Here is a 71,525-nt window from a genome sequence, read left to right as displayed (position 1 = left end):
ATTTTTAGATTAACAGATATGTTGAGAACCAGGCCAAGGAAAGGAAGCGAGTGAAGACATATCTTCCAGGCAGCCTCTGCTAGGCATCCGAGAGGCACAAATAGAATGAATAATTGTTCTACTTCACCATCACAATCCATTAGGTATCTCCAAACTCAGTCTTGGTGGGGGGTTGTAACCCAGTTGGAGTTTTCAGGATTTCCACAATGAATATGCATGAGACCAGTTTGCATGCCCGGCCTCCATTATGTGCAATTAGTTCTCAAGCATATTCATTGTGGAAAACCTGAAAGTCTGACTGGGTTGTAGCATTTCCAATACTGAGTTTGGGGACCACTGTGGGGTGGACAGCAAAACCTAACAGGAAATAGAAAAGGCAGGATAGTCTGTTTCTAGTCATTACATTGGGTCTAGAGACTCCAAAGAGTAGGTTTTGTGATAGATTTTAAAGGAGTAAAAAAAAAACAATGTTATGTGACATGAGCTGTGAAGATCTCGCATGGTACCTGCTTCAAATCTCCAAATCTCCATTTGGCATCACAGTGCTAGTTTCTCTTGGAAGGTGTTCCATGAGGTTTTGGAATTGGTGTTCCCATTGTACAACCATTAAAGCAGAGTCTTGCCTGAGTAGGAAAAGAGGGACCCCCTGTCAAATGGACAGGATATATTAATTTATTAAAGCAAAGCTGTTATGTATTGTAAACCACACTCATTATGGATTTTGTCAGATTCTATTTTGTTACTTTTTAAAGGGATTTGATTTGGGATTTAATTACTCATCTTCCCAAACATATGCTCAAGGTGAGTGAGGGCACCTAATGAGCATCCTGCTCCAGATGCCAAGCACAGAGCTACCCCTCTCCTCCCTCTTCTGTGCTGCAGAATTCTTGGAGCTATGTTGGTCCTGAAGATATTCAAATAGTACATAAGCTTCTGAGATCATATAGGTCTCTTTGTTAGATGTGGCTTTACCAATTAAGTGTTATTTTCCTAATTTAGGCATCAATGAAGAATAACCCTGCCCTCTAAATAAAGTATATTTAAAATTACAAATGGTATTGCAGCCCACCTTTCCTACGTTTTCCTATTTATTTATTTATTTATTAGCTTTTATATATCAATATTCATGGGTACATCATGCCGGTTTACAATATAACTGAAGGAGGAAATTACAAAAAACCAGGGTGGGAGGAGAGGGAGCAGATAGGAAAAGAGAAGGGGCGAGAGAAGAGAGGGAAAAACAGGAAGAGGAGAAAAGGAACAGTACCTGATGGAAAACAACAGAAGAACATAATAAGTAGCATTGCAGATTATACACTCAGTAAGGGATTATGTATAACCTTATACACTATGGATAACCTTATATAAATTATACACTCCAAAAAGTATTATATACAATAATAACAAAAGGTATTATATACAGTAATATACATTATCTTTAACTAGTACATACAGGAGATACTATATATGACATTACAAATTATGCATTCAGAAAGGCAACTATATATAGACTAGCAGGGTTGCTATAGGGAAAAGTACGGTTTAAAGGATAGCAGAGGGGGGAAAATAAAAGGGGTATAAAAGGGTTACTATAGGGAAAAAGGAAGGGTATAAGGACAGGGGAAGGGGGAAAAGGGTATAAATGGGGGTAAATAAGGAGGTGAAGAGAAATGGGAGACAAAACAGAGTGTAATTAAAGGAATTTGTCAGTATTTGCTACTTGTTGTAATGTAAACCGGAATGATAAGTAACTCTGTTACTTGAACTTCGGTATAAAAAAGTTATAAATAAAATTAAAAAAAAATAAAGGAGAAGGCTATGAGTACATTAATGTCAAGAGCTCTTTCTCTGAAGGAGTAGAGGGAGCAGGGGGACTACGTAGGATCCGGATCAGGGTAGGCCATTTTAAAGAGCCATGTTTTAACCCCTGTTTTGAATTTCCGAATGCATGGTTGTAGTCGGAGCTCAAGTGGCAGAGTGTTCCAGAGGGTGGAGCCTGCAATGGATAGGGCTCTTTCTCTGGTGGAAGTGTGGTGAGCACATTTAAGGGAAGGGGTGTAGAGGGTTCCTGAAAGTGCGGTTCTAATAGGACAATTGGAGGAGCAGACTCGAAGAGCATCCTCAAGCCAGAAGTGATTGTGGTTGTGCAGGGAGTTGTGAATAATGGTGAGGGGTTTGTATCTGATGCGGGAGGAGATGGGAAGCCAATGGAGTTCCTTAAGAACAGGGGTGATGTGGTCGGCTTTGTGGGTATTTGTAAGGATTCTACCATGGAGATGAGGATTTCCTACCATGGAGATTTATTTATTTATTTATTTATTTAATTTCTTTTCCTATACCGATGCTCAAGACTAGGTCTTATCGTACCGGTTTACAATGTAACTGAGGGGAAACCAATTAACATCAAGGTAGAAAGTAAAGTTACATTAAACAGGGAGCATAAAACCTGGGCAATGGAAGACAGTACAGAGTTTAAACTAAGAAACAATTAGAGAGAGATAAATATATAAATCAACAAAAACTGTAAGATACAAAAACATAGGTTTATCCTAGGCAGTTATTAGCCTGGTATGAGATGAGTCCAACAAGAAAAAGAAGCATTTTCTGAAGAAGGAACCTTAGTGGTTTCCACAATTTATTACAATACCTTTGGTTTACTTCCAAATAGGAGTTTGAAAGCATGACAGAATAGATTATTTTTCTTCCAATTTGTCTTGACCAATTAGATATTTCAGCTGTGTGAGAATGAAGAGCTTGTTAACAACAGTTTTCATCTGATGACTTAGGGAAGTAGGATGCAGAAAAGTTATGGGGTCAGGGAATTACCTTTGGCTCTTTCCTTACATAAAACTGACCTCAATGGGGGGTTTTTTATTACCTGTTCCAGACACCCGGAAAACATAAGCACACTGTTGTTTCTGCCAAAGATAAATTCAGTTTTAATCAGCAGCAACTGGAGAAGAGCAAGGAGGGGGCATATTTTATATCGGTTTATTAAAAAAAAAGAATTCCTTGAATGCACACTTTAGCCCTCGATTTGTAAAAAATTTCTAATATGAGAAGGAAGTTTCACCAATCTGTTGAGTAAACATGGATTATATTGTTAATTTCAGAAAGGGAAGGAAGTCTTCTTTCTATAATATTATAAATTGAAGATAAACTTTCTGATTTTCAACTTTCAAAATATGAATTTCAGCAAGAGTAAAAGATATTAAATATAATTGGTTACTATCCAACCTGGTCTTCAGATTTGCTAAGTCTTTCCTAGTTACCAAGACTCAGGCTAGGCTTCCTCTCAGTGTTAAAACTGAAGACTCCCCCAGAAGAAGGGAAAATTGGACTGTAATTGCTGCAGACTATAGAAGAAGGAGCAGAACTATTTGAGGGTTTCTAACTCAAAAACAGTTGGGGTGGATTATGGTGACTATCTGCTAAGTCCCTCCTCTCCTCCCACCCACAACTACCTCAACAAAAATGCCCTATATTGATATGAATAAAGGAAAGGCATTCAGTGTAGCAAACACCCTGCACCTTTAACATATCTTATATGTGCATTTTTCCATCTCAGACTACGAGATCCTTATCCTGCGCTTGCTTAGGCTGTGAAATGGAAATCCCAGCAGTGCTTTTATTACAGGACTAGCTGCCAGGATTTGCTCCTGTAAAATTTATTGGTGTCTAATCAACACTTGTTCTCTGCTTTCTAGGACCCGTGTTAGGATGAGCACTATGACCAACTTCTCTCACTCTTCATTGGCAGGTAAGTATCGGTCCTTTTCCATATTTTCTCTCTGATTCTTTGTGCAAAATGTGTCTCTGTTGACAGTTTATGCATATAGACACATAATTCGGAAACATAAAATAGGCTCCTTCTATCCTTACCTGGTAGCAAATAATAATGAGAGGCAGAGCTTTACCCAGCATGGATTTGGACAGACCTAGCCATGGATTATGAGTTCAAAGATGGTTTAAAGGGAAGAAGAAAAATCTTTAAAAAAAAAAAAAAAATTGGCTCTCCAGCTACCTAAGGGTCGGGTCTTTGCTGTGTCTGGAGATCACTAGAGGTATTTAATGTCTAGGTTTTTATGATATATATCTATTCCAGGAGCTGCTTTTACAAAACCTTTCCCTGTCATTATGGAAAGCACAAACTGATCTAAAAGATGCTGAAACATTTATTTGAAAAAACTTGTAAGCAGGGGAGTATAAAAGGTAAAAGGAAACATGAAAGCAGGAAAGAAACTGACTGAAAAGGGATAATAAAACACTTCACTCAAAATGTGATGGTTATGTTTAGTGTCTGAGAAAATAAAATATCCTGACATGATAATATCAAACAGAATTGTTAAAAAAAATGTCATTTCCTAGATGCCTGCATAATATTTTTTTTAAATGCAAGACAAAGAAATTTGAGGTAAGCTTACAAATTAAAATAAACACAATGAATTTACCTGTGTTGGTTTTCAAGGTCCACCTTGAAGCCCTAATGCTTGTCTCCAATTTTAGGATGAATTCACTGAAGAAAAGATGTTATTTTAATTATCATTTTAAATTAATCTAAATTTTAAAAAAGTATATGATCAAAGACTGATTCATTCCTAAAGAATGGATAATTGTACATCATTTTGAGACTTCGGGATGGGGCGATTAATAAATGGAATAAATTAATTACAGCATTACTAGTGTTTTATAAAATAATGTAAAAAAAACTACACAGATCACTAAAGATCCAAAACTCAACTGCCACAGAGATTATAGAACCCCACTAGTACAGGCTGAATCTTCTTATATACAAATTATTGCATTTTATATTTGAATGAAGCCGAAGATATTTAATCTAAAAAATGTCTAGTTGCATATTAATAAATCCATAATCCCACGTTCTTTTCTGGTGCGGGATTTCATAGTTCACCGCCCCTTCCATGGGTCCGTTCCCAGTTTGCTTACGAAAACTGTTCAGGACCCTGGACGGGGCTCAGCTACGAGGTGACTTCCTCCAGACAGCACCAAGGACAGCAACAGCGGAGCCCAGCGGTGAAGGATTGGGAAGTTTAAAGAGTCTGCCCTAGACTAGGAAAGACCCAACAGCCAGTGAGTAAGTCAGACCTCTACCACCTCTGAAAACAGCCTAATGGAGAGAGTCTTCTCTCTTCCCATCTGAAATAGGGGAGATTACAGTCAAGTAGTAAACTAGAATGGAACGATATGAGATTAGTGTCAAAGGCATTGCATTACAGCCAAAATGAGGATCTATAAACCCAAAAATGTGCTTCCAAATTCATCTGTTAACTGTCCAGCTATTAGATATATACCGCCTGTGAATATAAATGTGTGCATCTATATATCATGCTTCTGTATTTGGGTAGACTGGATGAGTCAGTTGGGCTTTTTCCTGCCGTCCTCTACTATGTTACTCCTACGGCATAAGAAGCCAACAAAAATATTTAAGACATCTGATTCTCTGACATGCCTCCTATGAAATTACGGAAATGATTGTCTCTACAAAAACCTGTTAGAATGTTCAGAGTTACTGGCCAGGCGGCATGATGAGAAGCTAATTTGCATGTCTGGTTCAACATATACCAGTGACAATAGAACAACTTTCCCAATGGCCCATGTGGCCTTCTGGAACTGAATTCCAACTATAAATTAATCTGAAACCAAATTTTAAAAGCTTTACTGAAGATTAAGAGTTATTTTAGTTTCCAAATTAATGTATATAGACTAACCAAATGAGGGGGGAGGGGGTTAGGTGGTAAAAAAAAATAGTTGTTAAATCAAATGTCACAGGTTCTGACTGAGAATAGTCACCTGTAACCATGGCCTCTATATAACACCCTTCCTAGAAAAACAACTCATGATATCATAGACCTATGCCTACCCAAAAGTTGCCATATCTTAAGCTGGTTGTGGGTTAAAACTTGCTATAAATGAATGCTTAATGGGTGGATTCCTCCCTATTCAGGCATAGAACATTTTCCAACAAAAATATATTTACCAGCACAAGAAAAAAAAATTATTCTTAGTCTAAAAAATGCTGCCAAGAGAGCAGGCACATGTTGGTAAACCCAATAAAACCTTTACAGTGGGTTTTATGCTTGCCCTGTGCTCTGGTATGAATTTAGTACCTTATTTTCTTCATTACCATATGTATGAGCCTTATTATCACTTTCTGGATAAGCAGAGCCACTCTGCACATATCAGCAAGATCTGGAATGGGGTGAAGGAATAACACAGAGTATGTTCACAGTTTGATATCAGCACAATCCAAGGGCAAGAAACCAAAGGCACTTGCCCAATCAACTCACCAGTTCATTTGAATATCCTTTGAAACTCTTACTGGCCTTATAGGAAATGGCAGGGGGAGGCAATATCAAGGCATACATAACAATAAACTTATTAAACTAGAGTAGAAAATGAAATCTGCAATAACTTAGGAAACTACAAAACATTAAGAACAGAAGTCATGGAAGGCCAACGTGTGAAAAAGTAAAACAAATTTTCCCATCTGTGCAATCTATCTTCTCCTTAATTGAATGACAGCTGTCCTTTGCATTAATGTATAGCGCTGACACTTCAGATGATAAATGACACCTTCTCTTTACACAGGGAATAGTCATTGCTCAACCCCTCCATACCTGGCAGTATCTGACAAGGTAGGACTGGAAGACTAGGGACAGTGAGAAACATATCCTCCTATGGGCCACACAAGGGCTCCATCTGTGCCACATCCATCCTGCAGGAACTCCATGCAGAATATCAGAGCCCTCATGCACTCATACAGGAGGATCTGCCTTCATAGATGCCACTCATGGCAGGACCACTAACCACATCCTTTCCCCAAATTAAGAATAAGGCCTCACCTCCTATCTGTCCCATTACTGCATGCAGTGGGACAGAAAGACAACCATGGCATGCACAAACTATTTAGAGACAAAAGTGTGGCCGATGGCTCTCTCTCATTCTGCCATTTTCATAAAGGCAGTAAATGTGATAATGCGCCCAGCTAGCTACAACCTCTATGGAATCTTTAAATACTTACTGCACTTGAACTTACAGTAACCGCCTTGAGCTGCCATTGAAAAAGACGTGAGCTAAATACACAAAAGATTAATAAAATAAATAACTCTGCTGCACTGCACTGTTGGACTCGCATCAAACTGTAAGACGTGGACAGGGACCACGTGCTGCTACCGTACTCACCGCCTGACTAACATCAAGCCTGGTGAAACCAACTAGCAGCTTGGCCGCAAGGTCCCCTCCTTCCTTCAGCTGGTCCTCGCTGACTAATACTGGAGTGCCGCAGAGAAGGAGGTACTGTCTGTCGCTTCAGAACATAAGGCAGATAAGGTGTGCCATGTTGGGTCAGGACAAAGTCCATTGAGCCCAGCATCCTGCATCTGATGCAGGGCCTCGGATGTAGACTTAGTATAGGCAACTGCCCCCCATGGCACCAAATCGTCATAGGTGTTGGGTCAACACGATCACTGCCTTGCCTCCACCTGCACCTGGCTCTGGTGGCGCCAGCTCCGTGGCAGTGGCGGCAGCAGCAGGTTCTCCTGCAGCCCCCGTGTGCTGACAGGCCCCTACCCCTCCTCCCACATTATTTTTTTATTTGATGGGCTTATTTTATTTTATTACATGGGCTTCCTGTAACCTTGGAAACCCATGTAAGGGCATGGGGCATCTCGGCCTGTCAATGCTGAGTTTTTTTAAAGTTCCAGTTGTTGCTGCTGCCGCTGCTGCCATGGAACCCATGCTGTGACATAGTGGGGAACTAGGGGTCAGGTGGGGGGTGACCTGAGAGGAGAAGATTTGGGAAGGGAGATCATTCCTTTCCCTCACCACTGACTCTATGGGCTCATATCACTAGAACCTGACAGTGGCCAGTTCGGGTCACAGGTACCCGACATATCCCAAAAACGTAGGTCTTGTTCTGGTTGCTCACTCCCAGCTATAAGCAGTTGCTTTCCTAAATCTACCAGGCAAATAATTGTTTATGAGCTTTCCCTCCAGAAACTTGCTGACCCTGCTTTTTTACCTACCTGTGCTGCTAGCTGCCTTGATCACTCCTCTAGCAACAGGCTCCACAGCTTGATAGTGAGCTGAGTGGAAAAGTACCTTTTCTGATTAGTTTTAAATCTGCAGATTGTGAGTTTCACGGGGAAAGAGCAAACAACCCTGCCCTATTTATCTGTTCTACCCCACTCAGGGTTCTGGAAGCCTCTGGCGTAGCCCCTTTCAGTCTTCTCCCTAAGGGAGCCATTCTCGCCCTTTATCGTTTTTCTGGCACTTTTCTTTGTGCTTTAAGAGCAGCTTTAGTCATAGGAAAGGGCAGGCAGTGACTTCTACAGAGCAGGAGTTCTAGTCTGGTGCAGTAAAACAGCCTGACTTGTTGGATATGGTTTTCCCACAACAGGGCCATGAGAGGTAAAGAAAATAAAGGGAGCCAATCAGGGCCGTCCTAAACCTGTCCTGGGGATGCCAGGATCCGCTTTTCAGGAAATCCACCATGAATATGCATGAGACAGATTTGCAGGCACTGCCTCCCAGCTCACTACTCCACTTTAGCAGGTGTTTTATAATTTAAAAAATAAATAAAATCGTAGACATTTTCATTCTTTAGGTGGCTTAATGTTTTCTGATGGGATGAGGTCCGGCACCATAAAAGGTTTATGCTTCAACCTATTGCTGCAAATGAACAGAGAGTTTCCTCTTCCTAGCAGGGCTCCTCTCCGCTGAGAAGTACAAAATTAAGGACGTCTGCTCTTCCCAGCTCCTAGGAGCAAGGAGCTCCGTCTCGGCCCCGGGAAATGAGCGGAAGGGACAGTCCCCCACGGCTCAGCTTGCCCTCTGCCTGGCCCCTGTCACCCGAAGCCTTGCCAAACGGCCACCTTGGAGTCTGGCGGCGGAAATGAGCGGCCGTTTAGATAAAATCTCCCAAGGGGTCAGCTCGGTTTCGTTTCCGTTCCGGTGGGTTTGCTCGGAGGTCGCGGGTGCGGTGTCAGCCAATTCTCCAGGGCTGCCCTCATTATTGCAGCCCCACGGCCTAAAGGTAAGTGGCGAGTCCTCGCTGAGCTTTCCTGTTGGGGACTTGTGGTTTGCGGGGAAAGCTGTGTTGGGTCCCAGTGGGAAAGGTTGAGGGACAGAGCACGGCTTGAGTTGTGCCCTCCCTGGCCCCCAGCCCTATGCAGGCTACTTAGACCAGCTCCTGTATTTAGTCTTCCAGGAGATTGGGGGAACCACGTGCACCCCTCCCGGGAAATAGTCTCTTAGTTGCGGCTCCCCCAGAAGAAGGAGGGCGGGGGCTGTGTTTCACGGTCTCTAATCGCCCCACAGTTTGTAGCCAGGCGAAGAGCAAAGCAGTCCGGGTTTCCTGTACCAGACTCGCGGGGTACAATCTGCGCGCCGAGAGGTGGAAGCGCCCAGGATTACTCCTTCCCCGGCCAGTGAACGCCGATTTTTCGCCTGCACTGAGGCCCCCGGGTCGCTGCGTCAGTTCTCCTTCCATTGCCCGGAAGAGGCGCCCGGTGCCGCTTGGACCCAGACAGGATCCCCGCCAGCTAGAAACCAGGCGGGGGGTGGGGGGGGAATTAAAAACTAAGCCTTGGCATTCCGAGCCAGAAAGAAGGGCAGGATCGTTCACGGTGGCAGTAGATGAACAGTCGGGAAGGGGCGGACAAACCACCCCCATCTTCTCCAGTGGCCCTGGCAATGGGGTTGGGGGGTGGGCTGATTCCCTGTCAGCCGGATACGAGTGTGCAATGGAGGTGTAGAGCCTGGGACCTCCAGGAAAAAGAGGGAGACGAAAAGGCCGTGAGGGACTGAAACATAAATAGTGCAGGGATTGAAGGGCTGAAGCACCGAGAGCAGCTTGCACTTGGAGCATTTCAAAAAGATCCTTTTAACTTGAAAACAAGTCTGCAGCTAACGCAGTTAAATGCATGTGTGTGTTTATCTTTGTGTGTGTGTGTGAATCTGTATGTATGTAGTATGTGTGTGTGAATATCTGTCTGTATATGTGTGTGTGTGTGTGTGTGTGAATATCTCTGAGTGTGTGTGATTATCCCTGTGTATGTGAGAGTGAATATTTGTATGTTTGTGTGAACATATATGTTGTGTGTGCATGTGTGAGTCAATCTCTTTGGATTTAAAGTGACAGGAATTCAAGTTATTTCATGGGACTCATTGCGGTGGGGCTGGTAGCGCAATCACTGGGATAAGAGGAAGCTGGTTTTTTTTTGCTGTCAGGAGCTCTGCAAAAAATCGTCCTCCGTTTTTCAAACTTCTCACCCCAGAAGAGGACAAGGAAGGAAGTTGATCCGGTGGGAGGCTCTCGGGTTTAGAAGGTGGGGCTCCTTTAAGAGCTCAGGTTGGCTTCGGGGCACTGGCTGGCTGGCAGAGGCCAGTTTGAATTGACCACCGGAAATGGAGAGGCTAACGCCTGCCCGGTCACTCTAGCCATTGTCCTAGGGCCATCCACAGAGGGGAGGAGGGGGGCACACAAAGCTGAGCTATTCTGGCTGTCTCTTAGGAAATGCAAATTGCATCCTAGGGGCTGGCAGAGAATCATCCCATCCCCGGATCAGGATGGAGGAAGCCGGCACAACCCCGGCGCCCAAGACTTAGGATAAGAATCCCTTTCCTTCTGGTTTGGATGTTGTGTTCTAAAGTGAGACTTCTCTCACCTACGTTTGGAAACTTTTCTCCTTTTTTCCCCCCAAAAATTTTAAATTAAAAAAAAAAAAGAAAGAAACCTAGTCCCCTAAGAGTGGAAGGAGTGATTTTTTTTCAGGTAATAAACTGGATTTTCTTTCCTCCCCCAGAATATTTCAGGGTTTAATTTTTTTTTTCCCCCAGCTGGATCCTGCAGTCTGGATTACTTTTGAATGAGCCCGGTTCAGTACAACCCGAAGTTTACAGGGTGAACTGAATTAATTCCAAGGAGCCTTGAAATCAGCATTAGAGGGAAATAATTCTGTTTCCAGAAGAACGATTTTTTATTGAAAAAGGTTTAGAAAAATCGCTTTTCAGAAATCACTGAAAAACAGAATTAATTTGAGATTTCCTAAATTGTAAGCGGAACTGCTAAGTACAAATTATAACTATATTGGAAAATGTAATTTACATTTAAATTCCAGTGGCAGACCCATTTTGTAAATCATGCTTTCGTTCCACTGGATTCTGCACAAATACAAAACCAAATCATTCCTATCTCATCAAATACAAATTTGTGGATTAGGTATGCATTTATTTATTATTAGACAAAGGGCTGCTTTTATCATTTTTCACCATTTTAAGAGTCCTAGTTTTTCCGTATCCATAACATAGTGCGGTTCGGCCTACCCCAGGATTGGTTTGGCTCCCCGAATTCTTCAGTAACAATTATTTCGGGAGGGAAAGAGCCGTGGTTCAGTTTCACGTACATTTCGCATGCTTGACCAGTGAAATATTTATTTTATTTATTTATTTTTAATTTTTATATACCGGAATTCCTGTATGCAATACAAATCAATCCGGTTTACATGCTCCAATCTTCTACGAGTTCCGGATAATGCACCTTGGATTGTCCGCGGGTGAGGTGGTCTCTGCTTTGCTTGGGGAAAAAAAAAAGCCTTCCCCCCCACCCCCCCCCCCCCCCAGGAGCCCAGCTGTAAACCTTTCATCTGCTGCCGCTCACTTCTCTTCCCCGGGCTTGGGGTGGGGGCTGGACATACAGAGCTCTCCCTTCAAACAGGTCAGTTTAAAGCCTGCTGGTCATCTCGCAGCCAAATTGGCCTGAGAGGGAAGGAGCTATGGGGGATGGGATCAGCTAACAGGGTCCTGAGGGTGGTGGGGGGGGGGGGAGGGGCCGTCATCCATTTCTGCCTTGACAGGTGGTCTCGGCCCCTGATTGGTCCGCTCCGCTTTTGCACAAACACGCGCGTGAACCCCCAAATCCCTGGAATGTGCAATTAGTCGTCAAGAGGGCCAGGGATTGAGCGTCACGTGGATTCCACCTCCAAGGCCTGGGAGGGGGGGGGGGGGAGAGAAGCCCAAGGAAAGTGCAGAAATGGGACCCAGAAGGCTCTCCCCAGCCCCAGCCCCGCGCAGCGAGGACTTTTGAACTCTCTATGGGGGGGGGGGGGGCACCCACGCACTCAGAGGGCACAAGACAAACCCGGCCCGGCAGAAGGTGACTGGAGCCCAGTGCGAGGGCAGAGGAGGAGGAGGAGGGGGTGGGCAGTGGGAGGGCTTCTCCAAGCAGACCCCAAGGTGCTGGGACGGAGAGCTCAGGAGTCTTAGGAGGAGGAGGAGGGAGGAGGCTGCCATTGTCTTGGAGAATTTGGATTCCTTTCAGAGCCTGCGGCCCTCCCACTTCTATTGTTGGAGAAGATACAGCAAAGCTTTTCTTTCTCGCTTGCTTTTTTTTTTTTTGTTGTTTTGTAATCTTTTTCTTTTTTTTTTTTTTTGTGGGCCTGAGCCGCTGGAGGCTCTCGGGAGGCTGGCTGGGAAGAAGAGGGCATTGCTATCTGAACTCGGGACTTCCAGAGGGGTCACAGGATGGGATCTGTCTCCAATCAGCAGTTTGCAGGTTAAGTAATATTTCTTAAAGATAAGGAGAGCCGTGGGGGCTCAGCGGAGGTCCAGGCTTGTCCAGCTGCTCTTTCCGCGGTTTCGGTCAGAAATGAAGCGTGGGAAGGTGGGGGGGGGGGGGTGACTTCTTTCTGCTGCTGTTTTAGTGGGGGATTGATTTAAAAATAATAAGAAGAATAATAATACTACATATTCCTGCGTTGCACTAAGCAGTCGGGTTCTCATTTCTTTTCCTGTGCTGGAAAAGCAAGTTTTGGGCCGGGTTGCCCCGGAGTACTTTATGGGAGGCTGGGAGGGCGATTGCTAAGCAAACTGTGGGGAAGCAGCGAGATCAAACGTGGCGTGGACCACGGGGAAATGGGCTCCGATTGCGCAGCCTGCCCGGCCCCCTCCCTCCCCTCTTGGCCATGCTGCCTTGCCCCCGGGGTACAGGCGCCTCTCCGGGGTCCTTTTAATCCGGGAAATAGCTTTTATTTTTGTAAGGTTAGGGCTTATGCTGCATCCCATGAGAGGGTCCCAGGCTCCAGGGTTTCAGATGAGGTTAGAAAAGCGCCTTTTAGGGGGCTGGGGGGGGAGGGAGGGAAAGGAGTGAGAGGCAACCCTAAGATGTAACGTGGGGGCGCTGGAAGTTCACCCCAACACTGCAAGAACCCGCAGAGTCGCTGCCTTCCTGTAGCACCACACAATGGCTTTTTTTTGTTTTCATGTTGGAATAAAATGTGGATGGGGGAAAGGGGGGGGGGGATATTACCACTTATTTGTAATCAGGCCCTCTCGCTGGCCAGCAGTGAGGTCTGATCGGAACCGGAGTGGATGGAAGCTCGGAGCCCTCAGCCTCTGCTGGGGGTTCCCCACGTTGCGCTCGTCGGTTTGTGCCGGCGCTGAGCTGGGGGAGGGGGAGGGGATCTCTGGCTTGGCCTCTGCAACTAGAAATGAGAATGAATCTCCACTCTGCTACTTAACATTACAGTGATCCAAATAATTAACTCATTTGCCTGCGCTGGTGTGCAATATGCTCCATGCAAAATATTTATGGCATAAATATTAGATAAGAAATGTAACTTAACAGGTGAAAACATAAAGTACCAGTCCACTTGAGATCTTTGCATTTTCATCGCCGATTTACTTAATTCTGGCGGAAAGTGCTTATGGAAGGTGTTGTGACACTTTTCCTAAACCCCTGAGTCCTGGAAGAGTAAGGTTTAATGGTCTCTCCTCTCTCACTAAGAACATAAAAACATAAGACGTGCATACTGGGTCAGACCAAAGGTCCATCAAACTCAGTATCCAACAGTAGGCAAGCCAGGTCACAAGTACCTAGCAGGATATCAAGGGGTAGACAGATTTTATGCTGCTTATCCCAGGGATAAGAAGTGGATTTCTCCAAGTCCACCTTAATAATTGTTTATGGACGTTTCCTTCAGAAACTTGTCCAAACCTTTTTTAAAGGCAGCTACACTAATAGCTTTCACCACATCCTCTGGCAAGGAATTCCAGAGCTTAATTATACATTGAGTACAAAAATATTTCCTCTTATTAGTTTTAAATGTTTCACCTAGTAACTTCATTGTGTGTCCCCTGGTCTTTTGTACTATTTGAAAGAGTAAACAACTGATTAACCTTTACTTGTTTCACTCCATTCATGATTTTTTGGACCTCCATCGTATCTCCCCTCAGCCGTCTCTTCTCCAAGCTGAAGAGTCCTAACCTCTTTAGCCTTTCCTCATAGGGGACTCATTCCATCCCCTTTATCATTTTGGTTGCCCTTCTCTGAACCTATTCTTATTCTGTTAGATGTTGTGACCACTGCACACAATATACTCAAGAAGAGGTCACACCATGGAGTGATACAGAGGCATTATGATATTCTCTGTTTTATTCTCCATTCCTAGCATTTTATTTGCACACTGAGCAGAAAATTTCAAGGTATTTTCAGTGATCCTTTTCCTGAATGGAAATTCAGGAAAAGGATTTTTTTAGCTGTAATTTGGGTTACTCTTCTCTAAGTGCATCACTTTGTAGTTGTCCACATTAAATTTCATTTTCCATTTGCATGCCCAGTCTCCCAGTTTTGCAAGGTTCTGTTGCAATTTCTCGCAGTCCTCTTGTGATTTATAACTGAATAATTTTGTGTCATTGGCAGATTTGATCACTTCACTTGTTCCCATTTCCAGGTCGTTTATAAATGTATTAAAGAGCAGCAGTCCCAGAACAGATCCCTGGGGCACGCCACTATTCACCTTTCTAAATTGGGAGAATTTACGATTTAGCCTGCTCTGTTTTCTGTCTTTTTACCAGTTGGCAATCCACACTACCCCCTTCCTTTCTTCTATTTCTGTAAATCCCACCCCTCTTCTTCCTCTCTTTCTCCCTACTCCTTCTGCCCATTTCCTGTTTCATTTAGCTATTCTGTTTCTGTAGCCAGCCCCTTCAACTTACTTTTGTACATGTGCAAAGTGTCTGCCCTCCACCCCTTTTATAAGGCCCTGTGTGTTGGGAAAAAAAAGTCGTATCGACATCTTTTGCCATAAAGAAGCTCGCTTCCTCCAGAACCAATGTGGCTACTGAAATTCTGCCCTACAGTTTACAAGCCAACACATCTTGCCCATGGCTCCACTTTCTAGCTGTTTCTTCTCTTTTGTGCAAGTATATTTTTGTTCCTTATATTTTTACATCCCTTGAATATGAAAGGTGACCATCCTATTCCCAAAACCTTTTCCCTTGAGGTCCCTCTTCAGCTGTTCCTTCAGTTTATAGCTTAGATAGATACATCCAGTGGACACTTGGCAGTTCCTGATTATGGTTAGCAAAGAAGTACCCCCTAATTTACTTTTTTAATAAAGCTGCGCCGGTATTTCAGAATTGCATATGATAGGTAATTTTCTTTCCTGCTGCACAGTATTTAACTATTGGGGGGTTTTTTAGATTTTTTTCCCATGGCTTTCACCACGAACCTCTAGCAAGATATTCACAATTTGTGCCTGGTACTGGGTTCAGTTGCCTATCATACACTGCATAATCCCCTCTAGCCCTTATCCATATTGTTGCAAACAGGAAATGAACAAGGTGCTCAGGGAATCTAACCCTTTCCACCCCACCCCCAATATTAAATAAAATATTTGATTTAGATTGAAATCCCTCCAGGGAACGAGAAATACTTCCTGTATCTGAATGTAACTTGCCTTGAGCTACCAATGAGCTAGATACCGAGCTTATGGCTTTGCTGTAAATGCGTAGTGGTGATAAGAGCTGTGTAAGAGGATCTTTCCAAAATGCACATTGTTCTTTAGCAATGAGAAGAAAGAGCAAGTAAGAAAAAAACTGAAGATCAATTTGTATTTGAACGATTTTTCTAAAAACGATTTTTTCTCTTTTTGTCGGGTATGGGCTAGATCCATAAGGTTGATGGAAAATCATTATTTCACTTCCTAACTTTTATATAGCTCTACCTATTCAGAAAATCTGGATGCTGCAGGTTGACTGGTTCAGGAGATAATGGGGTAGATTTTACAAGATGCGCCGATTTTATAACATGCGCACGTATGTTCTAAAATCGGGTGGCTGCGCACCCGTGTGCGCTGGATTTTACAATCCACGTGTGCATGTGGGGGCAGCGCACGCAAGGGGGTGAATGTTTGCAAATTACATGCAACGATGCAATCGGGCCTTCCCCTACTCCCCTACCTAAACTCCTCCCTCTCCCCCTCTCCTCCTCACCCCCTAAACCCTTCCTATCTAACCTTTTGTTTTTTGTTTTTGAACTTACTTGAGGGCCAGAGCTGAAGTAAGTTGCGCACCTGGCTGTTCAGGACAGCATACAATGGCGCTGTCCCGGCCCTCCCCTTCGGAGAGGCCCGGCACTTGTGCATGTACTGGGGTTTACGCACGCAGGCCTTTTAAAATCCGGGCTAATGTGTACACAGACAATCAAAGAGAATACATAAGAGATTTTTATTAGGAAAATCTGAATCATTGTACATATTCTGCTGAATAAATGATTGATGTTTGGTTCCCTACTGCTGCCTTAAGCTCTGTTGGTTTCTATGCAGGTGGCTGTGGAAAGACAGGAGAAGAGCCTGAAGACTCTCCAAAGCCTGAAGAGGAACCACAGCTCTTCCAGGGCACCGGGATTTGTAAATGGTTTAACGTCCGGATGGGTTTTGGCTTTTTGTCCATGACCAATAGGGATGGAGTGGACCTGGACTCCCCTGTAGATGTCTTTGTCCATCAGGTAAGAGTGCGGCAGTTCTGAGACTATAGCTGTCTAGTGCAGGGGTGGCCAACTCCAGTCCTCAGGAGCACAAACAAGACTGGTCTTTCAGAATATCCACAATGAATATGCATGAGGAAGATTTGAATGCATTGCCTCCCTTGTATGCAACTATATCTCATGCATATTCATTGTGGATATCCTGAAAAGCAGGCCTGTTTGTGGCTCTTGAGGACCAGAATTGGCCACCCTTGGTCTAGGGGTTACCTATCTTTAACAAGGATCCAGGGTGCCGGGGTGGGGGGGAAGGGCGCTGTAGGGAGAAGGAGCAGGTGTTGCAGAGAGGGGACACATGTTTGGAGAGATGGAAGGGAGCACAATTTCTTTTTAAACTCAAGATTGTAGGTCTCTGGGTAGACCCGTTGCATGCCTGTTGACTTCTGCCTCATCTATCCACCTTTTATTTATACCCTGTTTTATTAATTTTCAAATGCAAAAGAGTGAATAGCACACAGATGTTAATATATATTACATAATTCTATCCACCTTTTAAATAACGCGTTGTAGTAAAGATACGCACCTCTGAGTTGGTGGCCTAGCTGATTCTAACCCACAAATTATTAGGGATGTGCATTCGTTTCCTCTGATTCAGTGGAAAATCCATACCTCGTTGACTTTATAGTAGACGCAGGAAGCTCTCACTATTAAAAATACATGCATAATATCCATTTTCCCTATCCAGACCCGGCGCGACCGGGTATGCATACTGTGCATTTGCCTGAGGCAGCACTTCCGGGGGGGGGGGGGGGGGGGGGCGACGGCCGACAGTAGCAGGAGAGGCCATGGGGCCACTGGCGGAGCCTAACCCTCCGGCAGCCAAAGAAGGAGAGAGACTGCAGGCCACTGGTGCTCAACCTGCCAGCGGCGAAAGGAGAGGCCCGTCTTTGCATGTGTGCACGCGCAACCCATGCACAGCTTCCGCTCCCCCCCCCCCCCCCCCCAAACAGGAAGATCGGTGGACCGTGGTGGAGCTCATCCCACCACAGCCCGAAAATAGCAGGAGGCCCGTGGGGTCATGGTGGAGCTCATCCCACCATAGCCCGATGACAGCAGGAGACCATACATGTATGTGTGTGAGCTTGTATGTGTATGTGAGTAAGTGAGAGCCTGTGTGTGTGTCATATGTGAGAGCCTATGTGTTTGTGTGAGAGCTTGTGTGTTTGTGTATGTTTGTGTGCCTGTGAGAGCCTATGTGTCACATATAGGCTCTCACAAGCAAGCGCACACACACACATATAATGTATCTGTGAGGGAGAGGGAGCTTGTTTATGTTAGAGAGAGGGGGTATCAGAGAGAATGAATGTGGTATTGTGTGTGTGTGAGAGAGAAGATAACATTTGTGTAGCTCTACCTCTCCCACTCCATGATGATCTCAGGGTGACTGGAAATCAGAAGATCTCAGGTATGGAATGCAGGAGATTTTTTAATCCTTACTAGTTTTAATTATTGGGTGTAATTTGATGATTCTGCTCTTTTGAAATATTTACTGCTCTTTTGAAATATTTAATTTTTGGGGGGGATTAATTATTGGATTTTTTATTCATCAGATTTAAAAAAAAATTATTTTTTTTTGAAATCTTAGAATTTTTTTAATTATTGGATGTTTTTAAATATTGGTGTTTGGGATATTTTGGATATTCTATTCATTAACTGATATGAAATATTGATTCTTTTTTATGAATATGATTTTACTATTATGTTTTATATTTCTCAATTTTATTATTTAATGATTTATAAAGAATGGTGATGTTTCTCTTTTTCCATTGTTGCTCTGAATATATAGGCTAGGTTCCAGTTCAGTTCTTCTCAGCACAGTTTCTGTTTATACTTTCTGATTTCTTTATTCTGAATTTGGTGAGGGTCAGTCTATGGTCTGCATATGTGACCGAGGTGAGGTATTTTGCTGGCATGTAATTTCTGTAAAGGGATCTATAGCAGCCTGGTTTCCTAATAAGAGCTTTATTGGTGTTCTAGGGACTTGTCTAATGTGTGCAGTGTTGCCTTTTCACAGATAAGGTTGTTAGGATTGTTTTGGTATGGGAGGTTTACTATATTGTAATGGTAATTCCATTTATTCATGGCTTTCTGAGGGCCAAGCCCACACCCAGCATGTTTTACAAAAAGCCTGACTCCATAGGAGTTGCAAGTATCTTTTTGGCAGAGTTTTCTGGTTGGCACCACAGCACTGCATGTAAATATCATATGCATGTTGTAAGTGATATTTTTGCCTCTGAAGACTGTACTTTTGAATGCTCTTTTTCAGGTAAAATCTGTTATAAATGCATAATTTAATTGTGTGTGTCTGTAAAGGGTGTGGGAGTGGGGGTGTGTGTGTGGGGGGGGGATGACATGTGCAAGGCTGTAAGGTTTGCCTTGGGTACCTAATACCCTTCCCTGTCCATGGGCTCTGGTGGGGGGGGGGGGGGCAGTTTTTAAAAATATAGATTGCCGGACGGAGCTGGGCTTTATTTGATGGGCCCAGGATAGGCACTGAATGAATTGGGGGGAGGGCAGCAACAAAGCTAGCATTGGCCTGTCTCCTGCATGCATTATTAAGTTGGTGAGGTGCACGTACACCTTCTGATTTATAGGGGAGACTTCTCGACAGTAGGCTGCAATGCAAAATTGTTCATGATTTATCAAGAAAAACCTCTGCATAGTTTCAATGGGAAAGATGCCAGAGCAGATGTTTGAAGAATACGCCTGCAAATTTGTGCTCTTTTATTTATGGTGGATCAATATTTTAACGACCATTTAAACCCACTAACCTTTCCTCAGTTTTTGTCCTGATTTTTGTTTCCGAAAAGATGAGTGTTTACATTTTTTTACAGTTCCACCTAATTATCCCATCTAAATCTCAGTAAATTAGGACTCTGCTGTACAGACTTTGGAACCCTCAGCAGGCATCGCCCGGCTCCATAATCATACAGAAATACAGTACATTCAAATGAGGAATGAACTCTGAAAGGGAGAAGGCTAAAATCAGAGGGATCTTGGCTACATCCTGTAGTCGAGTACAATCAGGTGAAGGGAGAGGGAGAGAGAGAAACAGAGGATAGCATGTGATAACATTGCAATAGCAAGGGAACAGAAACGATATCAGCATACTAACTGTTCAAATTCTAATATCAAATATGAGACCCCAAAGTAAAGAAGGCAAAACCACTCTCCTTCCTACAGAACTCCAGTGCGTGGTCACCTGCAGAGAACCAGCCATGAAACAGCCTAGCCTTCAAGTAGGTAAACTGCAGTGCAAACACCACTGCAAGGCACAATATTAGCTCTCACCACAACAGTAATACAGACTCAGACAGGAAAACCGATGGCTCATTCCTTCGCATGATCAACTCAGAAAAAATCTATAGCATGAAATAGAAATTGCATCTATATGCATATGCAGCCATGCATACAGGCTAGAAAGATCACAAGAAAATTATTCACAGGGAGGAAGAAAAGGACATGGGTACTAACAAAACTCTAAACAGCCATTCAGCGTATCCAATAAAGATGGAGCAGACCAACTATCTCAAACTATTACCATTATGCAGTTTTATGTGCACATAAATGTCAGAAACATGCTATGTACCGGTGTGGCTAAGAGTGGGCACAAAGGGATCCAATCTATATTGCAGTACTGCCTTGTATGGAAGAACTCAAGGCAGCCCTGATTTACCCACATAATTTAGTTGGATAACACTGAATATTGGTGTATCTGGCTAAGTTATCCAGATATGTTCTCCTGGAATGCCTCCAAATTATCTGGTCAAGTTTTATCCAGCCAAATACTTACGTACTCAATTACTGTAAATCAGCAGCAGTTGCCGCTGTGGAAAATTCAAATCCTGCAGTTTGTCTAACTAACTCCACTTTCAATATGGACTTCATAATGTTCATCCTAATTAACTTAATCATAAATAAGGGATAGATTTTCAAAAAATATATGCACGTGCGTCCATGTGCGCGCGCTACCCGGGTCGGCGCGTGCCTGGAGGGGTATAATTTACCAAATTCGCGCAGCAGCACATCGGGGCTTTCCCCAGTTGCCTCCCAGTCCGCTCCAATTAAGGAGCGGACTGGGAGGGAACTTCCCAACCCCTTACCCTAAACTCCCTTCCCCTTCCCTTATCCTATCCTTCCCCTATCCCTATCCTAGCCCCCCCCCCCCCCCCCCCCCCATTATTTTAACTCACCTTTTGCTCCTGCAAAGGAGCAGGAGCAAGTTGTGCGCGCCGGCACTCTGCCGGCGCGCAATCCCCCAGCACAGCAGCAAATGGCCGCTGTACCGGGCGCCTCTAGCCCCCGGATCGTCCCCTTTTAAGGCCCCGGCACTTACACACGACCCGGGGTTTACGTGCGTGGCTGGGCCTTACGCACGCCGGGCCAATTTTCAAATGTGCCCGGCCACGCACGTAAACCCCGGGATTTACGCGCACCGGGGTTTTAAAATCCGGCCTTAAATGTCCATGTGCATGTGTGTGGTCCTGAATGAGCATGCTTTTTAATATCTCTTTCCCCATTCCCGTGCAAAGCTGCGGACTGCTGTACTGTGTAGAACTGTCAGTGCATACAACCCTAGGATAGATTTAGTGGAGAATGGTGCCTCATAGTTGGGAAACACAGAGCTATGTTTATGAAGGGAATGGTCAGTATTGTTCAGAAGGGAGTTGGGGGAAAGTCAGTGTTTGCAAAAGGGTTTAAGAATAATTTTTTCTTGTCATATATATGTGTGCGTACCTTCAATAGCACTTGCATAGAATTCTGTTTTACTTCCTTCTTCTTATGACAGTGTTTGTATAACAAAGTGTGAAAGATGTGTGTGTGTTTTATTTAATTATCCTTCCCCCCCCCCCCCCCCCCCACTGATTCCTCTGGAGTAGAGGTCTAGAAATGGTTTGGAGTATGTTTAAAAGAGAAACTGAAGTATGGACAAGCATTTTTAGCTTCTTAGTGACAAGCTCAGAGGACTTCCTCCACACAGTTCCAGATGTTGGAGACATCAATAAAGTGATTTTGCATATCCAAACAAGCGGGCCGATACAGGAAAATGTGCCCCCGTGGAGCGCACTGTTAGCCCGGGTTTGGCTACGCGTTTTCGACGCGCTAGCATTAGCCCTTATACAGTAAGGGGTAATAGCGCCCAAAGGCTGGCGTTAATTTCTGCCGGCGCCAGGGACGTGTGCAGAAAAGCAGAAAAAACTGCCTTTCTGTACAACCTCCAACTTAATATCATAGCGATATTAAGTCGGAGGCCCCAAAATTAAAAAAACATTTAAAATCGGCCCGCGGGTCGGAAGACGAACGCTCAATTATGCCGGCGTCCGTTTTCTGAACCCGTGGCTGTCAGCGGGTTTGAGAACCGACGCCGGCAAAATTGAGCATCGGCTGTCAAACCCGCTGACAGCCGCCGCTCCTGTCAAAAAAGAGGCGCTAGGGACGCGCTAGTGTCCCTAGCGCCTCTTTTTACCGCGGGCCTTCATTTGCATACTAAATCACACGCATAGGAGAGTGGCCTGTGCGCGCGTCGGGAGACGGAGCGCCGGCTCTCCCGCGGGTTTTACTATATCGGCCTGAAGGATAGTGAGCTTCATGAATATCAAATTGAGGTTGATAATGTATTGTGTGATTTGGAGGGGGAACTGACCAAAAACCCTGAGCAAAGTTGTTTTTAGTCATCTTTACCAAAGTACAGATGGTCTTAGAATTGTGGGGACTTTTAAACATAGGATACAGTTACTTTTATTTGGCCAGCTCAGTGTTGCCGAGTCTGGAACTTGGATGGATTAAAACTCCTTCTATCCTTAACTGCTATCCATAGAATGAAGTGGTGCATTTCAGTAACCAAACCATCTAAAGTATTTTATAAATTAAAGGCTATGAAAAAATACATAAAAATCTTAATTTTCAGTTCTGAAAGCAGCAGCAGCAACTACATTATTAATTAAATAATTCAGACAGTAGTGAGAAGTAGAGAGAAATACATGGCTGCAGCTTCCAAAAGCGTGGCCTTTTTAGTCATAGAAATCTACATTCAGAAAGGCGCTGCTTACTTTTTCTTTCTTTATTTATTTTAAAGTTCTTGTATGCCGCCTTTTAGTTTCCATGAACTACCAAGATGGTTTACAAAAACCAAATTAACATTACAAAAAAAATACATAAAATAAAGAAAATACGGTGAAAAATGTTCCTGTCAGGTCACTTACACAGCTCCACTTCCTTGGGGCTTTATTACACACCATGCCATCAGGAAAAAGTCACCTTTGTTAGCAAAGGCCTTAGAGTCTGCTGTGCTGCTTGTCATCAGTCAGCTGCCTGCTGCATAAAAAGGGCAATGGCCTCAGGGGAGAGGAGTTTTTTTTTTATGATTAAGGGGTGTGTTTAAATGTAAACATTTATTTCAGCCTTAAACTCTCTCAAAAGTAGAATAAACCGAAGGGAAATTTAGGACTAAGATTAAAAGAAGATGGCACGTGAGGCCCAAATAGCACTAGAGCTTTAAATCAGTGAAAGTGAGGCTGAACTGCATTTGATGATCCCTCTTTATTTGCGTACATGGGGGGGAGGGGTTCTGCAGGACCGGTGTGGATGCACTGCTGCTGAAGCAATCTGCGGATGTGTGAATGCGAGGGGAGAGGAGATCAGCACAGCAGCCAGGGAACGTGGAGCCCCATCCTCTGTTTTGTCCCAGAAGCAAGGGTCAGAGTTTGGTGTACGCACAATTGTGAGGAAGTGTGGAAAACGTGAGGCTGAATAAACATGGATACCGATTTCCCTGTTGATCAGAGAAGGAGCTCAGTTTGTGGGTGAAAAAAAGAGGGAACAGAGAGGCGTGCAAGAATTGCCAACTTCTCTGTGTTGGACTGGAAGGGAGAGTTGTCCCTTTTCAGATCTGGGTTGCAGCATAAACAGGCCGATGCAGCACCATGCGCTGCGGTCAGCGCATGGCTCAACACGCAATTGAACACATGCTTTGGACGCACTTCCGTAATCCACAGTGCAGTACGGGGATTAGCACATCCAAAACGCACGTCCTATAGAGTGCGTAGTTAATAGCGCTCATCTCATGTAAAGTATATGTAGATGAGGCTATTAGCTAATCCCTGTGATGCAAAAAATTTCCCATGCTGCCAATGTGCTCTTGCAGTGCAGCAAATTTTACACCAGTACGGGGCTGGCGTAAAGATCTGCCGCGCCCGGGAGAGGTGGATCATCGTGTGTTTGGAGAGTGGGTGGCCTGAAAGAAGGCTTCTATTTAAGCCAGGCCAGCCCTGAGCAACTGATCCAAGTCTGCCTATGCCCCATTGCATCTATGGACTTGTAGTTCCAGTTTCTGTAGGAAAGGCAGGAAATACAAGTGCAGAGATACAATGGGAAAAAAAATCCGATCAGCCTGTGAGGTGGCAGCTGTAAGCATTATGAAGCACCATACTGAATACAAAGACTGAATGTATTTCCCTTCCCCCTTACTGCAGGTCCCCCTGATCAAAGTTAATGATCTACCACTGACAGTGCTGTGAGCGTCTGAATACCTGGCGTCAGGTACAAGATTGGGGAGCATCAGCTTTTGTGAAAGAACTGCATTCCACTTGGTCCAAGTCAGGAATATGTGGTTCACATTATTGCTGATCTCAAAGCAGTGGTTCCCAAAATGTGGGTCAGGAGCCTAAACAGAGTCACAAAATCAGTGGACGGGAGAAACAGGTTGCACCCTCTCACCCTGCACAGCAGTCGGCAGCCCTGCCTCCTCCTCCTGCATAGTAACATAACAACAAGTAACGGCAGATAAAGACCCAAAAAGCCCATCCCGTCTGCCCGGTGAGGACTTTAGGGTTGGAATTGACGCTCTGTGCAGGGAGCCCCCATGCAGTAATGTTACACAAAATTTAATAAAGGCTGGTGTTTTCTGGCACAACTAAAAGTTGAATACATTGATCTGAGCAGAAAAATAGTGAGTGAGACTATTTTACATTTATACCCAAAAAGTTATCCCAGTTCTTCATTTCCATCCTTTGGATACTAAGGATCCTCTCTGTGTTTCTCCCATTTCTTGTCTTCACCACCTCCATGCATCCGCCTCCCTTTCCATGAAGAAATATTTCCTTGGAGTTTCAAATCATGAAACAGCTTCCTTTCCATTGAAAAGTTTTTGATTCTTGTGCATACCTTTCAGCTATTGAAAGTCTCTCCGCTCATCTCCTCCAGCGTATACATAGTTTGCTCCTTCAGTCTCATCTCATGTCTTCCGATGCACATCCTGCACCATTTTGGTCACCAGGGGTCATTTGAATTTTCAAGTGTTAGGGTCAATGTCGGATAAAAGCTTAGGAAGTGCTGCTTTAAATTAAGGTTTTATCATCCTCACAGAAGCCCCTCTATTTTTATCTCTGTCCAAAACTTGCACACAACTTGAAGGATTTTTGATCAATGGTGGATAAACCATTGGGTGAGCTGCAGGCATATAACAACAGTCAGTGAAACTGCTGCGTCTCAGCTTCTGGATCTGAAGGGATGGAAATGCCAAGTTCTCACTAGAGTTCTCTCAAGTTCTCTGTTAGACAGAGAGAGATAGAGAGGTGGCGGAAACCTTAAGAATGAGGGTTATAAACCCAGCTTGACCAAGTCATTTGAGGATGGAGTATGCGGGATGGCTGCCTTATCTCTGCTGTTTTATAGCTCCCAGACAGTCCAGTTTCCTGATTGCAGTCACTAACATTCCTGGCACCAAAAGAATTAGCCCGTGTCACCTTCCTGTTGTAATCGCATCTCCATGGAATGCAGTCCCATAATTTCATTCAGCACCAAAATATCTACCCATAAATCTTGGTGCAGGGAGCACCAGCAGGGAATAACCATGGAAGACAGAAGAGTGATGTTTTGTTAAAAGTGACCCACTAATCGCAGGTACAATGTGAACCATGAAGCTTGCATCTGAATGAAACTTCCAGTCCTCCAGGACTGCAAACCAGTCTGGTTTTCAGGATTGAATGCAACTCACAAAGCAGGCCACACTCCAGACCTAGTATTTGCTAATACAAGTAATTGCCTAATCAATACCTCGCACACCATATTGCCCTGGTCCGATCACCAATTAATAAAAGCGGAAATAGCCCTCACCAACCAAATCCGCAATAATATGGATAATAAGCATACATTTACCTTCAGAAAAAAAGATAGAGATAGAAGTACTTGTGGAAGCAATAGAAACTAAGAAACTCAAACTAAATCTAACCAATACCATAACAACATTTGATTCCTGGGACAACATAGTCGGTGACATAGCTGAAAACTATTAACAAAGAAAATAATAACTCCAAACATAACAAGCCCTGGTACAAAGATGAACTAAGAAGCACGAAACAGAACCTTAGGAAACTAGAAAAACAATGGCGGAAATGCCATTCGACCGAATCCCTAGGAAAATACAAATCTTGCCTCACAAAATACTGTACACTAACCAATAAAGTAAAAAAGATTACTATGCTAAACAGATTCAAGGGGCTATTATTTAATTCTAAACTGCTCTTTGAGGTTGTTAAACTTCTAAATAAAGATCTTATATCTCGAGAAAGTACAACTTCACAAAGGTCGCTTGCAATGAATATTCCACTGCGCTCTTAGACAAAATCGATAAGTTGAATAAACAATTCACTCTATGTTTCCCAATAAAAGCACCTGAAGACTCAAATGGTCCACATTCGACAGAGTATCAAAGCTGGAAATAAATCAAATCATTAATAAAATTAAACCTGCTACTCACCCACATGACCCAATACTGGCCAGCTCCTTAAAATAAGTACACCAAGTTATTACCCCAACAATCACATCCTTGATTAACCATTCCCTATCAGAAGGAATCATACCTCAAGGATTAAAACAAGCATTGATAAAACCCATCCTAAAAAATAAGTCTGGTAGAACAGACAATTGGGACAATTATCAACCAATATCTAACTTGCCAATCCTAGCAAAAGTTCTTGAGAAGGCAGCGCTATCCCAACTTGAACATCACCTAGAAGATCATAATATCCTATACCCAAATCAATTTTGATTTAGGAAACATCTCTCAATGGAGACATTACTTCTCTCATTAACGGACTTGGTATTAAGAGGGCTCGACGCAAAAGAATCTTATAGCCTAATGCTAATTGACTTAACTGCAGCCTTTGACATTGTGGATCATAATCGATTATGCCATTAGTTGAGAAACATTGGGATTGACGGTACAGTTCTCAAAAGGTTCTCCTCATTTGTATATAATAGAACATTTCAAGTCAAACTGGGCAACCAAATATCTATACATGGAACGACGGTATATAAAATGTCTAAAAAAATAAGATCTCCCAAATGAATATTTGTCCGGTATAGGATCTTATTCACAAAGGACTTCTACCCATTCTGTGCCTATCGATAAAACCTTTACTGAATAAACTGCATTCATTTGGTCTAAGAATCAGATTATAATCTGAGTGTGGACCTTCAAGAACTTTAATGAATGAATCAGACAATCCAACAGTTGAGTTGGCTGAAATTCCCTGCCCAGAATATATTTTAATTATTTCTGTAATTTGGAGTGCCATGGGGTGGCAGTGGAGAGGAATTGGGGCTCTGCACTTCTGGCTATCCCTCTGACCCCTGCAGGGCCTTGAAGAAGGAGCTCTGATCACAAAGACTGGTTAATAGGCCTAGCAGGGGGCTTAGATTTTTTTGCTTCGTTCAGAGAAGATATCTGCTCATTGAGTTTGACGTTCTTTGACTTATCCGGGTCCAGATAATTGTCTGGTGATCCAGCAAAAAGCAAAACAAAAAAAACCTGAATAATGTCAGTGTATTATATCAAAAAAGACCAAAATATAATCCTTCCTGACTACATGAAGTGCAGTGGAATAAACTGATGAAGAATTACAATAAATCAACATAATCCATATAATCACTAACCTTGGGATTAACCTTAAATTTAAGAGTGAGCAAAGTTACTCTAGCAATCTCTGACAGTGGCATATACCTTGGCTCTGAAGTATGGGATTTATCCTGCCCAGTAATGGAGAAGTCAACCCTTTTTGGGTCTGCTATTTTAATGCTATTGATTTATTAAAGGGTATTCCAGCTTGGGGGAAATGCTGCTTTAAATTTAGCCATCCTGGCCTTCGTGGTGATGTCTTCAATGTGAAGCAAAAATGTGCAGGTGGTTTTCTCTTGTATGCTTTAAAAATAAAATGATTAAATGGACACTTAGCGTCACAGTTACATTTGGCCCTTGGTTTACAACGTCAGTGATGTCAAAATCTCCCTCAGGTGAATGGCTCGTCATCAGCCACATATGGACCTGCACCTGGAGGGGGTCCTCCTTATACCTGCAGTTCACAGCCCTGATCTATTAATTCGCAGGATGCACACTCCTGTGCTAAAATCCAGTAGTGCTGCTGTTTAATTATATCATTGTTCCACTCATACAGGACACAAAAAAACTAAGATCAGCTGTTCAGCTTGTAAACACAGGTGGTCCTGAGTATTCAGCTCTTATTTTGAAATTGCATTGGACAGAAATTAACAGGTTAAAGTTTTGCTCAGCCTCTCTCACCATTCTGAATCTAAATAAGCTGGGGCACTGAGGGGCTGATTGTCATCAGAACCCCATGCAGGGATCTCATTGATTCTTTATCTTTTATTTAAATGTATTAATTGCCTTAAAAAACACCTAGGCGATGTACAGCCTAAAACATACATAAAATAATAATTATACATTACATACATGTATCAGCAAATATACTTGAACATGGACAAACAGTGGCCAGATCAGGAGATGATTGCAACAGTGCCATAGCTTAATAAAAAGCCTGCTTAAACAGCCATGCTTTTAATAGGGATTTGAACGTTTTTAAACTGTCTGCTAAGCATAGTTCCACTAGAAAGGCGTGCCACAGAATAGGTACCACAACAGAAAAAGCACTGTCCCTGGTTGTACACAGCCTGGCATGGGATGGTGAAGGCCTCTTTGAGAAGAGCTAAGTTGTCGGGTGGGGAAATATAGATGTAATAAAGCATTGCCCCATGAAGAAACAGAGCCAGAAATCAATGTAAAACTAATGACTGCGATTTTGTACGTAATACGTTCACTGATGGGTAACCAATGTAAATCCACCAGGACGGGAATGATATGATCCCATCTTTTGGTTCCAGAAATGAGATGCCCGGCTGCATTGAGCAGTAGTTGTAAAGGTTTTAGAGTTACTGCAGGTAGACCTAGAAGAACAGAGTTACAATAATCTACTGTGGGGAGAATCAAAGCTTGAACTATCACTCGAAAATCAGCTTTTTCTAAAAGATGTTTAAGACCACACAAGATTCTTAGTTTGAAGAAACCAGACTTTTTGATATTTTTAACATGAGGACGGAAAGATAGCAGAGGATCAATTAGCCCACCAAGATTGCGTATTGAAGTGATTAATGAAAATGAGGTATTTTCAATAGAAATTGAAGATAGCGAAATTTTGGAATGGATACGTTGAATCCAAACACGCTGTGTTTTAGAGATGTTCAAAGATAATTTATTGAAAAACAGCCAACATTTGATGGAAGATAGGCATAGATTAACCAGTTCAACAGTATCATTCCAAGAAGGGTGGACTCAAAACGAAAAATTCATGTCAAACACGAATGTATCAGGAACAAGTAAAGAGTCAACTTAAAATATAAAACATTTACACTTGTAGTATTTCAGTGCAAGTGACATGTTGCAATATTTGTTCTTTATCTAATCTTTGGATTGGCCACTGTTGGAAACAGGATACTGGGCTTGATGGACCTTTGGTCTGACCCGATATGGCATATCTTATGTTTTTATGTTCTAAAATATTATTTTTAAAAGCATTATTTGTGCCATAATTCTATCTGTCCCTCTGCAATGCTCCATTAGGAAGAGAGTCACCAGTGAGATTGGTCTAGATTGATTATGATTAGGGCTTTTGAATTTTTTGTGTTTATAATTTATAAATTTAAATGTTGAATTTTTTTTAGCTATTTTAGAGTTTTATGTAGATACAGAAAATTGGTGGTTTTCCATTGCTGGCAGAAGGCGGAGGATATTAGAAACCCGTTTGCCAATAAAATCGAATGCAGCCAAGGAACTGTCAGCACATGAAAAGAGCAAAGTCAGAGCAGAGGATCTAAGATGGGGTAGGTTGAGAGTGTTCTTGGGGACAGGGGTTTCCAGTGTTTAATTCCAGTAGCCAACTTAACTCATTATAAGAAAATAAGAAATTGCCATACTGGGTCAGACCAAGGGTCCATCAAGCCCAGCATCCTGTTTCCAACAGTGGCCAATCCAGGCCATAAGAACCTGGCAAGTACCCAAACACTAAGTCTATTCTATGCTACTGTTGCTAGTAATGGCAGTGGCTATTTTCTGAGTCAACTTAATTAATAGCAAGTAATGGACTTCTCCTCCAAGAACTTATCCAATCCTTTTTTAAACACAGCTACACTAACTGCACTAACCACATCCTCTGGCAACAAATTCCAGAGCTTAATTGTACATTGAGTGAAAAAGAATTTTCTCCAGTTAGTTTTAAGTGTCCTACTTGCTAATTTCATGGCGTGTCCCCTAGTCCTTCTATTATCCGAAAAAGTAAATAACCGATTCACATTTACCCGATCTATACCTCTCATGAATTTAAGTCCTCTATCGTATTCCTCCCTCAGCATACCCATCCGGTCCAGGTGATTTTCTACTCTTTAGCTTGTCAATCTGGCCTACTACATCTTCCAGATTTACAGTGATTTGGTTCAGTTCATCTGAATCATCACCCTTAAAAACCATCTCTGGAAATGGTATCTCCCCAACATAAGAAAATGCCATACTGGGTCAGACCAAGGGTCCATCAAGCCCAGCATCCTGTTTCCAACAGTGGCCAATCCAGGCCATAAGAACCTGGCAAGTACCCAAAAACTAAGTCTATTCCATGTTACCATTGCTAATGGCAGTGGCTATTCTCTAAGTGAACTTAATAACATCCTCATTGTAAACACAGAAGCAAAGAATTAATTTAGTCTTTCTGCAATGCCTTATCTTCCCTAAGAGCCCCTTTAATCCCTCAGTCATCTAGTGGTCCAACCGACTCGACTCCCTCATAGGTTTCTTGCTTTGGATATATTTTAAAAAGTTTTTATTATGAGTGTTTGCCTCTGCGGCCAACTTCATTTCAAATTCTCTCTTAGGGCCTTATTTTCTAAACCAATCGCACGCGATAAAGGACGTTTCGCACGTGAAATGTCCCTTATCGCGTGAGATACCAAAATGGGGGTGGAATCGGCCCCGGAAGAGGAGGAGTCGGGGCGTCACCAGGGCCGACTCCGTGAAGATGCTGCGGACGACGAAAAGGTATGGCCCTTTTCGCGTCCGAGTTCGCGCCTAATAGCTACACCCCCGTTTTCAGCCCCCCGCCCCTCATTCCCTAAAGTATCACAGGCCTGCGATACTTTAGAAAATGAGGCCCTTAGCCTGCCTTATCAGTGTTTTTACTTAACAATGCTTATGCTTTTTCTTATTTTCTTCCAATTTTTGAAGGATGTTTTCTTGCTAAAATAGCCTCTTTCACCTCACTTTTTAACCATGCTGGTAATCGTTTTGCTTTCCTCCCACCTTTCTTAATGCATGGATTACATCTGGACTGCACTTCTAAGATTGTATTTTTAAACAATGTCATTGCCTGTTGTACAGTTTTTTTTTTAATTTATCAACTGTTGTACACTTTTAACCTTTGCAGCTGTACCTTTCAGTTTTTTTCTATCTATTTTCCTCATTTTATCAAAGTTTCCCTTTTGAAAATGTAGTTTTAGGGCTGTAGATGTACTTATTGTCCCCTTCCAGTCATTAGTTCAAATTTGATCATGTTATGATCACTGTTGCCAAGTGGCCCCACCACTGTTACCTCTCTCACCAAATCCTGCGTTTCACTAAGCATTGAATCTAAAATAGCTCCCTCTCTTGTTGGTTCCTGAACCAATTGCTCCATGAAGCATTCATTTATTCCATCCAGGAACTTTATGTCTCTAGCATGTCCTGATGTAACATTTACCCAGTCAATATCGGGGTAATTGAAATCTCCCATTATTACTGCATTGCCAAATTGGTTAGCTTCCCTGATCTCTCTTAGCATTTCATCATCTATCTAAACATTTTGGCCAGGTGGACGATAGTATACTCCTATCACTATACTCTTACCCAACACACATGGGATTTCTACCCATATAGATTCTACTGAGCATTTAGTCTCTTGTATGATCTTTATCCTGTTGGACTCTATACCCTCCTGGACATAAAGTGCCACACCCCCACCAAGTTGATCCTCCCTATCATTGCGGTATAATTTGTACCCTGATATAGCACTGTCCCATTGGTTATCCTCCTTTCACCAAGTCTCTGAGATGTCAATTATGTCAATCTCATCACTTGCTGCTAAACACTCTAACTCTCCCATCTTACTTCTTAGACTTCTGGCATTGGCATACAGACATTTCAAAGTGCGTTTTTTGTTTGTATTTACAACCTGCTTGTCAGTTGATATAGCTAATTTGGAATTCTTTAGCTCAGGTGATTCTTTACTTATAGGCACATGGACTACTTTTGCCTTTATTGGAACCTCTCTGTTGGGATGCCCTAACTCTCCTGTTTCATTGGTATCCTTCAAGGATACATTCCTCCGAACCATGCACTGCTGAGTGACTGTCAGCTTCCCCCTTGTTCTAGTTTAAAACAAGGGGGAAAGCTGACCATTCCTGAATTGTAGGTGAATTACCAGCAGTGCATTTTCTTAATATTACCTGTCATCCAATGAGGAAGAATTTTTTAATTAAAGTGGAGATGGTACTGTCCACCATTCCCTGTGGCATAAAATACAGAACTTATATTGTTCTGGGATCATCAGGTAAAGGGAATTTCAACATTTGCTTAATATTCCCCCAAACTGCTGAATAACTCGATGAGTGGCCAGTATATGTGACAATTCCCCTCTGTTATTCAGTTATACGCACTGTAGAGCACGTCCATATTAGTTCAATAATTTCGTCCCAATCTTCCATTTCTTTCCCTAACTCTTTATCCCACATTTTCCAAACCTGTAATGATTGAAGCAAAGGAGGATTTTATCAGTTTACCATGCGTCCTTTTGAACTGTTGCATGATACACAGAGAGAACAGTTTTATGTTCAAGGAATGCTTAGTTACAGTCAGGCATAGGAAATATAAAAATTAAGATGTGGGAGGAGACCTTGGAATAAGACTAGAAGATGCAAGCAGGCCAGTAAATGGGCAAGCTGATATTTTGACCAATCTAAATGGGCCCCAGCTGTTACACGTGGAAGAGTGTAGCAAGATATGAGATCAAGTTAAAAAAATCCACATAATGCCCAGGTAGATGATGCTACTCTTCAGTACCAGGACTCTTTCTTTCACATATATGATTGACAATCTTCTAAACACTATTTTTAAAACAGGGAATTAACTAATTAGGTACTTTTTTGACCCACCAAAGACTGAGATATTTTCCAGGAAGGCTATTCCCAAATAAAAAAGGAATTCCTATGGATATGAAGCATAGGCGTACTGAACAGAAATGTAGCTATTATAATTTAAATAGTAATTCAGAGTTAAAGTATCATTTTAATGGGCTCAGCTGCTGATCTTCCAGGATACTATAGGGGCAGCCTCTGGGATGGGGATAGCCAGAAACATTGTGCAACAGTGACACCTATTGGTTGGAGAAGAGCATGTTTGTACTGGGCTCCTGAAGAACCTGGAGACCACACCTCTCAGCCACTGGACTGTCGCTCCCACTGATGAGTTAAGAAAGAAAGGCTGAAATTAGAAGCTGGAGGTGGCTGCAGACAGGCCCGTGGTGTCTCGGTCAGGGCAGATTCCAACTGAACCTATAATTTTCTAGGCAAGTTAAATACAAATATTTGTTATTGTGTTACCAAGTTTAGACAAAGCAAATCAGGGTTCATTCTGGATTCTTACAAAAAAAAATGAAGTAACTAAAGGGCTCATTTGATGGAAGAGGAGGTTCCACCCAGAACTCAAGGAGCCTGCTTTCTTGGACGCATGCATGTCCACGTCTGTGGTCTGCATATATGCGTGGATCCCAAAAAAACCACCAACTCTGTCAGAGTCCTCATGTGCCCTCTGAGAACGTCCTGAAAATCTGGTGTGGAGAGGACACCGAATGGAAATGTTATTATGGACACGGGGTAGAGACTGAAAGAGAGGCAGCTAACCAGTTAAATCTGACTGCTGAAAACTTGTGCGCTTAGAGTTAAGGCAGCCATTGGCTCGGTTGCACTGAGGCGGACAGATTTAGCCGGCTAGCACTGAATGAATATCGCTAAATCTGAAAACCCTTCTCCAGGCGCGCCTCAACGTGGCTAGAACTGCGTGCCCAGCGATTTTGTGTGGGGAGATTTTAGCCGGACAGGGAAGGGCATGGTGGCATTTTTAAGTGGTTAAATGTCAGCGTTAACCTCCTGGATCTTGTGAACATTGACCAGACAGTAATTGAGTCTGTTATTCAGTTACTCTGAGTAACTCCATGTAATCGTTACTCATACCGGGTTGCTTTACATCACGGATGATTCATATGTATATATATATAGGAAAACTAGAACTGAATAAATTCTGGCAGTAAAGTGATTAGAAAATTGCTGAGCATTCATTCATTTCAGAGGTCTAAAGAGTTTTAATGAGTTTTCTATAACCACATTTGCTAAGCTACATATTTATGAAGGTCTCTTTAATTCTCGCATATATTTGAATTCTTTCAAATGTATATATGGCAGAATTAGAGAACTTCATTTTCAGTTTTTATATTATTTTCCCTGGCAGAATATCAATGGAAACCAGGATTTCTTCCCCCCCCCCCCCCCCCCCGTTTGTGGTGGCTGTAATACATTCTGACAAATTCTTGGGGAAGCTCCTTAGGCATAAGATGTGTTTATCCTCATTTATATGATCGCATATATAAACTGGCAGGGATAAAGTTTTCATGTCTGTCTGTCTTTCCCAGGAATGTGAAACAAGTCAGGACGTCATTCATGTGGCTTCTGATCCTGTACCCAGCACGCTTACTATTTTTCTTAACTTTTTTTCCTATATTCTTTTTTTTTTTTTTTGCAATCACGTAAATCGGGGCCGGATTTAAGATGTTGGCCCCCTCCTGCTCCCTATGCCACCCATGCCATCCCCTGGAAGCAGTGCCAGCTCATGCTCCTAAAGCAAGAAGGAGCCGGCTGATCACTGGGCTGGGTATCTGGTGTCTGGAGCTATGTCCAGGTACAGCAGGCATGCCTGGGGCAGATACCCAGGGCCTGGGGCAGATACCCAGACAATAGGGTACTAAGGACGCCACTGGAAAAACTCTGTCACTCTTGAGAGGCGGCATCACCTCACACTTAATAAAGTACACACGTTCAGCAGATCTGCTGCGTGTGTGTGGTGTGTGTGTGTGTGTGCGTGCGTGTGTGTGTGTGTGTGCGTGCGCGTGTGTGTGCATGTCTGTGTGTGTGCGTGTGTGTGTGTATGTGTGTGCACGTGTGTGTACATATCTGTGTGCGTGCGTGTGTGTATGTGTGTGTGTGCGTGCATGTGTGTGTGTGTGCATGCGTGTGTGTGTGTGCGCGTGTGTGTGTGCACGCGCGGGCGCGTGTGTGTGCGTGCATGTACGTGTGTGTGCACACTTCCCTTTCTCAGCTCTTCGGATGCTGAGCCCCCTCTGCTCTTCAGATGTTATCTGCTTTCATCTCGGGCTGGTGTTAGATTGTACGGGGCCTGGCTTCGGCCATGCTTATGGCTTTAGGATGAGGGCAGGATTTGTGTTTAAGAAGGGTGTCCAGGGTCAAATCGGTGACAGGTCATAACCTTAAGCATCTAGAGAAGCGCAAAAGAAAAAAAAAATAAATGGCCACATCTGTCTTTCTGCTGCAGGAGGGGAGAGGAAGAAGAGGTCTCCGGCAGGGGTTGAGTGTGGAGATGGTATCCTCGTTCACAATGGCCAAACCAGACAATCTGGTTTAACAGCCACCGAGGAGTGGCTGCCACCCCCCTGCTTCTCATTTACATATGCGAGTGAGAAGAACCCACAGGAAGTAATTGTGAGAGAAAGGCCAGAACCGGCCCCTTCACATCTCTTCAATGGCTTTATTACAGGAACCTGGTTTGAATGGGTCTGCACTGCAGGGGGGGAAGGGAAGCCTTTCCTGCTCTGACCCCCTTTATCTCTTTGCAGGAGGATTAACATCGGGTGCTAGGACGTGAGGCTTCTCCAACATTGCTTTCCGTCCACAAGGCCGGGCGTTTTTCAGGTCTCTTATTCCGTCAAAACCATGAAACCTCCGCCCACTAGCTATGAGGGGTAGAATCCCACTTTATAAAACTGCTCTTTACAGTTCTTCATTTCTGCTCCAGAGACAGGTTCAATGTGATTTTAGTGATTTATTATTTTATTCGGACAGATACCAGTTCTTCAAACCCCCTCCCCCCGCCCAACAGCATCATCACTGCTGGATATTTTGGGTTTTCCTTAATATATTCTATTTGCAGGGAGTATTAAGAACATCTCCATAAGAAGGAACTTTGTGGGCTCTTAAGTCTTCATAACCAACTCTTTTCTACTTGTCATGGTGCAATTGTTTGAGGAGTCACAAATTGTGCCACCCTGCCTCATTTGCCAAATGCCAGACTCCTTGTAGTAGGGGTGGAGTTGGGCGAATGAAAAGTGAACAAAAGTCAAATGATAACTGAAGCGATAAAACCTGGCATCGCTTTCATTGGAGCTTAATCTTTATTAAAACACTGTCTCTTCAGAGATGCTAAACTAGTCTTCGGCTCTCGAATGCCAATTTGATTCCCCCGCTCCTCTGGCATTCTGCAGCTAGCAATGTGCTGAAGTAGCACTCACACATCCCAGAAGGGTAAACCGGCACCAGAAATACCTGGGGGTACATTTTAAAACATAGCGTGCGCGCATACGTTTGTTTGCGAGCCAGGCTACGCGCGTATCTTATAAAATCCGGGGTCGGCGCGCGCAAGGGGGTGCACATTTGTGCAATTTGCGCGCACCAAGCCCTGCGCGCGCTGCCCGTTCCCTCCGAGGCTTCTCCGAAATCGGAGTGGCCTCAGAGGGAACTTTCCTTCCGCCTCCCCCCCCACCTTCCCCTCCCTTCCCCTACCTAACCCCCCCCCCCCCCCCGGCCCTATCTAAACCCCCCCTACCTTTGTCGCACAAGTAAATTTGTGTAAATTTGCGTGCACCAGCCGGCTGCCACGCGCTATGTTCCGGTCCGGGGGCTGGTCCGGAGGCCGCGGCCACATCCCCGGGCCGAAACCACGCCTGCGGCACCGCCCCGGATGACGCACCGACCGCATCATGCCCCCCCGATGACGCGCCAACCGGGCTTGTGGTGCAGGTGCGGTAGCCTTCAAAATGGGCAGTACAACATGATGGATGCAAATTTAAAGCCATGCAGCCTACCACAAAAGCAGTGGAAAGCAGCCAAAGATTGTAGTCTTGCAAAATGCACACCAGTTCAAACAGCTGATTGGTCATCAGATCATACTGATTGAAAGGAAGGGCTGTCATTTATATAAAAGTGCAAGTGAAGGGGTATCATGTATATTCTAATAGGCTTATTTAAGTGTAGTTAAATATGTGTTTTTCGGATGACCATGTGTTTCCTATCTCCATACTGTTCCTATGTTTAGTAGCTCAGTAGTGTAGTGTAGTGTAGTGTTTTGTAGACCTATTGGTGCATGCTACCTTAGGATGGCTTTAGTGGCGAATAGATGAAATGTGTTGTTTGTAAAGGCGATGGTCCTTCTTAATATACAATGATGTTCATATGAGCAAAATGAGGAGAGGGGTTTGAAATGATACAGGGCTACTTTTCACATGTACGTGAGCTTTCTTCTACTCCCATCTAACATCTGTTTACCTTCCTTCTACTTATGACAGGTTTTTTTTTTCTACCAGGAATTAAATATTTCTATGTTTCTCTCATTTATCCTCATTGATTCCCATGGGGTTGGACTGTAGTTTGGAGCCCATATAAATGAAGCAGTGAGATGGCTGAGGCATAGAACAGCATTTTAGGCCTCTTGCCTCTGCCCAAATCCAAATGGCAGTGATGTCATGAGAGCAACTGTGCATAGTTGGAAAGAGCTAATGAGGCTCATGTATAATGTAACAAAGCTGATGATGTATTCCAAAAAGGGCCAGGGTCTAAAACGGCATGTAAAGGGAACGTATATGACTTTTCCCAGATATGTAGGTCCTTCAAGCACAGAGCCAGATTTGAGATTCTCATGCCCATAGGTAGGATCAGAGAGCAGGGAGGTGGGACGCCCCTTTGACATAGTGCCAGCACCCGGCTCTAAAGCAAGCAGGAGCAGGCTCCTCTTTATCCTGCTATTTGGTGCTTTCAAACTTTGGTGTGCCGAGCTGTGCGCACAGCGATATCCACAAATGTGTGCACAGTGTTTGTGCCTTAGACTTTACTCCCACTGCAGCAAAGGAGTTTTGCTCACAAAAAAATGTGCACAGGAGCCAGCATGAAGCTGTGCACAGAACTCAGCATGCCTCCATTTAAATCCCATGTTAATGAGCGCTAAACATTCATAATAAAAACTGATGAAACATAAAAACATAATACAACTCCTTGATGCAGAGAGGCTTAGAGGTTTAAAGCCTGGAGAAAATAAGTTTTATGAGGCATTTACAAATCATTCAGAACATGGCGGCTAGGATGGTAACGGGCCATTCAAGTCGTGACTCTGCAGCCTCTTTATTGAAAAGCGGCATTGGCTTCCAATAAGATCCAGATGTAAATCCAAGGTGTTGGTCTTAGCTTTCAAAATATTGAAGGGAAAAAAGTCCAACACATTTATGTGAGTGATTGACTTGGCGAACCGCAAATAGACTACAAAGATCACAACAGCAATGACAGACATTTCACCAGGCCAAGCTTTGTAATAGGGCATTCTCTATGGTCATCCCCAAGATGTGTAATGAGCTGCCTTTAACTTAGGGGAGAAGAGGATCTGTTAAAATTTCACAGGAAACTAAAGACTTGGCTAATGACTCAAGGTGGCAACTAAAGGAGGGTCTTTGGAGATAGTCAGGCTGAGCTACTTTGTATTTTATTTTTATCTTATGTGTATTACAGATGTTGGATGTTTTGATGATTGTTTTTATTTGATTGTTATTGTTGAGAGCGTGAATCCTTGGACCAAGGTGGAGTTGGTGCAACTGTTGGCAGGTGGAGGCAGAGGCCTTACTGGAGCTTTGCTTATACCAGCCTATATTTCCCTTGGGTTGAGCCTTTGGGTGCTAGGGCCAGCAGGACTTAGGTGGGGGCCTCTGCTGATGGTCAGATGAGTTTGCTGGGTGAATCCGGAAACAGGCGAGGTTGACGGCAGACGGCGTTCAAGAAGGTGCAGAAGTCATGCCAAGGTCAATACCGGGTGTCCGTCCATGGGAAAGATGGGATGGAGAGGCAGGGCAGGAAGTCAAGGAGCAAAACAGGAGGCAAAGCACACAGAAGAACTGAAGACTGACCATGGGGACTGGCAAACAGGACGAGGAGCACCAGAACTGAAGAATGAAGATACTGAAGATATTGGAACAGAAATGCTGAGACAACGTACTAGTCAGGCAGTAGAGAGACCTGTTACTGAGGCAAGGACTGAAGGGAGTCAAAGGTCATTTATAGGCCAGAGGCTATGATGTCATCAGTGAGAGCCACTGGGGATTTCTCACTGTGGGCCCTTTAAGTCTAGGGGCATCAGGCACGCGCCTGGGAGTGTGTTGATGAAGTCATGCCGCGTGTCGCATCAGGCCTGATGAAGCACGGTGGCTTCCTGCATGGCTGTTCCCTAGAAGCATCCTGCCATGCGTCACATCGGGGGCCTTGGGCCTGGAGGAGCACAGAGGCCGGCCGCACAGCTGTCCCATGATGGCATCGGGCCCGGACGTAAGCATGAGAGTTCGTGGACCGCCAAATGCAATTTTTTAAACCAGTAAGGTGGTTTATAAATAACTTTTAAATAAATAAATCATATTGTATGAACATTAAGCATGTCTTCTGCACACATTTTCGGGTTAGCGTGCTTTTTTTTAACTCCCAATGTATTAGCATACTACTAGCCTACTGTATCGGGAGTTAAATATTTTTTTGCACATGCATTGAGAAACTGCGGTGAATTTCAGCGCATAGTGTTAACGCACAGCTGTTTAGATCGGCCTGTAATCTCCCCCTTTGCCTCTAGTACTGCTCTTGCTGTCCCATCATCTTGACCTCTGTCAATGTATTTGGGCTCTCTTTCTGTTTTACTGCTTTTGTTCTCTGTGGAAGTCCTTGTTTTTATTACGCTTTTTGTATTTATTGATGTAAAGCACTTTGGATTAGGCGGTATATAATGTTTTAAAAATAAATATTATTAGATGACTGTCCTTCTCCACCAGTAGTTAGTTGTAGTCTAACTTCTCTTGGTTTACTACTGATGTGGTAACTTGCGGGCCGATGCAGTAAAGTGCGCTCAGGCTGACCGCACTGTTAGCCCCTGTTTGGCCGCACGTTTTCCACGCACTATTTTTATCTCTTATACAATAAGGGGTTATAGTGCATGGAAAATGTGCGGCCAACCCCCCCGAAACTAATAGCACTGTTAGCAACATTTATGCTGGGTGATGAGCCTTCTTGAAAATTCAGCCAGTGCTGAGGTGTTTTGCTTTTGGACTTGCCCGTAGAAGCAGTCCTGGCTTTTTTATTTATGGCTGCATATCAGTGGCCCAGACTGTAAAAGTCAGAGCCTGTGTTGGTGGTCATCTGAATCCAATTCCTCTTCCACCCCCACCCCCAGATTTCTTCTAAGCTGCTGTGTCGACATTTCAGTTCTGCCTTTTCTCAACATTGGAACTGGCTTTCGGTATTCTGAAATGCACTCAGTAATCCCATTTTGTCAATCTGATGGAGCTGGAATCTCTTTTAGTGATTCACTTTTGGAGATGTTACTTTGAGATGCGTGCATCTTCTGATTCGTATCTTGGAGGTGCACGTTGTGCTCACCGACTCTTCCATTCATGGTGCTTACCACTAAGGAGCCAGTTTACTAAGGGGGTCAGTTTCAAAAGCATTTACACACTGCCAACCGGGTTTTATGCACGTAAATGGACTTTTGAAAGTTGCCACGGTATATGCTACTTTTATACACGGAAATCCTTTTGTAAAATACCACCTAAGGTTTTTTCCCTGTTCTATATCTTTGAGAAAAAAATCCTTGCTGAATCAATCACACCTTAAATTTGCATGTAAGCCCTCTCTGCTTAGCTGCAGGTTTTAAACGAACCTCTTCTCCTGATTGGGCAGGGGGATAACTTGATGGGTCTGTACAAAGTTGACTCTCTGCTAGGTCATCCAATTGCGGCAATCTGAATGATTGCCAATTTGAACTCTGCCATCCGCTGCCAGGTACTCTGGTTCCGACCGGGTTAACTTTTATCACCACTGGGTCTGGACAGGAAGAATAAGGTGTTCCTGCCCTCCACTAGTCTTAGCATTACATCTTGGTCCTGTGCTCGGATTAGGGCAAGGCCTTCATATTACATTGCTTTCTGCATAACTTATTCAATATTGCTACTTCTAATTCATTTTCCATTACTAGAAAGTAAATTTATTTTAATGTGCCTTGGCAGAGTGCCATATACTAAAAGAAAAACAAATTTCAGTTTTTAATCAGGGACTGGAAAATTCCCAAAAGCCCGGTCAATTAGATAAATAGACTTTGATTGCTGGCGCCTGCCACCAGGCTGCACAAGGAAGGAGTCATTGCTGTGGCTCAAGGCAACTCCAGCCACTGGGAGACCCAGCTCGGTACTGAGGCAGTCTCTGCAGCCTGCCCACGTTAGGGAAGGAGGGAAGAGGCTGGGGAGGAAAACGAACGCAACAAAAATGATCAGGCCCCCTCCTCCCAAAAAAGCAAACTTCCCTTCCAAAAACAAGAAAATGTGCCAAAAAGCATAAAAACAGAAAGAAAAGTAAAAAGTAACATTTCACCCTGGCTCCTAAAAGTTTTGGCTGGCATCCAAATTGTCTAAATATTTTTTTTCACCACAAATGTTCTTCTGATTGTTGGGGTAGAGGGAGAAGCAATGGAGAGCTACATTCACTGTGAAACCCCCGATGGTCTTCAGGAAAAAAAAAAACGAGAGAGAAGGAAATCACTTTACCTGGGAGCCCCTAGTTTTTCCCCTCTATTTGATGGGGTATATTAAATATTATTTTTAGTCAGACGGAGAAGTACCCTTAAACCAGAAGTCGGAGAGCTGGTGAGCAGCAGCCCTAGTCTAGTTAAACCTTGTGCAGGTCACACCCTTACGCTCTGCTGTAGGAACCAGGCAATGCATGGCACCAGAAGAGAATAAGACTGGCGATCTAGTGCCAGGGTCTCTGGCTGCAGCAAGAGAGCTTTGCACACTTTTTAGCCTGCTCTTCTTTTTTCAGCAGTCTCGCGAGAAAGCTAATGCTCATACTACTTGTCAGAATGATGCAGGATACGATACAAAGATGGTCGGACATCTGCCAGACCCTGCATAGCTGGGTTCCTGAAAGGGAAATTGATTTTGACCTAAAAAAAAATAAAATGTAGATTAAAAGCCCTTTGTGTTAAGCAATTTTTCCCATAAACAAAAAATGGAAGAAAACCTTCAGTACAGAGTTATTTGCCTGATACTTTGTGGAGATCAAGAAGATTGTCTTCAGGTCTGAGAAAATGACTGAATCTGTTGGAATCATAACCGGCCATTTATGCTCTGAGGCAGAACCGGTGAACTACAGCGGGGACCTTCCTAGTGCAATGCCATGCACACCACTCTGGCTTGCCCTTTCCCTCTCAGAGAGATTCTCTGCACTTCTCGCAGGCCTTCTTGAATTCTGTCACTGTTTTTGCCTCCACCACAAAGAAATCTTTTCTGGGTCTGCCCCTTTCAGTCTCACATGGTGATCTCTTTCCAGGGCCCCAAGGAGGCAGCCATGGCTTGCAGCAAAATTTAAAAACAACAGGGGAGATTTGTGGGTTTTGCTTTTTGCGATATTATATGCATACATGAAGGCGTGGAAAAACTGAGATCCATAGTCCGTCAGTTTCTGGATAGCAAAGCAAGCCAGATAGACTTATCCGGCTAACATTGGAGGTGTATTCAATAGTGCAGCCACACTACTGAACATAGCTGGCTATCTTAAAGGTAACCAGATAACTTTATCCTGCTAACTTTAGGACAGTTGTTTGGCCCGAATACACTTAGCTAGCTAAATTATCTAGCTAACTCTGAATATTGGAGTTAGCCAGACAGCATAGACAGCTAACTTAACATTTTCCAGTCATGCCCCAGACCATCCCTAACTTATTCAGCTAAATTCTAGCCAGTTACAATTTAGCAAGATAAGTGCTCAAATTTTCATTTAACTTCTGAATTATCTGGCTAAATTCTTTTGAATATGGACCTATTTGTTTTAAAGCTATTAATTAATCTCTTCTATTTGTGCGTTATTAATTCTAAGTATTTGCTTGATTATTGCATTTTTATTGTTGTAAACTGCATAGAAAATTTGAAAAAAGGAAATGAAGTATATTGAATAAGTACATAATAATAATATCTAGGCTGGATTTGGTTTGACTGTACCTGGCTGGGTCACTGTGATATCCTCTATCACTGTGAAGGAATCTAATTCTATGACACAGATACAATCTCATTGCTCAGAGATGATCTGTTGTATTGTTGTTCCAGAGCAATGCTTGGAGTTTCTAAAGGTGAAAAAAGAGCACTAACATTGCAGGTGGTGTGCTACAGGACCTGCTAGTCACAGATTTACTGAGTTAGCCCAATAAAAAAAAATCTCATCTACCACTTGTTGTCAAGAGAGAGAGAGGTATAGCCAGTACTTTGCAATGGGCAGCATGATTGGAAGGAGGCTGATACACTGAAGCTTGTGTTATGGATAAGTGGGTTTTCGTGGATCCTTGGGTGCTGTGGAGATGACCACGCCCATGGGGAGGAGCCCCGTGAAGAGCCACAGCACTGGGCTAGACTCATAATGCACAAAACACAGTTTAGTTCTTTTATTAAACAGCTTGAAGAGAGCCACCAGAGGTGGCAGTAGTGAGGCAGTCTGGTAGTTGCAGTCTCAGGGACCTCGGCAGAGGGAGCCCTTCTCTCCTTGATGACGTCAGGAGGTTCTGCAGCAGGTTTCCCAGCTAGGAGATACTGTGGATGAGAGACTGAGAGTTAGAGTACTCACTAGGGGCGGATTTTAAAAGCCCTGCTCGCGTAAATCCGCCCGGATTTTACGCGAGCAGGGCCTTGCGCGCCGGCGCACCTATTTTCGATAGGCCGCCGGCGCGCACCGATCCCCGGGACTCGCGTAAGTCCCGGGGTTTTCAGTCGGGGGGGTGTCGGGGGGCGGGGCCGATTGGCGCGGCGTTTTGGGGGCGGGATGCGGCATTTCGGGGGTGGGCCCGGGGGCATGGTTTCGGGCCGGGGCGGTTCGGGGGCGTGGCCGCGCCCTCTGGAACCGCCCCCGGGTCGCGTCTCGGCGCGCTAGCGGCCCGCTGGCACGCGGGGATTTACGTCTCCCTCTGGGAGGCGTAAATCCCCGGACAAAGGTAGGGGGGGGTTTAGATAGGGCCGGGGGGGTGGGTTAGATAGAGGAAGGGAGGGAACGGAGGCAGGCTGTGCGGCTCGGCGCACGCCGGCTGCACAAAATCGGCAGCCTTGCGCGCGCCGATCCTGGATTGTAGCAGATACGCGCGGCTATGCGTGCATCTACTAAAATCCAGCGTACTTTTGTTTGCGACTGGTGCACCAACAAAAGTACGCGAAGGCGCATTTTTTGTAAATCTACCCCTAGGTGTTCGCTGTTGATATGCGATTCCACCAGGTATGTTGAAGAAGGTACAGGCACCGAGGCAGGGAGAGCAGGCCCTCAAGGAGCGAGTACCTGTTCCCTGTAAGGCACCTGAAATAAAGCAGAGGGCCCCCGAGGAGTGGGTACCCAGGTTAGCAGTTTCCCCGAAGGGCAGAGAGAGAGCTTCCTGCGGCAGCACGGAAGCGGCAGAGTAGCGTAGACAAGAACGAATTTGAGTCCTTGCTAACTCGAAGAGCTAGCAAACTAGTGAAGGTAATATACCCGGATGGTGTGACGTCAGCATGAGGGAGCGCCCTCCAGGTTCGTGCCAAAGGTGGTACAAAGATGTGGAGTGCGCGCGCTCACCTTAGTAGGTACCTGGGAGGAGCAATGGCGGGAGGCTGCACCATAGCCGTTCCGGGGATGCCGGAGAGGTCGGCGTGTAGACGCTGCTGTAGCCATCTTTCCTAGGTAAGCGGGAGGAGCCATGAATAAGGTGAGGCAAACGGGGCAAAGCCATCCAGCACCGACGGACGCAACAGCTTGGGTACATCTCCATCTAATCTTGTTTGTTTATATTTCCTCTATATTTTGCATTGTCTGTGGTAACATCACTGATCACTGATTGCATGAAATCAAATTTACTTTTTAGGAAGTCTTTACAGGAAGTGCTGGAGAACACCCTAACGACAGCACCAATTCATGTCCTTTTTCAGCTTGTACACATAACACTCTGCTGCCAGGAAACTTGCATGGCATTGGAAAAATATGTTGCTATGTCAGCTATAACGGATGCGGCAAGATGGCATGCATTCCGCATCTTGAGTCCACATCAGTGCGTGTTTTCCTGAAAAGGTGGAACTCATGCACGGAACTTGACCATTCTGGAAAGCTGTGCTCGCAAGTTGAAAAATCACATGAACGTAAACTGGCAAGAACAGATACACAAACACACACACACACACATACTACATAGAAATAGCAGTAATCAACTGGACTGAGACTCTTAAGAATGGGGTCCTGATCGCTATATACAGAAATGTAATATGATGTGTGGCAGGATTATTACTGATGTTTGTTAAATTTTCAACTATATAAAATAAAGCTACAGCTCCCTAGAGACCAGCTGGGACGGTGCAGCAGGTTGGTGCTGGTGGGGTACCATCTGGAAAGGCTACAGAGACCAAACAGGCCAGATGTTCAGACAATTAGTAGTGGTGCGGATTTCTTTTATTACAAAGCTTTGTGGTTAGACTTGGTGCTGGAGGGGAATAATAGAGAATCTTGTGTGCTCATGATCTAATCTAGATGGTAGAATACAGAGGCAGAAGGCAGCAATATATCTTTTGGATAAGGAATGATATCTCACTTGTGGGCACAATCTATGGCTGGCAGCCGAGATATATCCTTAGCAGTGTGGACAGGTGAAAGTGGACATACTAGATGGGCTGATTGTTCTCGTTCTGGTATCGTCTGTTTTGTCATTAAATTATTCCATTTCTCAGCCTCTTTATCTGACACACTCTCCTTTTTTTATGCACACACAAACACAAAAATAATGACAGCATCACTGTCAGCAATTCACATGCACATTCAAGCTCTGTCTTACATACACACACAGACAAATATAAACATCCTGTTTTCACAAACACATGCACATGAAATCAACCCTTTTGCTCTCAAACACAGATTCTCACTTTCACATACACAAACCTGGCTTCTCCATGCCTCATACATACAAACACATTTTTGGAAATTTGCATGCAATGTAAAAAATGCCTTTGGAAATGTTGTGAACTCCATGGAGTTCACCTTTCCACTCTTGTCATGAGAAGACCTGCAAGGCTGCAATGTTAGAAAGCAGGAAGTGTGGTGCTGTTAACCTAATCCCAGAGATTTGTGAAAAGATCCTTGAACCACATCACTGTCTGCATGGATTAGGGACCTTAAGCAGTCCTTCCTGCTTCTTCCCTGGCCTGTCTAGAAGTCCGGATCCATATCTGTCCTGAGCCCTGGCTCTCTTCCTACTCCTACTCCTATACCTTTGCTTTGGCTCCCTCTGCCTAAACTCTCCTCATAGCTCTGATGCTCCCCTCTTACCCCTGGCTTTCTGTGTTCAGCTTCCCCTCCCCCCATGGATTCTCTGGAATTCCAGGAATGCGGCTGGCAGGATTGCTGGATTCTGACTGCTCCCTTTGTTCTTTGTGTCCAGCCTCCTAACTAAGAGCAGAGGAAGAGAGGGGGACCCCCAATGACTGACTCCTGCTCTGCTGCCTTTCCTTGTACAGGGAGGGGCTACTGATCCTGGGAATGTTCTAGCCCTTAAGAAGTAGGAGGGGTGGGTGCATGAGGTGAGGGAATCTGGGCTTCTAGCTTCCAGAGACAGGAAGTTTGCTGCCATGTCAAGGGCTGACATTTCATTACCTTTCAATCTCTGATAAGACGAACCTTTCTGCAGCTTGTTTGTGCTTTTGGGAGAGAGGAAAGGCAAGCAGAAAATCAAGAGGATATGTTCACAAAATCCAACTAGTTCCCTTTCTTGTATGGATCAAATCACAGATGTTGCTTAAAATTGAAACAGCTCTAGAACGACACTCACATTGCTGCTTGGGTGCAGAGGACCCACGCCATGCTTGGCAGCCATCTTTGAGTCAGTCAGAGAGCCCAGGAACTGATTGCTGTTCATAGTCCGGAGGGATAAACAGACTTCAGAATCGGCCCAGTACTAATCAAGCAAATGACTAAACAGTTTGAGAACAACGACCATCATACACTTTGAAGCTTTCTGAGTATGTGTTAGGGTTTCTTCCATTTTATATCTGAGGGGAAAAATGTTTCGTGCCTCTGAGTGCACATTTCCATTTCATGAAGCATCTTCCTTGTTATCCAGCCAATTTCCTTTCTGTCCTCTTTTAACTCTCCTGCTACATCCTCATTACCTCCTTTTCTCTAATCTGAAGTACTTTGGTTAAAACCTAAATATAAATTATATAAATATATTGGTGATTACACAGGAAACTGCATAGTGTCCATAGGATACAAAGTGTTGCAGAAAAAAAATGGTTGAATTATGATGAAAGAGTTAATTGCTTAAGGCTACAGACTATAGGGGCTTTTATTTTATAATAGAAGAAAAAGTGATAACTAAGAGCTGTAGCATTTCCAGTACTGTAACCTATGGCCTTTAATAATATTTTTCTGGATTTAGTTCACACCATTGGTAGGTCAAGGCAAGCTACATTTAGGTATTTCCCTATCTCCAGTAGCTTGTAGATAAAGCACAAGGTCACAAGGACCATCAGTGGCAGAAATGGGATTTAAACCTTGGCTTCCCTGGTTCTCAGCCCCACTGCTCTAACCACTAGGTTATTCTTCTACTCCTATGGGAAATTAAAAACAAGTCTGTAATTGCATTAAGCACTGCACATGCTCCTTACAGTTAAGTGGCTATGGAGTAGATTTTCAAAAGGGTCAAAGGTCTGGAAATATTTCTGCCGCATAGCCGTGCTCTCTAGATCAAGGGTTTGGAAATGTTTCTGCGGCATAGCCTATGCTGTCTAGGCAGCTATATTTCGTCACTCAAAATGTAGGCATTCCTGAAGGTACAGTTGGGTCAGGAGGGGAGTGAATCAGCTGGCTAGCGTGAATTTTTAGTGGTAGCCATATACATTTAGTCAGCTATCCCTTTGCATGGAAACAGTAGGCTTAAATCTAGAGTTAGCAGCCTTTCCAGTCCCAATCTTCCTACAGATAGCCAGCTATAACAAAACCTGCTGCCACTGAAAAGTCCATATTGAGTAAGCCAGGGAGCAAAAACGTTATCTAGGAAAAGTCATCTGGATATTTAGCAGCGCTTACCTGGATCAGTGTTCCGCTGAATATATTTGAATAATATTAGCTGGATAATTTAATTGTAGGTAAGTGTGACTCTACAATAGGGGCAGGGAGGGCAAAGGTCCCCCCAACAAGGTGTTTGCCCCTCAGCTGCTCCCCCAGTCTATCTGGTTCACTTTGATTGGTTGGAAGGAAAGGCACTTGGAACGTGCCCACTCTAAAATTCTTCATGCCCCCATCTATGCCACCCCTTACAAACATTTCTGGGACACTTACTTTTCTGAGTAAACTTTCCAGGCTGAAGACCCTGATACCACCTCTTCGTAGCTGGGAAGGCTGTGTGCCAGTATTGAGTAGGCTGGACGAAATTTAGCTGGGGAGCAGAGGGAAACATTTATAACTTGGGTTTTGTCCAGGTAATTTGAAAGGTTATTCGGGCAGACCCTTTGAATATTGTCTGTACTGTGCTAAGGGCTGCTTGGTTATATGGTGATGATCATGTGATCATGTTCCTAAGGATTAAAGCAAGACCTACCAGTCCTCTTCCATACACTCACTCACAATATACAGGCATCTCTTGGCTGCGATTCCTAATCTGCCTCATTCTGAATTTGCTAAAATGCATCCTCTTTGCTCTGCAGTCTGCCCAGATCCTTTTCGTATAGGTAAAGATGTTTTTTCTTGTTTGCTTATGTTCTGGTTTTTTGGGGGGTTTTTATAATTTGGATGGAGTGGGAGTCTGCTTTAGCTTCTATCCCGTTTAAGGATAAATGTCTGCATTGTGTCCACTACAGAAAAATGGCCTACCGTGGGAGATCGCGTGGCCTGGGGGGTTACTAAACAATAGATGAATGGAGGGCCAAGATTCATTCATAAAAAGAAAGCTCCTTTGTAAAGGCAGAGCACGGGGGCCAGATGGTAGAGAAGGGAGAAAGTATCAGGCAGGGAACACTGATGGATGAAACCCCCAAAGTGCTCTTAACCTGTGGAGCAGAAATGCTGGATCAGCTGCACTCAGAGAAAGAGCCACCTAAACATTACCTGTGCTGGCTCTCACAGCCCCCAGACATCTCCATTCTCTCAGCTTCCTTCTCTTTGAGACCCATGCCCAACATGTTGGTCCTTTTTAAGAGCTGGTACCATAAGTGCTGACACTAATAAGATTAATATCTTGATCATATTTCACATTATCTGGTACCCTTTCTTTTAGTGTTTGTGATGCTTTGGATAAAATCCCCAAAACAAGCATCTGAATACCTTTCTGTCCTACCCCAAAACTGATACAAGGACCACGTGTATGATAAAGCCAAGGTGTGCACTCCCCTTGGGTTACACAAACCTGCTTTCCAATCTGTTAGTTAAGAAATTCGGAAGCTTTGTTGTTTATTATTTTCAGATAGTGGTGGCGCTAAGTACCGTGTCCATCTTTCCCTCCAGGTGTGCATCAGACCCTTCCCTCTCTAGCTTCCAAACTCCAATGATACCAGGACTCTCCCAGGGCAGCGTTGGAAACAAACTAATGGTGGAATTAATGATGAATCACGGGGAAAGAGGGCGAGTGCCTGAAAACATCTGCCAGGCGTTCTGCCTTTTCTGGGCAAGGCCTAAGCCTCATTCTTTAACGTACAGTTATGTGTGTATGGGGGGGTGGGGGGATTTATAGACTGCCCAACCAGTTACAAACTACCTGGGTGGTTTTAGCATGTGTACGTTCTGCAAATTTTCATAGGCAGATTACCTGCATTGATTCTTTTTAAAATCAGCAAGTGCACAGTACTCGCACTAAAAGCATCTGCGTCCTGCGCACTGTTTGCGTAGGTGCTAGGGAGAGGGGATCAAATGGAGCATGTACCTATGAAAACCAAAAGGAGCACCTTGTATTAATGTAGCTAAATGTTCCCAGGCTTTTAGATGCATTTCAGGAGGGCAATTTTTCTGCATTTAACCCAGGTAAATGCCTTTGCAAATTGCTCTTCTCGTGAATTTGCTGAGGCCTATACTGGAGCAGAGAGAGAAGTACCTTATATGTGGCTTGTTTTTTAACATTTCAGCTTAGGGCTATAGATGAGCTTTTGATTCTCCAAATCTCAGCAGCATCCAAAACAGGCACCGCACATTTTGCTCCCTCATTGGCATACCTGGGACCTTTTGAGTTGTGGTCACTCTGAGATTGCTGTGGATTAGCAGAGGGTGGGAGGGGGGAAGGAATGGAAAAACAAGTATCAGCTTTCTCTCTTCCACCGCCCCCCACCCCACCCAACTAATCCACACTTTCTTTTCCTCCCACCCATCGCCATCACCTGTCCCCCCTCCTCCTGAGATGACCCAGCATTCTTCCCCTTCTTCTCTCCCTGACCCCAGCACTCTCTTTGCTCCTCCCCGTGTAAGTCTCATCTCCATGACTTATGCATCCTCCCTCTACCCTTGCCTGAGTGAGTCCCAAGTCCTGGAATCACAGCTGCAGACTGAGTTTTGTTCGTATTGCAGCCCTTTCCAGTTCCTCCCCACCCGCTGCTTGCAGTGTCTGCTCCAGACTCACCCACCGTCTCCTGTTCCCTGCAGGCTTACTGAGGAAGGGGAGGGGCTGAGCTGTATACAGAGAGACCCTGAGATTTCTAGTGTTTCCCCTGAGACCCTGCAATTGATGCAAATTTGCTGAGTCTCAGGGTGAAATCCTGAGAGTTCCCAGCTATGCTCACTGGTAATGGAAGCATGGCCTAGCCAGGAAACCAGGTTTGGATTTGGGACTGAGGGAAGCCCTGCCGGGCAGTGGGTTGATCCTTCCCAGCATGCTCTTGTGTCAGGGGTTTCCTGTCTCTCCTCCAGAGTAAGCTCCACATGGACGGGTTCCGCAGCCTTAAAGAAGGGGAGCAGGTGGAGTTCACCTTTAAGAAATCAGTGAAAGGACTGGAATCCATTCGAGTGACAGGACCTGGGGGAGTATCCTGCATTGGAAGCGAGAGGCGACCTAAAGGGAAGACTCTACAAAAACGCAGATCAAAAGGAGACAGGTGAGAAGCTTGCAAATGCATTCTTAATTAGGCAAGGAAATGTATTATTGCACCCTGCCCTGAACCATGGAAGGGCAAGTAATAAATATTTAAAATAAATATGCACTTGGCAGGGAGGAAGTTAGCCCTAGTTTTCGAAGCACAGCACATAATACTAAAATTAAATTAGCCATTTTTGTGGCTCATTCGTCCATAACAGTGCTCCCAATGCCCAAGCCCAGTCCCAAATGCGGTGGTGCTCCAAGACGTCCAGGGAATAATCCACTGCAGTGTAACCATGCTCCCAATTTACCAGGCACAAATCTCAAAGTGTAATGCTTTCCTTGGCTGAATTTTCAAAAGAGTTACGTATGTAAATGCAATGTCCCATCGTAGCAATTTTCAAAAGCCATTTACCTGCGTTAAGTGCACTTAAAATGGGTAAAATTTATGGACAATTCAATGGCATATGTTGTAGCAGCTTACATAAGCCCACTTACCTGGGTAAAGTGCATTTACAGATGTAAAACCCAGTGTAAGCGTGTAAATGCTTTTGAAAATCAGACCCCGAGTGTCTCTCTCCCATGTTCATGGCAGAATGTGTAGCTGCCCTCAGGTCGGTTCCCATTCCCTTTTATATCTCCAGAAGAGATCCGTGTGCTCTCAGAAGCTCGTGTACAGCAATCTGCCTTCACAAATCCAGCTTGCTCATCAATTGGTCAGCCTTTCCAGAAGCCCTCAAAATTATTATCAGCAGGCGCCTAATAGATAGTGGCTGCCCCCTAGTGGCTCAATGGAGGGCACACAGTATGTCCATAGGGAGGCAGTTTACAAAAACCAGCATTTTGCCTGCCAAAAAGGACTTTTTGAAGAATTGCCGGCCACCCATCTGTGCAAGTAAAATTGCAGGCATTGTTCAACAGAGCACAAAACTGTACCCATATTGCTTGGAGGTGCTGCCGCAGGTAGGGTCAGCTGGAGAGAGGCAATCAACACATGCAGCCTTGCACTGCAAAACTACAAGAATTGCTATGGCTGGAAAAAGTACCCAGCGATAAGTGGGTGCCAAGCTATGTGGATATGTTTTCTTGGGGCAATAATCGAAGTCGCAACTACCTCTGTAGTTTGGCTTGGATTCTTGATGCAAGCCCCATGGGTAAAACCTACCCCGGCAGTCTGTACCAGCCACTGACCCCCCCCCCCCCTCCCCCTTTATGATCCTACGGATTGAATTAGCTGCAGTGCAGGATTCAGTACCTGCTTGAGACAATGTTTTCCTCCTGAAGGATATAAATCAGAAATTAAAAGAACTTAATTTAATTATTTTATTTATGTTTACATTAAATTATGGTTGCCCTGCGTTCAGCAGAGCCGAAAGATATTCGGGGCAATTTTCAAAGCCGTTTCCCTGGGTAAACTGACCTGACTGAAAATGGTTTCAAACCAGCTGAAAGTCATCTCGGACTCCCACGTGGCCTGCACTTTTACCTGGGTTAAAAAGAGGTGTGCCCAGGGTGTGCAGGTAGCTTTCAGGGAGGACGCCAGCTTGTGTACTTGGCATTTTCAAAAAGCAGGCACACTGCCCGCAGAAGAAGTAGGGGCAGAAGCATGCGGGCACTTTTAGCTTGTGGCCTGCCTCCTAGATAATTGGCAAAGAGAAATTACCTGAGTGGCAGGGGTGGCACGTTCTTTGCTTTTGATCTGCTGTCATTTACTATGCTGTTGTGTAAGTGCAACTATGTAACTCCTGTGTCTTGACTCTGTCTCTCTCTCTTCCCTTCCCCTCCCTTGGCTGTCTGTCTCTTTCCAGATGTTATAACTGTGGAGGACTGGATCATCATGCCAAAGAATGCAAGCTTCCCCCTCTGCCAAAGAAGTGTCATTTCTGCCAGAGCATCAGTCACATGGTTGCCCAGTGTCCGATCAAAGCACAGCAATCGCCTGGCTCTCAGGGAAAGCCTGCATACTTTCGGGAGGAAGAGGAAATGCACAGCTCCTCCATCCTCCCTGATACACGGGAATAAGCAAACGGCAGGGGCTGGGGAGGTGGGTGGATGGGAGGAAAACATGGGAGACAGGAGTGCAGCTTCAGCAACTGGGGGTAACTTCGCAGGGGTGCAGGCACCCTTTAAAGCCTCGTCCAGGGAACCTGGCAATGCTAAACCACAGGGCGCTTCTGCTACTTTTGGATACTGCACAACCAGCCTAGCTGAGGAAGCCTGTGTGCTTTTATTCCCTTCAGATATCACAACCAGCACTCAGCAAGCCACAGCCTGAATTTTGTGTGCTCTGGCTGATGTACAGATTCTTCACAAGCTGTAAAATCTTTCCTGGGCCAACGTGAGTCTTAATCCAAAGAAAATGATAAATATGAGCTTCCAAAACCACATAGGTCCCTTTTTCAGATGCATTTGATATGGGCAAAAAAAAAAAAAACCCTGGTTTGGCATTTGGTATCCAAGACTAGCTAAAGCATAGATTGACAATGAAACATAAAGCAAAGGGGTCGCGTTTAAGTACAGAATGCCCCTTGTTTATTTACCTGTAACGTAATTCAGCAGATGAAAGCTGAAGCTGGGCCTGTACCAGTCTATCAAGGTACTGGTTTGTGCCATAGGGATGGAGCTTGACCCCTTGGGAATGAAGTGGTAACAGTTCTCCAGGATAAAAGCTCTCTTTGACCTGGATCCTCAGATAAACCACGTGTGCAGTGTACTGTTAAAAATGAGTGAGCACAATAAATCCTTTACTACAAAAGCAAAAGACAGAGCAGCCACTTTTAAGAAACAACACCCATCAAGATGCTTTCAGCCTAGACAGAACGTGATGAAGCCCTAAGATAATCTTGGATTTCAGAGAGCAGAATAGCAGTGCCTATGATTGGCCACAAAAGTAAAAACTGCGATGAGCATATGAGAAAACTTGCATCAGAAAAAAGTGCAGGAGCTTTTAACTAAAGTAGTTCCCACTAGGGGAACGTCCCCGTTCCATGGTCGGGCCCTGTTCCCCTCCAGCCCATTCGAAATCATTGTGATCTCAGGCACCAGGTGGGTATCTCTGAAGGGGTGGCTAGGTTCATAGCAATCTACTTGTCATTTTTGGAATTCCCCTTTGCAGGAAATTCAATGCAGATATTTCTGTGGGCGGGACTTGTCATCAGTTCTTTGCTTGCCTGCTGTGGAGATGAGCCCTCACTAGAAATTTGATTTTTGCAAAGCCCGGTTCATTTGAAAGGTGATGGGGGGGGGGGGGGGAGAGAGTGGATAGGAAGGACCTGGAAATGTAACAATTTTCTATCTTTGGATGCTGGAGGTAGGAATTATTTAACCTATTTTTTCTACACCTTCTGTCCTCACATGGTGCAGTGCTGTGTTTAGCACCTCACACCAAATTACCATTATGCATTTCTGATTTTAAATCGTGGCAGCTAGTGGAATAGACGTCTCGGTGAGGGACTGTTATCCTTACTTGAATGTTCTTTTTAATTTAATAAGAAACATATTTATATCTATTTTATTTATCCTAGTCTTCTAATATACCTACACAAAGATCCTGTTGCTGCTTCTTCTACATAAGGGCCCTGTTCAGGGAAGGCTTTTCCCTATGTTTAAATAATAATTATTATTCTTTTATAAATAGCTCTGTCACTGCACACACAAGTCTGTGTGGGGTAATCCCCTACAATCTGAGGGCCCTGGTTACTAGAGGCTTTCTCCCATCCCAAGCCCATTGACAAAATCAGTGGAAAACAGGGGCCTGCATCTAAGCCCAGGGAAACTAGGTAAGTGGCCTCCAGACTGGCTGCACAGTTCAGTGCTGCACACCTGTAGCCTTGGGGAGCCAAACCTGTCTCGTTCTCTCTGCGGGCACTGGTGGGAGGAGAGCGCAGGCATTGTACTGGCAGTGCCACCACTCTTCCCCTTCATCTCTGTATTTATTTGCTAACCCCAAGTGCTGCACTTCAGATCCTTCTGCCTGCTGCTGAAATTGCTACTACAACACTCTCCTGCACTAGCTGTGCGTAAATGACGTATCTTTAATTTTTTAATATAAATATTCTGTTTTGTTTTGTTCAGCATTGTGTATTTTAATCTAAAAGACATGATTACTGCAATGTGTTCTATCTCAGGTAAATGTTGGTATCTCAGGGATCGTGTGATCTACCCATTTTAGGACTACAGGGGTTGAATGAGAAAGGACTTGGTCAGGGGTCTGCACAGACAGTGTCGTTGTTGTGAAACAGTACAGTATAGCTACCTCTAGTTCTTGCTCGATTTCCTTCAGAACTGCTACTTTTTATGTGCGTGTCCATGGTAATATTAGGAACTGGTACTTCATTTCTGATTTAGGGAGGAAGCAGTGGGGGCCAGAGATCCCCGTCTTCTTGCGTGCAATTGCACTGTGTGCCGTGGCTTAAATGCAGTCATACTGACAGAAGGCCCATGACCCTGCGAATCCTCGCTGGCTGTTTCCATTGCATGTAATTGCCACTTTGAGTTGATCCATGTCAGCTCAGAGAGGCCGAACCGGACCTGGTTTTTGCATGCATGGGGTCGGAGTTCTGATTCTCCCTCAGAAAAGCAGGGCTGCTTCTCTCTGCAGGTAAGGGAGCTAAATCAGGGCCAGATCAGCATCTCTGGATTGACACAGCTAAGGGGGTTAACCCGAGTGGTAGCACAGCCCTGGATTCAGGCGTGTAAAGAAACCTTCCTGGTTTCCTATCCTGCTGCCACAGCTCCTGCAGTAACATGGTGTTTTGCAACCTATACATATCTACCTCAGGACTGGAATCTTTGAATGTATACAGGGCGGTGGTGGTGGGCTGGCTGTGGCTGTTTCCAAGCCCGTGTTCTCTGTCATTGCATGCAGGTTTGCGAGGGTGGTTGTACCTCCTTCTGTCGTCATTTTTATATGTGTCTGGAAACTCAGGCCTACCATTTTTGGAAGTACTGTACGATGTTTGGTGATAGTTAGGAAGCTTGTTAGGGTATCTACATGTGGAGAGCATTTTCGACTCTGTCAGCATTCTCCTCTGTAATTGTTTACAAAACTTTTGAATAAAATAGCCAAAATATTTCAAAGGTTTTTTGCACCAACAAGACCAGACTTAAACCCCAAGGCTGACACACGTCAGACAGCCTTTAATGTCTGCATTCTGAGCATGAAACTCATCCTTCCAGCACTGGACCGATCCATTCTGTTAGTCATTAATCATGCTAGGGGTACATGATAACTGTAAAATTGTGTCCCAAAATTTGGATCTTGCTGCTAGACCCTTTCTGAAAGTCTGTTTTGGGGATTTTAGCAATTGTTCATTATTGGCTGAACAGTTTGGTCCTTTTTATGGGCCTAGGGTTTGCTGGTGCAGATTTTTACAACCGCTTTGGGGGAAATATTCAGATCTACCTGGAAAAAAAGTTTCTTCTTTTGAATGGCAATGGGGGAGTCTCAGGTTACAGCCCGTCTTCATTTAAGTATGGACAGCTGGTGGGGCCTCAGGCAGAGGGATACAGCAGTCTTAAAACCAGAGTCCAGAAATGGGATTCAGCTGAACCAAAGTGATGTCTCTGTATATTATTTTGCACACTTTGCGCCCTTCGCATCTCAGGGAAGCCCAACCTCTTTACTGAGGCTGCTGTTTGCTCAGGGTTGTAGCGTCCAGGAAGTAGTCAAAGGAAGGGCCCATGTGAGATAAGTCTCTGTTGGTGCAAAAACTTGAATGAAAACAGCGACATGATTGTATAAAAGAGACAGAAGAATGTAACTTCGTGTTTACTGCTATAAACCAAAGTTTGTGTCCAAGTCTTGATTATTTTTCAGAGACGAGGGGGGGAGGTAAGAGTTACTTGTACATTTTATTTTATTTTTGTTTTCAATTTTTAGCAGCAGAATTGTATTCTGGATTGAGAGTTTTCCAGACAGACACTCAGGTCTCTGGCTGGGAAAAGAAGGCGTTTTATTGTGATTATGAACAGGCGATTTTTCTCTTTTATTTTGTAATGAATAAGTGTAAAGATTCCCTTGAGAATAAAGATCATTGATAACATCTACATGTTTCTCCTGTTCATTTTGTGTCTGTGAGAACGTTTGCACTTTATGCCTATCTAGGGAAATCTCTGGCTTTTTTTTTTAACCATTGCCAGTAGGGTTGAACATTTGCTAGAAGGCTGAACTTAAACTGCTATCAGCCTGAGGAGAAATTACTACACATTTTATTTGGATAGCCTGTTTATTTCCCTCAAGGGGTGTCTCCTTTCCTGATTTAATTTATTTATAATTGAATTTGTATTCCGGTATTACAGTATTTGAACCTATTTGCTGACCTTCAGATTGGGAGAAAGGAAACTATGGAAAGCACATCATCATTTTCTTTGTACTACCTCTCCCCCTTCCCTTGTCCAGGCATTTGGCAAAAAGCTTACAACCAAGAAGCCCAAACCATGACTCAAATGAAAGAGAAACACTAGATTCTATAAAAGCCTCAGGTGTAAACAGATTGCCTGGATCAAGGACTATTGGCATTATGTGGCATTGCTCATGTGCCTTCATCTCAAATAAGTACAGAGGATTATTGGTTGTGAGGAAATAAAGGTAGAGTAGGCAACCAAATGAAATCTATATTTCACCAGGAAGTAAATAGGGCAGACCAACTGGACCTTATGGTCCTTATCTGCCATCATATTCTATTTTTGTGTTTCAAAACATAATTTGTCCATATTGTCTGCCCTTTTCTCCTTCCTTCTGCAGTACTAAAGACACTACTTTATTCCAGCTTTTTTTTTTAATTATTGTTTTGTTTTGGGGTTTTTTTGCTTTTAACCTGGTAGTTTCTTCCTTCTTTTTTTGGGCTTTATGCTTAATCAGAATAGGCCTCTATTGTGCGACAGCACCATGAGCCTTCTTGGGCAATTTTTATATCTTCCACCCAACTCAGCCCAGCCATCACAGTGATGGTCCTGATGCTCTCTCCAGAAACGGCTAAGGAACACCCTGCATCTGGCCATTAGGAGACACCATTGAGTGATAGTTGAGGATCCGTTCCCTTTAGTGTTCCCAGCCCTGGCCCAGGAATCACTCCAAGGTCCTCTGCATGGCAGTGCACCAGACCAACCCCAGCATTATGGATTGAATAAATTTGTTGTATGCCTCCTTGAATTCTCATGCCATTTTTGCCCCAAACATGTCAACAGGGAGACTTGGTTGTCCCACAACAGAAGAAATACTTGCATTACTCTAACCATGTCGCTAGCCTCATATCAAGATCAATGTTCCCTCTTAATATTTTGAATTTTTGTGCAATTTTTTATAAAATGAGTTTAAATTTATTTATTTATTTATATGTTTTATATACTGTCATTCCATGTGAAAATCACTTGTGCATTACAAGTCATAATGCAAATAATATTGGAATGTCTTATGCATACTATATTTTGCTGTGTGTTCAGGGTTCATGTGTACATGCGGGCACAGCTTAGAGGGAATAGTGATTATGACCCCTTGCTAAGAGATTTCCTTTTCACCAAGAAATGTTTGCCTGTCGCTTATTATTCCCTTGATGGATATGAATTCTATACATCTCACTCTTCTCCAGCATCTTGTAAGGATGTATGATGAATTATCACAAGAATTAATCTTGTGAGCAGAAACAGCATTGTCAATTCCTCGTTAACGACCAGTCTTTCTCTACCAGCATTAATCCCCACATTCTGTTAACAAACATAATCTAAGATGTAAAAGAACTACTAAAACCTAGTACCTAAAATGGAGACTTTTAATAAGAGATACCAAGCCCTAAAGGAGTGTACTTTTTAACCCCAGTCACTTATCCAGGCGCTTCTGTGGCATAGTTAGTTGTTATACATCATTTTATTGATTTTTATTTAAAGCAAACGTAGCGATCTCCAAATAAATCTTTAGTTCGGCACAAAAAAAACTCAACAGGTTTTTGCCAATTCAAAAATGGCCACCTTTCGCATGCACTGAGCAAGAGCAAATACGCCGGCGCGTTACATGGGCCCAGCGCTGTGCGACGACTTTTGATGACGTAAAACGCTGGTGTCGCGTGGACTGGACTCACACGCGGAAGGAAACGTCAGCCCAGAGAAGTGTTGGCAAGCAGGGAGTGTGCGGCGCGAGCGAAAGGTGATGTTAAAGGGGAGGATCTAGAGGAAGGGGGCTAGGGAGAGGGGACGGAAGCTAAAGGGAAGAGCTGGGGGAGGGGAAAGAATCAGCAGCTGGGGAAAGCGAGGTGAAAGGGCTCACGGAGATAGGGGTGGAGTGGGGTGGCCAGGGCATCGAGGGAGTTGGGTGATCAGAGGTCGAGAAAAGGAGGCAGAGGCAGGGCCTGGGTGAAAACTGTAGTGACTGGGAGAAAAGGGCCGGGATTCGTTGGAAAGATTCAAAAGAAGGAGCAGAAGTACGGGGTGGGAGTATTAGAGGTTGTGGAACTAAGAGTTAGGGAAAAATAGCATCGTGAAAAGACTAAGTGGGGTTAAGATAGTTTTTTTTCGGGGAGAAATGATGAGAGCAGCTTACTGAAAAGAGTCCTTTCTTAAAGGAAAAGAAGCAAAATTGATCCTGGCTTGTCTGATGATTTTATTTTCTGTGACTGGTTTTAGATCGATCTTGGATCGTCTGGAAAATATTCAGCACTGCCCCTTTGCACTACTGCCCCTATCCACCATTCCTAAACTCCTCCACCCAGAAAAAAAAACCTCACAAATAGAAGTTGAAAAAGAAGGAGGCAATGTCGTGGATTCGTGAAGGAGAGCTAACTATCATTGAACGGCTTTGTGCCAACATTTTAAAGGTGAGAGAGGAATTCGCTGTGCTCACCATGGCAGCAAAGGGAGCCACAGACAGAAGGAAACTTACACTTCTCATAAACTTACAGCAAACACATGAACTGGAGAATAAAATAAACACAATCTTGAAATAATATAGGCTCCTGGTAACACCTGATTTTATCAAGTAATAGTGGCATCACAGTAACATAATTCTGACCGTACAGGGATTAAATGTGATTTAATTTTTATGCATCTCTTGACCATGTATTCTGACTACACTTTCTATGTGCGAGGATTGGGGCATCTCTCATATGAAGAAAGGCTGAACGTTTAGGGCTTTTTAGCTTGGAAAATAGAAGACAGGGGAGGTCACAGCAGAGGTCTAGAAGATAATGAATAAAAAAGAACTAAGCATAAGCAAGCAGTTGCTCCTACTGTCCAAAAGTACTGAGACCAGGGGGCATTTAATGAAACTGTATGTTAGCAGTTTCAAGACGAATGCAAGAAAATATTTCTTTAGTTAGGGGGTAGTTAGTTTGTGGATTCAGCTGCTGTGGGATGTAGCCACTGCAAGCAGCATAGCAAAGTTCTGGATGTGTTCCTGGAAGACATGGACACAAACAGATATTAGAGACTGGATGGAGGCTGGGAGCATTTCAGTGGACTCTGGTTTGGGTCTGTTGCATGTTGCTAACAACTCTGGGGCCACTGACGGAGACAGGATAGACCATTGGTCCCACACAGCTTGGCTATTTTTATGTGTTTCTTTCTGGCAATTTCTTCCTGCTCCTTTGGTCCTCTGTTTGGGCTTTGACAGCATGAGCCTTCCCATGGATTTTGTCCCTATTTGTATCTCCAATTTGTTTAACCAAGTCATTGCATCAATAATCCAAAGTCAGAGGGGGCCATGCACCAAGGCTCCCTCCAGAGCCCTGCCATCTTGGGCCCTAAGTCTAGCTCAGGATGTCACTAACTAGCATTGGCTGGGGTTCCCTCCCTTCAGTGTATGTGAGCACCATCTCTGCCCAGCCAGCCCAGAGAGCAGAGGACCTGATCTGGAAATCGAACCAAGGTCCTCCTCATGGCAGTGCACAGTAAAGCCACTGGGCAGGCTCCCATTTGGCACTTTTGAGGTGCGGCTAACTTTGAATATGTAAATTGCTTCCCTACCCCTTTAGAGACACAAACTTAATTTTGCTTCTTGCTGTTTGGGGGAAAAAAGATGTATAAATATTTGAATTATCGGCACCCTTATCATGCCAAAACTGTTTAATGAGATGTTGGAGCGGCAGGTTTGCTACAAATGATATTTGACTTTTGTAGTGGAATTAGCCTTTGAGATGTGCCTCCTGCTGCAGGTCTCATCAGTCAGATTATCCTTCAGTGCACTGCACGAAGCAGGGACGGCTCAAGGAGTGAGGGGGAAAGCAGACACTTTTTATCCATGAAAATTTGCTTGTGTTTATAACCATCAGCTCTAGTCAGGGCAGGAGCTGTCAGTTGTGGTTAATAACTAAAGGGGAAGTGTGCATCTTCCAGCACCATAAAAAAGAATAAAACTCACACCTTCAATAAAACAGAAATAAACTACCAGGATGCTACACCCTCTGTCGAGACTTGCAGTACAGCTGTAGAGTTCTAGGTCCACTGAAGCTTTTTCTGATGTGGCTTCTTCTGCTTTTGTCAGTTAATATGGTGTCCACTGGTATTCTTACATAATCATATGAATGTTATCCGTCTTGCAATAAAAGCCATCTTGGCCAATTAAGAGGATCCGTTCTCCTTCACTTACAGGCCATGTGACTAATTTTCATTTTGAACTGTAGCCTTATGCTTTAAGAACTGCTCCAGGAGTGTCCTCTATATTACTTTTAATATATGAGAACAATGTTTATGCCTGCAAGATTTGTTTTATTGCACAATACGAGATTTGAGAAGTTTCTCCCAGTTATGTAGACTCTTGATTTTTTGCAGAAAATGCCCAGAATTGGGTCATTTCTCCAATTGTGAACATGTATATAAGCTAAGTCTTGCAGCAAGAAATTAACCAGTGGGAAACTAATGTACATTGGGATTTACCCAACAGGAATGTAATGTTCTTCACTCACATCTATTTTGTTTCATGCTGAGGTCGTTTTATACCCAGTTGGGATCGATGGGTTTCTACTGCTCAGATGTAATGCCTGATAGTTTTTGGCTCTGCCCTGGAGAATCTTTTTATGTGGCCTTCAGCTTTTTCTCCACCTGACCTTTCTTTCCTGTGGTCTTGAGGTGACCTCTTATGGTTGAAAACTTAGGATTATAGCTCTCTGTGGAGCTTTTGAAATACTGGTCTAGAAGCATGATGCTCTTTTTTCTTGGTCAGCTGAAGACAACCCAAACCAATATCTGAATTTTGATCTCTTCCTTAAAACATAAGTTTCTTGTCTTCACAATTATACCCAGTTTTACTAGTCAAAGGGTTACCCATTGGTCCAGCTAATGCCGATCTTCTATACTACAAAAGCTTAGGAAAAATAGTGAAAAATACACCCAATCCCATTTTTTGTTTGAAAATATTTTGAAGAATGAAGGTGAATGACTTCCACTCTTACCTGTTTTGAATTCTGTCCTGATATCCGCTAGGCTGGTCCAATGCCCAAGCATGTTGCATTCATCATGGATGGGAACCGGCGCTATGCTCAGAAGTGCCATGTGGAACGGCAGGAGGGACACTCCCAGGGCTTTGAGAAGCTGGCAGAGGTGAGGAGACATCGCCGGATTCTGATCCCGACACATGTATCCTTCCGCTACATAAGCTACTTCTACTGTTCCGTCACTATCTGATACTAATGGAGTGAAGTTGTCCTCCACCCTCTGCCATCTTAGGGAGGCGGACTACGAATAAGGTTTTGATTGGCTTCCCCTGTGCCTCTCTCACATCATGTCGGTGATCAGTGCTAGTCCGTCTGTTTTTTGCTTTACTTGGGCTGTGCAGGGCCAACCTGATCATGCATCTTGTGCTTTGCTCTTCCTCCAGACTCTGCGGTGGTGTCTGAACCTGGGGATCCATGAAGTGACCGTCTATGCTTTCAGCATTGAGAACTTCAAACGCTCAAAGGAGGAGGTGCAGGGCTTGATGGAGCTTGCAAGGCAGAAGTTTGCCCGGCTTCTGGAGGAACAGTATGAAATCTCCGTCCACTTTTTAAAGTCCCTCAGAAACAGAGAAGGTGTCGGTAGAAACCAAAATGCTTGAGCTAAATGAGTGCATCTTCCGTTGGGGAGCAGACAGTGCGCCAGGGAGGCTGTGCTTGGTATCAATACGTTTGACAAAGAGAGCCATGGAAAATAATGCACTCATCCTGTATCTCGAGAAAATAAGACCGTTCCTAGTCAGGGTCACAAAAGACATTTGTTACCGGCTCATCTTGGTTCTTGATGATGATCTGTCCCAGACTTTTACATAAGCATAGTTTCAGTTATGAGGCGCCTTGATTGTATAATTTGCATGCTTTGTGTAGTTTATTTTAGCAGTGGTCCCAGCGATATTTTTTGTGATTCCCCTCAAACTTCTATTCCGTGCAGATTTTTCTTTTCTGCAGCAACTTGGAAACACTTTCCTTAAAATGTGTAACACTGGAATAATAGGGTGCCGTAGACCAGGACTATTTGCAGAGCTTTGAGCAGTCTCGGGGCTGGAATAGCAGGGGGTGCTGCAGAGCCTTGTGTGGAGTCTGTATACTGGGATAGAAGGGGTTGTGGCAGGTTAGGATTCAGGTGCATTAGAAAAGCTTTTAGACCCTAGGGGAAACGTGTGGTGCCTTTTACAAGAAGGGCTCTTGAATTGTCCTTTGCATGAGAACGCCTCTCTTTGCATTCCTGCACAGAGACAACTTGGAGAAGCATGGCGTCTGTATCCGTGTCCTCGGTGATTTGACACTGCTGCCACTGGATATCCAAGAACTTATTGCACGGACCGTGCTAGCAACCAGGAACTATAACAAGTAGGTATCAACATCTCTGAAGAGAGCCAGTCTGGCACAAGCAGAGCAGAGCCTCCCGTATTCACTGCCCACCATCCCATATTTGAAAACTAATATAGCTCAAAATGCTTGCCCTCATCTTGTTCCAGGCAGGCATAACTCCCTTAAGAGGTTGGGATATGTTTTTTGGGGCATTAGATTTCAGAGTCAAGAATCTCTTTCTCAGGTACCTCCAGAGTGTGACTCCCACCCTCCGTCTTTAGTTAACAGAGAATATTTGTAAATGCATTTTCTTTTCTTTGAAGGTGTTTCCTGAATGTCTGCTGTGCCTATACATCCCGCCACGAGATCACTAATGCAGTGAGAGAGATGGCCTGGGGTGTGGAGCGAGGGTTGCTGGAGCCCAGGTACCCCTTCTCGTGCTTTCCCTGCGTTTCCTCTTGCTTCTCTTTCCTTTTGCGCCCCTATGAATCTGTAACGGTCTGTTGTATCCTGCTTTTGCAGCGATGTGTCGGAGGCCCTGCTCGATAAATGCCTGTACACAAACAACTCTCCTAACCCAGACCTCCTGATCCGTACGTCAGGAGAGGTTCGACTGAGCGACTTCCTGCTCTGGCAGGTATGCAGTTGGCGTGCACTAAATAAAGCCCGTGCATACATAAGAGAAAAGTAGAATTATTAGAAATGCACGTAACAGGAGCAAATATATTGTACTGGGTCCTGCTTTTTAATAATCCCCATTAGTCCCTTTACTGTGGCTTTCTGCCCCTTTTTATTTTCCCCTTCCTAACAGTCTGAATGATGAAAAGAAACCCCTGCTATCATGATTTGGATTTTAGAGTTAATTACTCACCCTTCCGTGCTATATAGTGTGGCAGTAACAAAGTGCATCTGACTCCACGGTTTTCCCTCACGAACTGGCCAGTCCTGGTTTTCACCTCTGTGCATGCTTGGGGAGAGAGCTTGATTTCTCTGAGAAAAGGAGACTTTGCGCCGTTGTAACACTGCAGTATTTAATCTGCAGCAGATCGACCCTCTTCCAGTGAGCCAAAACTGCACCTGGACTGCGTAAAGTCAGTGAGCTGTATCTGATTTTTCTTTTTGGATGATTTCTGGTTTTTGATTCCTGCAGATTTCCATTGGATCCCTAATAAGCTTTTAAATTGAATTAATCTAAAAACCAACCCCCCCCCCCCCCTCTCCATGAGAGAGAATCTGTTGTAGGCAAAAAGAAAAGCAAAGTCCAAAATAAACTCCATCATGGTGACAGCAGCTAAAGAAAGTAAAGCACTGCTTATAATATAAATTGTCAAACTTCCTTTTCCCCCAAGTATTTGAAGCCAGAAATAGATGTGGTAGGGGGAGAATAATTGGGTGAAGCTTTCTTTTCTTATTTGGATGAGTTTCTGCGTACAAAGTGCGAACAGTTTGTTATTTGACAGACTCTTCCGAGATCCTGTATTTTGCCTGCTTCCCTTTCCCTTCTGTGTACAGACATCGCACTCCTGCCTGGTGTTCCAGTCCGTCCTGTGGCCGGAGTATACTTTCTGGAATCTCTGTGAGGCTGTCCTTCAGTTCCAGATGAATCACAGTGCATTACAGGTGCGAGCCGGAGGAGGGGTGGCATTAGGAGGCAGCTCTGCCAGGTGACATGCAGCACAGCCCAAGAGAGAGGGCACCGAGACAGCAGGCACTGTGCGGTGCAGTCTGGGAGAAAGGAGGATGGCACAGCAGATGCTGTGTGACAGAGAACCCCCCCCCCCCTCTTCCTCCCCCTGTTTGTAAGCTCCATAGAGCAGGGACGGTCTTATTTCTATCTGCACAGTGCTCCATATGTCTAACAGCACTAAAGAAATGATTAGCAGAAATAGAAGCGAGGACAGCCTGTGCTGTGTGAGAGAGATCAGGAAGGGTGAGGTTGGGACATGCTGCTTGATATAAAAACACCTGAAACGGAGACGTGACAAAAAAAAATAACTTAATCTTTTCTTCTGTCACTTCAGAAAGCAAGGGAGCTGCACCTGGATGAGAGGAAGCGGCTGCAGCGGGACAAGGACCAGGCACGTGCGCTTGAGAAGCTGCAGAAGCAGGAGGAGAAAACGAAGGCCAAGGCAGACCCCGTGCTCCGCCGCAAGCTGCTCTTGGAGTGCATCGCCACGCGGGAGGAGAGAACCCAGGACTTCCTGCAAGCCCTGGAAGACAAGAGAAGGGACTTCCTCCGAGGGCTGTGCAAAGCATCTGCATAACATGCAGAGAGGGTTTCCGTGCTTTAACCATCGGAATCCAGGTCCTGCCCGGAGCAGCCAGCAAACCCTGGGAAGAGAAACCTGTGGAAAGGAAACCAGGGCGGAGTGGAGGTGGGGTGGCAGGGAGACGAGGCATGAGCAAGCTGGCGGAGGGAAGCTGCGATACTGTGCTTGCCCAGGGACTGTGGTAGCAGATTAAATCTTCCAGGTGCTAGAATTCTATTACTGGGGAATTGTCGGTGCAGAGGTAAAAAATTGAAACCTGAGCCATGAGGGAAGGGGAGGGGGGGGTGGAGTTACATGTATGAAAGCCTGAAGCCTGTTCATACCACATCCTGCTAAGGGAGGACACAAGGGGATGGGGGAGATCTATACCCAGGAGCCCCTTTCTTGGTATTGTGCGACATACATCAGCTGGCTGCAGTTAGGGGCAAAGCACATGGAGGTGGGGAAAGGTGCATATCCACATGATCGCGCTTTGTCCATCGGCTGTCCCTGCGATGATTTCTAGCGCAGATAATACATTTGGGAGCATTAGAATCGGACTCTGCCGTTGTCTCCTGGACAGTCCCTATCAGCTGAGACCCCCAGAACAATCAGAATGATTTCAAAGGAATCCTCCACAACAGCCACCGAACCACGTTTTGTTTTTCTTTCCCTCTGTTTTTCTCATGTCTCTCTCAGTGGAAACAAGAAGCGGGGATCTGAGCAGTATTTTTTTGGTGCACACCTATGGGAGCCTCAGTCATGTTCTCCCATGTGTACAGGAAATGTGCAGCAGTGCATTATGGGAACCAATCGCTCTGCAATGTAAAACTGCACTTCCAAGCATGAAGCAAGAGGCTTGTGACCAGGGCAGGAGACTAAATGGCTGGGTATGTGGCAGGACTTGGTTACGTGCCCCTATTTTCAAGCGCACATTTGCTTTGCTTCTATCGCTTGTTCTTTTTCCGACAAACAGGAGTTGTCTAGAAGCTGGCACACAGATGATACGTGCCTGGGGTTTATTACCTTCCTTTTCATCTAGCTTTTAATTTGCCTGTTTCGCTTGACATACAGTGCAGACCATGAGGAACCTGCAGATCCCAGAACTCGGCTTGTAGGTTTTGCTGTATCTCAGGGTTCCCCAAACCTGTCCTGGGATCCCACAGCCAGACATGTTTTTAGGATCTTCACAGTGGCTATGCATGAGATCAAGTTTGCATTCACTGGAAACCTTGGGTATGCAGATTTGACACACTAATAGTCGTGGATAAACTGACTAGCTGTATGGTCCTCAGGACAGATTTAGGTAGCTCTGCTTTACAGGGAGCTGCCTACAATTGTCATGGTCTGTACTATGTACACAACTCACTCCTGGGGTGCACCTCAACTTTGATCTGACCTTGGGCACAGCTAGGCCCCAAAGAGGAGTAGTGTGAGCTGTTCCCCTTATGTCCTGGGCGTTCTGTCTATCAGTGAAAATGCATTATAACTTCAATATGTAAATAAAGAACTTTTATACCAAAGGCAACTCAAGTATTTGGTTTTCATTTATTAAAGATGATTTTTAAAGCAGGGCTATAGATTGAATGATAATATATTTTCAAATGCTCCCCACATAGCTACAGCACAGTACACCTAGAACGTTTGAATAAAAAGGGGTTTTGTTTTTTTTTGGCAATGGCTGGTGTGTTCTTCCTGCCCCTGCATACCTGGTTAAAGAGTTAGGGGCCAGCATAATAATTTCAGCAGGGTCTAGAGTGCTAACAAAAAGGAAATCTGACAGTTTCATGGCCTAAGGCAATCCCTATATTACAACACAAACTAACTGGAAAATGTAACAGTCTCCAGGAAAAGTGGGTACGTTAGCTTAAAGATGTGACCTGTTGGCAGCAGTGAATATTAGTTCCAATTGCAAACCATTTGTGCAAGGTGAACGGATTAGTTGCAAGGCTAGGACAGCAGAAGTACAAATCCAGTTTCAGGTCTGTTAGAATTGTTTGCACTTTGGAATTATGTATTCCGCTGGGTGACTGCGCACCAGAGGCACATCTTGGTGACACTCAACAGAAATGGCTTTTCTGTGTCGTTTGGCTGTCTGGCAAATATTCCAGAGAGGCAGTGGAAAAAGAGATGGCATGGACTCATCTGCTTACCTCTAGATTAGTGTTATTCCTTCCTCGCTTTGTCATGTTTTACCCACTGACCTGAGCAAGGAAGGAGCAGCTCTCGAAAGCCTGTCAAGAAATGTATTTAGTCCAACAGAAAGGTATCGCCTGTTCAACGCTTCTTTTTGCATTTGTATAACTATGTATCTTTCATGTTTAATACCCCAATAAAAATAAAAAAGGCTCCCTTGGCTGCTCCTCAGCGGGGCCTGCATTACTTAGTGACATTTTAGCACAATCCATACAAAACGCAGAATATGGCAGCAGTTGAGGATCGTAAGGCTCAACCAGTCTGCCTGATTGGGATCTTCTCTGCTCGTCTCAAGCCAGCCACCCTTGCTGTGAGGTAATGTTTTCTAACACTACTCCTGAGTCAGCCCCCTTGTCCTGGAACAGCCTTCCCATTTAAAGATGCTTCTTGTGTCTTACCTATGCCTTTGAAGTGTCTGAAGTTCCCTCTTATATTCTCCCTGTCCTCCCTAGGTTATACACATTTAGGTCCTTAAACGAGCTGATAGTCTAAATATGCCTGGTTGAATAAGGCTTTACATGTGCTTTTCTTGTCATAGTAACTAACCTAACTGAATGGGAAAAGGAAATACCAGAGTTGAAATATTGGACTTCAATGGCACTATCCCTGCACATGGCTGCTGCACGCTTAGGGATTTCTGGATTTGAATCACTCTCTTCGGGGGCATTTCATCAGTGGAAAGCTGCCGTGGCTGTTGCAGTGTCTATCCATCCTTAGGCACGTACTTGGGGCCTTTGCCTTGGACAGATTTGACTGAAATTTGGTAGGAGTAGTTTCCTGGGGGGTGGGAGGGAGGCAGCTCGCTTATCAAATTTCACTTAAATCCAGGGAGAGAGCTGTCTGATTTGCAGGAGGGGGAAAACATAACTTTGTGCCATATGTCACAGGTGGGAGTTTCCTGCTCTTCGCCAGTTTCTAGTGTCCCCTGCATCGTGAAACTGGTACTTTCTGTAGTTATGCACTTTACAGAAAACAAAAATTACTGTTTATTCAACACAGCCCAAGAAGGGGAGTCTCATTGTGTGTGTGTTTCCTACCAGCGTCATGCAGTCTGGCTCTGACTGGCTGAGGCAGGGGCCGAGGGACAAGAGGGTACGAGAGACTGTACAAGCCGGGTGCCAGAGGGGGGGACTGCAGGGTGGAACAGGGTGTGGGGGAAGGACACCTGCTAAGAGAGTAGCTTGACCTTTTTGCACATTCCAGTAGGCTAACAGGTAAAATTAACCCTGCCGGCTCAGTTAAGACAGCAGGGATGGGAGTGAGTGGTATTGCAAGAGAAAGCCGCCTGCTAGGGCATGGTACAAGTATAATTACCTGTAACAGATGTTAAGTTCTAGGCACTCATCCTTTCATCCAGTACCTGCTGTGAACTCTAACAAAGAGATTCCTATTCTGTCACCAAGAGGAAATGATTTTTGTTTTGTTTTTTTACGAGGTGAAGAGTACTATGTAATCCATAACCCCACTTCTCTCTTCTTTAAACCGTATAGATCACAGCTATGCTATGACAGGCGTAGTATCAAAAGGAGCCAATGCAATACAGTGCGCTCTGCCTAGCAAACAGCTTGACACGTGGTTGGATGCACGTCCAAACCTGCATGTATCTAATAGCGCTCATCACATGTAAATGCCATGTTGATGAGGCTATTAGCTGCTAGTACCCCCAATGTAAAAAATAACCCTCAAAAATGAACACCAGCCCTGGAGCTGGCATTGCCTCGAGGCGTCCCAAGCCATCAACAGAAAAGCTGAAAATACTGCTTTTCTGTGCTTCCTCTGACTTAATATCATTGTGATACTAAGTAAGAGGAACCACAGAAAGCAGCAACATGAAACAAAAAAAAGCCTTGACGGCGGTCAGGTTAGGAAAACGGATGCTCCATTTACCAGAATCTGTTTCCCTAACTCATGGCTGGGTATGGGTTTGGTAAACAGATGCTCGCTGATTGAGCCCCCGTGTTCCTAAGGCTGAGGCTGTGTGCAGAGCCACAACTCTTTTATTTATATATTTATTTTAAGCATTTTATGTACCGGGATACGTCGGGAACATCATCTCGGTTTACAGATAACTCAGCGTAGCAAGGCGCTTCACAGAGGAAAAGTCAAAGATAAAAATAATGAATAAACAAGAAACCGTTCAACGAGAAACAGGATAATGGAAGGGTAAATGAGGAGGGAAGTATTTACAAAATCATTAAACAGGAGAAAGGAACGGTAACTGGGTAGGGGGGGAGTATTTACAAGTAGTTACAGGCAATTTACAATATATTCACTGGGGGGCGAGGGGAGAGGGGGAGTTAGGTGTATGTGAGTGAGAAGAGCCAAGACTTTAAGTTTTGTTTAAATCTTTTTGGGCAGGTCTCGAGGTGAAGGTTTGGAGGCATCTTGTTCCACAGGGTGGGACCAGCTAAAGAGAGTGCACGCTCTTTGATAGTCTTGAGCCTTGCACTTTTAGGCAAACTCTTGGGCGCCCGATGACAAGGGCACAGCAGGGAAGCACAATTCCCCCTAGAGCATCCTTTTTAACACAGCCATTCATTTGCATATCACATTGCGCGCCCAGGAGACGTGGATGGGCGCACGTTAGGGAAACAGCTGCCCAGTTTGGATGCCCATTTTTAGTGCCTCCCTATTGCATCGGCCCCACTGAGTGTGTGCCAAATATTAAATCTTCCGGAGGAGCTTGTGTAGAGCTAAGTGTCAGCTGCCTGTAAATAGTCCATGCCTTCCAGCCATAA

At 44.2% G+C, this 71,525-nt stretch overlaps 2 protein-coding genes across 3 annotated transcripts; both read left to right on the top strand.

Annotated features, from left to right (window-relative positions):
• Positions 1–12,543: 12,543 nt before the first annotated feature.
• LIN28A (lin-28 homolog A) lies at positions 12,544–53,964 on the top strand. Its single transcript, XM_029571688.1, has 4 exons — positions 12,544–12,574; positions 16,626–16,807; positions 51,449–51,633; positions 53,423–53,964. Exons 1-4 carry the CDS (start codon positions 12,544–12,546, stop codon positions 53,634–53,636), a joined length of 612 nt encoding a protein of 203 aa, XP_029427548.1. The 3' UTR covers positions 53,637–53,964.
• Positions 53,965–59,617: 5,653 nt separating this feature from the next.
• DHDDS (dehydrodolichyl diphosphate synthase subunit) lies at positions 59,618–68,119 on the top strand. Of its 2 annotated transcripts, XM_029571217.1 has the most exons (9): positions 59,618–59,754; positions 60,231–60,421; positions 63,024–63,140; positions 63,418–63,560; positions 64,265–64,381; positions 64,666–64,767; positions 64,865–64,979; positions 65,855–65,962; positions 66,364–68,119. In XM_029571217.1, exons 2-9 carry the CDS (start codon positions 60,359–60,361, stop codon positions 66,604–66,606), a joined length of 1,008 nt encoding a protein of 335 aa, XP_029427077.1. In that variant the 5' UTR covers positions 59,618–59,754; positions 60,231–60,358; the 3' UTR covers positions 66,607–68,119. The 2 variants fall into 2 exon arrangements, with proteins under 2 accessions (XP_029427077.1, XP_029427078.1); XM_029571218.1 differs by lacking the exon at positions 65,855–65,962.
• The last annotated feature ends 3,406 nt before the right edge of the window (positions 68,120–71,525 follow it).

Source organism: Rhinatrema bivittatum, chromosome 11 (genome assembly GCF_901001135.1).
Source record: "Rhinatrema bivittatum chromosome 11, aRhiBiv1.1, whole genome shotgun sequence".
Classification (NCBI taxonomy): Eukaryota; Metazoa; Chordata; class Amphibia; order Gymnophiona; family Rhinatrematidae; genus Rhinatrema; species Rhinatrema bivittatum.
Note: the sequence above shows the minus strand (reverse complement) of the source record. Positions and strands in the feature narration are given on the sequence as shown.

Coding starts and splice junctions, on each gene's coding strand:
- LIN28A (XM_029571688.1), top strand. CDS start 12,544: ATGGGATCTGTCTCCAATCAGCAGTTTGCAG. Junction 12,575..16,625: donor CTCCAATCAGCAGTTTGCAG/GTTAAGTAATAT, acceptor GTTTCTATGCAG/GTGGCTGTGGAAAGACAGGA. Junction 51,634..53,422: donor CGCAGATCAAAAGGAGACAG/GTGAGAAGCTTG, acceptor GTCTCTTTCCAG/ATGTTATAACTGTGGAGGAC.
- DHDDS (XM_029571217.1), top strand. CDS start 60,359: ATGTCGTGGATTCGTGAAGGAGAGCTAACTATCATTGAACGGCTTTGT. Junction 60,422..63,023: donor TTTGTGCCAACATTTTAAAG/GTGAGAGAGGAA, acceptor GATATCCGCTAG/GCTGGTCCAATGCCCAAGCA. Junction 63,141..63,417: donor GCTTTGAGAAGCTGGCAGAG/GTGAGGAGACAT, acceptor CTCTTCCTCCAG/ACTCTGCGGTGGTGTCTGAA.